This window comes from Quercus lobata, unplaced genomic scaffold (genome assembly GCF_001633185.2).
Source record: "Quercus lobata isolate SW786 unplaced genomic scaffold, ValleyOak3.0 Primary Assembly Scq3eQI_2024, whole genome shotgun sequence".
NCBI classification, from domain to species: Eukaryota; Viridiplantae; Streptophyta; class Magnoliopsida; order Fagales; family Fagaceae; genus Quercus; species Quercus lobata.
The window spans coordinates 2495-74031 of record NW_022154774.1 but is presented as its reverse complement, the minus strand read 5'-3'; the positions used below and the strand labels follow the sequence as shown (position 1 = coordinate 74031).

Genomic DNA, 71537 nt, shown 5'->3' with positions numbered 1-71537 from the left:
CATTGGGTTATAAGCACTAGGCTCCATATCCAAAGAACTCTGTGGCCTCAAGACGATTTCCTTCTCAATAAGCTTATCCAACAACTTAATGGCCTGATCATAGTCCTCAGCCTTACAAAAATTCTCAATTAAGACACCATAATGACCAGCCTCTGTGGGTATGCTCAACCGAATCATCGCCTTTAGCACATCTGTAGCCGCATCCAAGTTACTGGACTTGCATTGGCAAGTTAACAATTTCATAAAGATGGAATTATCCTTAGGAGCAATATGCTTCTCAACCATCTCCTTCAATATACTTCGAGCCTCAGGCATTTTCTCTGCATCACAAAGCCCAGGCAACAAGGTGGTGTACGTAACATCATTAGGCTTAATACCAAAAGACTTCATCTCATCGAACAATCTCAACCCATCATCAACTCGCCCAACTGAAACATACCCCTTTACCATGGTAGTATAACTTATAACGGTAGGAGATATGTTCCTCCCCTTCATCTCTGTAAACAACTTCTCTGCCTCATCCATCATCTTAAACCGATTATACCCATTAATCATAGTATTATAAGTGACCACATCGGGCGAAATCCCTCTACTCTTCATATCCTCATAAAACCTTTTTGCCGTCTCCAACCTCAACGACAAAAAGAACCCCCAAATCATCAAATTGTAAGTATGACGAGTTGGCTCAATCCCTTCATTCAACATGGCATTAAAGTACCTCTTCGCCATCATATACCGCCCACGCCTCATAATCACCTTAAACAAAGCATCATACGACTCCACAGTCCTCTCCACACCCAATTCCTTCATTTTCTGAAAAATCTTCACAGACTCCTGAACAATCCCAGCTTTACCATAGCTCTCAATCATCAAAACAAACAATTCCTCATCCCATTCAACCCCTTTTTCCGGCATATCAAACAGTATGCACCTAGCATGGTTGAGCTTCGAAGCTCTGCCCAAAATCTCAATCATTTTCAAATGGGTGTCACGGTCATGGCGGACCAACCCGGCCCGCTCGACCCACCTGAAGAACTGGAGCGCGTGCTCCGAGTTCTTAGCACTATGCAACACATTCCAAACCAATGAATTATCGAACTCGGGCACCAATGCCCGGATCGAGTTCTGTAACCGGGTCGTCCAAGCCCGACTCGCCATCATTCTACATATAACATCCTCTATCTTTTCTGGGTTTCGAAAATTACCTCGTGGGGTTCTCCGAGTCACCCTTGGCTCCACATTTTCCGGGTTCGGTTTCTCGGGCCGTGGAGCTTCAGGACCCGGAACTGGGTTTGGGTTTTGATCCACGGAGGAGACAGAGACAGAGTCGTCGGTGGTAGTGAAGAAGCGGAGGAGACTGAAGGTGGAGGAAGGGTTTAAGGTTCTGGGTATGGTGGGGAAAACCCTGGGGGACCATTGGTAGGGTTTAGATACAGACATGTAAGCCATTGATAGGATTTTGAGAAGTGAGAGTCTGAAATGAGAGTGTTGGAGACAGAGGAGGATTTGAGGTGGTTGGCCGGCGGTGGAGACAGTACAGGATTTGGGTTGGCCGGCGGTGGAGACAGTACAGGATTTGGTGTTGGCCGGCGGTGTGGAGATAGGAGGCTATGGGTGATCGGTTGGAGCTGGGAGCCGGGTTCTGGGTTACAGTTTACAGAGAGAGAGACATCATACGTATAGGCTTTTTTAGGGTTTTTGGTTTTTTTTTTTTTTTTTTTTTAATAGGGGTGTAGTTAACTAGGTTAATTTTATTAAGTAATAATGTGGAATGCAGATGCTATTTTTTACCTATATCATCTTATTAGAGCAGTTTGTAATAGGCAATAACTAGTTTTGTATCTAAATTTTATCTTTAAATATGGGCTCTCCTGTTTCTCAAAAATAAATAAATAAGGACTCTGCTGTGTGTTTTAGTGTTGGGTTGGGCTTATTATTTGAAGGTGAGGCTAAACATAGGCATAGCCCAAACTTATCATAACCTGATCATTAGAACTTTCAAGTTTGCAACTCTGTTTTGCTAAGCCCAAGTGAGGGCCATAACCATAAGATCCCTGAGTAAAAGGCTAGAATGCATGAACACTTTATTTTTGGGTGCCTTAGGGGGTGTTTGATTTGTAGGAATTTTCATCACTCAACTCTCAATTTTTATCATTCAATTCTCAAATTTTGTGGGCCCTATCTTAAGGATGCCTGTTTGGTTCAATTTTTTATCTCAATTCTCATGACTCATTACTTGAAAAAGTTAAGTTAGAGTCATGAAAATTGAAAACAACTTTTAGGAGTTTTCAAAAACTGAAAATTGAGTTATGAGATATGGGATATGGGTTTTGAGTGATGAGTTAACCAAATAGGCTTTTATTCATGTTGTACTTGTGTTATATTGGTTTTGTACCCTTTTTGTCATGTTACAATTTTTTAGAAATTGCTCATGTCGTACTTGTATCCTTGCTTCTTAGGTAAAAAGTCTAGTAATATAGAAAATTTTCTTACTAATGAAACTCAAAAATCATCCGCATCAAATCATGAATTATTTATGCAAAATAGGATTTTGTTGCAGCGCTTGTCTAAATTTAGGAGGCGAAGTAGCTTATGTGAAACGTATTTTTATTATCTCTTTGTGTTTCTAAGGGTGAAGGAAGAGAGTATATATTATATAATGATTTTTGTGTGTGAAGAGAGAAAAAAGATTAAAAAATATTTAAAATTTTGATATTTAAATGAAATAGAGTATAAAATAGAAAATTTGAAGGAATGGTTGGTTAAAATAGAAAAATAGTAGTTACTTATTCAGAAAACAAACAGTAATTTTTTGTATAAGCTTACATGAAAGCTCTTGAAATTCAAAGTTCAAAGGAAGTGTGAAATGAAATGGTTTGAATGGTTTCAGATGGTGGAAAGTTCCAACATACGAGAAGATAGAATAATAGGGTGGCACTTGAGGTAGCGCAAATTGCTAGGAACTGCGGGGAGACACAAATATGGAAGTGGGTAGAGCCACCGATGGTGCAAGTGCAACACCTGCTTCAGCATACACACTCTTTGACTGTACTCAATGTTTTCTCTTAGTTTGAGCTTTTCTCCTATTATATTTGTGCCACATGTTTTCAGTTTTCTCATAAATAGGTACACAGCCTGCAACAAGTTTGCCCTCTACAAGCTCTTCACAAAGAAGGGGCAGAGAGTTTTGGGTTGTTTAATAAATTCCACATTTCCTTTTATCAATTTTGTAAGGGCCCATTTTAGACAAGTCCGATATACATAGCCCAAGAAAAAAATAGAAGGCCCTGCTGATATTGGACCCATTGACACAACCCCTTTAATTTAGCAGATTTAGAACAAGCTTGATCTTAATCAAAATGTATTCATTAGTCACACATTAAAAAATCAAAACTGACTACCGCGCATCCTTGGTGCAATGGTCACTCTACAAGTATAAATGTTTGTAAGGTGTGGGGGGCAAGGGTCAGGGTTCAAGCCTCCAAAAGAAAAATCCACACACATATATACTTAGATTAAGCTAAAGACCTACATATTATAAGAGAGATGATTCATATATCAAATGTATAAGATAATTATTGCTATATACGATATGAATTACAATTAGCTTAAATAATAAAGAATTTTGCCACGTGATTATAAATAGAACCTTCAAAACATATGATATATGATATATATATATATATATATATATATAAAACTTGGACAACAAAATCATGATGTGAGCCATAAACAGCTTCTTGGGCAGACAAAGTGCATGGAAAAAAAATATAACCAGCTTAACAATGCCTTTTGACAACTCTCCTGACTTTGACCAATAAAGATTCGCATGATACAGAAAATCTGCTTCAGCAAAAAAATCATGATCACTATTGCAAATTACAGAACATATTAAAACAGTGAAATTACAGGGTCTCAAATTACAAAAATCAACACCTTTCTGTTGGTGTTATACAAGAATTAAGATTAACAAGAAATATGACCAAAAAATATACAGATTTGTTTGTTCTTTTTTCCATTATTTTGCCTTTGTGTACTCCATAATGTGATACAAAAGAATATGTTTGTAGAAAATATAATCAAAAGAATGTAAGACTCTGAAAGTAGTGAAGTATAAAATCTTGGTGACATGTCTCAAATCACCTTCCAACATATTTCAACATGTAAGACTCTATTTCTTGAATTGATCATATTGTACTTCTCATTGATGCGTCCGTTGTGTACTACATCATTTAGATTGATATCCACTGATGCGTCCGTTGTGTACTACATCATTTAGATTGATATCCACGTATCCTATCCTAATGATTCCTAGACAAAGTATAGAATTTAGAAATTGCAATGAATTAGATATCATAAAGAAGGTAATCCAGAACCAAAATAATCCAACCTTTCTTCGGAAACTAAAGCCTGTCCGCTTGCTTATGACTTCAATACGGATCTTCTCCTTTAGAGGAGCCTCTTCTAGCACAGATTGGAACTCTTCGTTCCAACTTCCAACACAGATCCCGGGTTTTCTTGATCGTCTAGACAAAGTACATTTTATCAGAAGGGCACCTCAAAATGTATCTATACTATAATTAAAGCAATGAGAGTTCATACTACTAATCTTAAATATAATGTACAACTTACACATTTTTGTCAGAAACTAACAGTTAAAAAAAGTGTTAAAAGTTAAAATTCACCTTGGTTTTCTTCTGTTCTCCTCCAAAATTGACTACAGCATAAGGGCTGTTGTGATGATTCCCCTCAACATCTTCAGCGCCTTGAAGCAAAACAAGAAGTAAGCCAGCAGCTCTGTTCAAGGACACATCTTCTGATCCTTTTCCAACCATGTCTTCGCTTTTCCCAGATCCATGCAATGATCCACTAAATCGTACACTGTCATCTATAAAAGGCTTAAATGTTAACTCCACCACAAGTTTCTCTCTGCATTTCTTGTTGTGAGGATCATTGGGGTTTGTGTTCTTAACCAAATTAAGTGTAAATTCTTTAGTCTCATGTGGGGTAAGCAACCTCAGTGGAACTATTTGCATTCCCAACTTGTCATGTGTCCCCACCTGTAAAACTAATGCTCATATAAACTTTACAATCCCAAAAATATTTAGCAGACGACCACATAAGCTTTTCCTAATATTAAATCCTAAATTTAACTTAGAAGCTTCTTAAATACCAGAAGAAAACAGGTTCACTTGGTGGTGCTTTACAAGTTGCACATGACTTATAATAAGATGATGTGTTAATGAATAAATATAAAGATCAGATAATGCTACTATATTGAACCTATGTTATAGGAAACACTTCTCAGTTAAATAAAGAAAAGTAATATGATTAATTTTTTCAAGACCAAGATGACATGAAAAGTTCTCAACTAAAATCAAACTCTATGGAGAGGACAGTATTGAGAGTTCTCCACAATCATTGTCCTTGCACGATTTTTTTTTTTTTAATAAATGCTGCAATGATTTTTAGCCGACTCTTCCAAAAGGACCAAAATGAAAGAAGAAAGTGATAAACTTAGCACACTCTCAATCTAAAACTTAGCACTAAAAATTATCACACTCTCAATCATGTGATAAACTTAGCACATTCTCAACCTGTTTCCTTTTGTTTAAGCCGACTCATCCTAAAACTTAGCACACTTTCAATCTAAACATATCTCATGTACGTTTGATACATTTTTTTTTCTAAAAACTAGCACACACTAAATCCAACAATTTACTCAATTTCAAATCCTAAATTTTAGTTTTATAAAAATCCCTTCTTGTGTAACCTCACCAAATTTATATTTTTTTTTTGTTAAAAATGGTTCTTTAATAAATGAGCATAAAGTTTTAATTCGATCTATTATGTAGCGGTTCAGATGATCATCTATGTATATTTTATTTAAATAACTCATTAGGTAATATTAACTAAGTCATATTACTTTTAAATATATAATACTAGATTCATCACACGTGCTTTGTGCGTGTAATAATTTTCTTTTTTATTTATTTGTTTTTTTGGTTTAGTGTTATAATGTTTAAAAGTGATATATAAATAACCGTGTGTATTTTTTTTTTTTTTTTAAGAAAGTGATAAGGTAACGTGAAATAATGTTTAAAAATAAGATAGAGATAATCTCCCAAGTTTTAGGCTGAATAGAGAAGATAAAAGAAAAAACCTAAAACTTAGGAAAAATAAATTGCTCTTTTAACCAGTTTGTATTTTTTAATTTAAAATTATTTAGCTAAATGATAGAGGTATTTTAGAAAGTTTAAGAATTTGTATGATTGTATTTTAATACGCAAAAAGTTGAAAACCAAACCGAAATCCTGTTATTTTTTTATTTTTATTTTTTGAGAGTCGAAATCCGGTTATTAATAGTATAGATAAATGACTTAAAAATACATGTGGATACTCATTACATAGTGAGTTAGAATAATTTTCATCTAAACTAATTTAGAGGAAAATTATATCCAAATAAAAATGATTCATATTCTCTGCAAAAATATGTGAATACTGTGTGCTATATGAATTAAGATACTGTTAATATATACTTTTCGAGTTTAACTCTAAACACAATAAAAATGATTAGGATATCTTACAAACAAATATATATTTTAGCAAGAAATTAAACTTTAAAACAAGATAGATGGTTTATTTTCGTATAAATAGACATGTACAACTAAATAAGAATGATCTATTTCCTTTATTAAAAAAAAAAAATGATCTAGATATAATAAGATAACATATGTATTAAAGTCCTATTGAATTTAGATATTATATTGATTGACATATTTTGAAGAAGTGATCACCATTCGCCGTGGTTGACTCTTTATGGCAACTTCATCACTAAAACTCAAGATACTGGCTCAATTTTTCTAGACTCATTTATTTTTTCATGTAAAATACTTTTAATTTTTAGTATTTGCCTTTTGTCTTAATTTGTTTATAACAAAACTAGCTTTATAAAAAAAAAAAAAAAAATTACGTTTAGGTTTTTGTCACATATTTAGTATAAAAATTACTAAAAATATATTTTTTTTATTATATTTAGCAAATAAACTACCGAAATTACAAAATGCCAAATAGATGCTTATCACATTCATTAGCTAGGAGATAAATTATACAGTCCTCATAGTGGACCGCGTCACTTGTTCACTGCGTCACTTGTTCACCATTTTACTAAAAGACTCTCACTTGTTTAAAATTGCTGAGTCAGTAGTCAGTTTATATTTTTTTTTCCTTCTGATTTAGCAATTTTATAATAGATAAGTGACGTGATTCAACATAAGGATCTTATAATTTCTAGAACTTTAAAGAAGCTCAAGATTTAAAACTTGTGGATCTTTTTTTTTTTTTGCTAGATAAGTGTGGGGGATTGAACCCCAAGCAACAAGTCATTAGAAAACTTGGGTACCAACTCTCCTACATGGGCGGAGGTTAAAACTTGTGGATCTTTATTCCTTTGTACTTGATTGATTTGAATTAATAAAATCACCTTACTCTCTTAAAAATAAAACACATTTATTGAAGCAAAGGGCACTGCAATTGCCCTACAAACAAGTTGGGTTGAATGGTAGCTCTCAAAGTTTGGTATTGACAATTTACTCATAGTACTTCGAGGATACTTACCATTGAAATTATATAGTTCAAAAATGTAACAAAATTGAACCTTATAATTTAAAATGGATAAATAAATTTTAAAAAGTAAAAGTTAGAATTAGTAATTGAATTAAAATTTACAAGACACAAGTTAAGTGGTGTTATAATTCCTAACTATAGGATTTAAATCTTAGCATAGGAAGAAAATCTTTTGGTAAAATATTGAAGTGGTCAAGAAATAAGCACTTTGATAAACAAAACTTTGAACACACTTGAGATCAAAGGCTCAAGAGGGGACCCTTGTCAGCTTGAATTTTGACCCATCCGAGTCTGAGGAGAGAGAGAGGACCACTCTCTCCTAAGATTGGGGCCTTGGAAGCAAAGCAAAAGACCCACAAATTTGTGAAAAGAAGAGACCCATGATTCCCAACTTACATGCCAAGTGCTAAGACATAAAAAACTAAACAAAAGGCAAAAGCTTTAACTGACTCTCTCCTTTTTTTCTTTTTTAACTACTATATTTTGCTTTGGTTACTGTCCTTGATAGATGAATTATATTTATGGGACCTACTAACCTCACCCACCCATGTGATGCCACGACATTCAACCCTATGTTACAATGACACGTGGAAAATGCAGAGTTAGCTGCAGGGGCCACGAAAACCCATTCCAGCTTTCATTTTATTACTTTTGCTTTAGCTTAATCCCCAATTGGATGGACCAGAGTCCAAAAGTGAACATCACCTTGTGATGCCAGAATGTCAAAGGGACCTTTCCAGAGAGAGAGAAATTAAGAGAGAAAGCCTGGTATTTGCAGTCTTTGGCTCAGGTCTGAGACTCATTTTTACTGGACCCATTTGGGCGGGCATCTTTGATCCTCTCAACACTTTCCAAGGTGGTCTCTTGGAAGAAAACGTGGCATTTACTATAGGGGGAATCTTATCCCCCTCTAGGTTAAAAAAAACAGGGGAATCTTTGGCCGTCTAGGTAAAAAACTATTTTATTTTGGTTTTTTTTATTTGATCCTAAAAGTTTGAGATTTTTTTTTATACAACATCATGTCTTTGTTGTATTGGTTAATAATTTGTTTAAAAAATTATATAAAAAATTAATATTTTTATAATTTATTTTATTTTTTATAAAAGTGGTGTTAACCAATGTCTCCCACTCATTAGCATAACTTTTTTTTCAATTTTTATCTATCGAGTTTAATCTAGTCACGAATATGAATAAAATGATCCATAAAAGCTAGCTATGATAAAGTCTAAAAGCAAGGTTCTGATAAACTTTTTTTGACCTTTACCATATTTTTTCTTAATTTTCTTAAGGTTTTGCTTGGTCGTATTTTTAAAAATGTAGTCAGTTTAATTGAAACATTTACGTTAAAAAAAACATCATTTTTTTTTACATGAATTCAACCAAAGCCAAAGTCACTTTTATTAATCACAGCTGCCAATTGAGTCCATGAACCTTTGCCTCGCAGTAGTTGCAATGTAAAACACCAAACAGTTCCAACTGGATCCATTGCAAAACACCAAAATGACTAGCACGGTGGTAGCTAGAAGCTATGCTAGCTAAAACCCTATCAAACAGTTCCAACCGTGTCCATATTGCAAAACACCAAAATAACTAGCTAGGCAGCTATGCAATGCTATGCTACAGTATGCCTATCAAACAGTACCCAACTGGGTCCATTGCACCAAACAAAATGACTAGGCATGCAATCCATTTGGGTTGCTTGATGAACCTTGCCTACACGGGTCTAGCTTCAATCCAAATCATAAAATGACTACTACCATGCGTGTCCAGTTAAAGGCAGTTGAAGTAAATTAACCATGTGCACCGTTTTGCTATTCAATAAAATACTGGCCTACAGAGACAAAGATAACGGCAAAATTCGTTTTCAATTCCCTTGTCCTGTCTGACAATTATTGAATAAAGACACTAATGAAGAAGATTATGGAGACTATTAAGAAGATTATAGAGAGAGAGAGAGAGAGAGAGAGTAGTAGTAGTAACACAGATTTAAAAAGAAGCAACACCATCACTAATCATGAACAATAATACAGATCCAAAGCTACCAACAAAAAGATTAAAGTTAAAAAAAGAAATTAACAATTTAACAAGAAAAAGTCATCATCATCCACATCCTCTCATTACACACAAAGAAACAAATAGAGTGGGGAAGAGGAAAAGAGAAATGAGAACATAATTAAACATCTTTTTTTCTTTTCTTTCAAGATGGGTTTTGTTTTCTCTCTCTAGTTGGTGGGGTTGCTACGGAAGGATCCCAAAGCTTTAATTGCAGCTGCTCTCAATATGTACTGGTGATAAGCTGCTGCTGCCAGTGCTCCAACAAATGGACCAACCCAGAAGATCCACTGCAAATTGCAAAAAAAGATCCATTAATTATTTGTTACTAGCTACTCAAAATTATGTGTCACCACCACAAAATTCATAGTCATGCTAGCAAATTAACACTTGTGTATGTGTGTGCTTGACATGATGTATGGAAAAAGTAAAAGTTATACATGCTCATCCCAAACTTTTTCGTTGTTGTAGATCACAGCAGCACCAAAACTCCTAGCTGGGTTAATACCAGTACCAGTGATGGGGATGGTGGCCAAGTGTACCATGAACACAGCAAACCCAATAGGAAGTGGAGCCAAAACCTACACAAGTCACAAACACATAAACATATTATCAGTACAAAGTTATCAACTTTTTAACCCAAAAACATTAGTAACCACAAATTTAAGCATGTATTTATAAAAGTAAAAGAGTTACATACAGGCACGTGTGAGTCGCGTGCGCTTCTCTTTGGGTCAGTGGCTGAGAAAACAGTGTAGACAAGTACAAAGGTGCCAATGATCTCAGCACCCAAAGCTGTGCCCTTGTTGTAACCAGAAGCCACAAGGTTAGCACCACCACCATTAGCGTCGTAGAAGGACTTCATGAAAGCCTTAACCAACCCAACACCACAGATAGCTCCCAAGCACTGTGCAATCATGTAAGACACAGCCCTAATGAGAGACACCTTGCGAGCCAAGAAAAGCCCAAACGTCACAGCCGGGTTGATATGGCCACCTACATAAAACATCAACAAAACAAAAAACCCATCAGCGAAATTACCCCAAAGAGTAAAATCAACAAAAGGGTAGCTATAAAAATTGGTTCTTTTTCAAGTGTAGATACAAAACCCGTGTAAAACAACAAAAGGGTAGCTATAAAAATCGATTCTTTTCCAAGTGCAGCTATAAAATAGGGTTACAACACAAAGAAATACAAAACCCTTCAACAAAATAGAGCAAAACAAGTAAAAAAACAAAAAAAAAAAAAACAAAAGGGTAGCTATAAAAATTGGTTCTTTGGGGGGTTTTTAGTGTTTATACCAGAGATTCCAGCAGTGCAGTAGACAAGGATGAAGATCATGCCACCAAAGGCCCATGCAATACCCAAGAGACCAACACCACCACAGGGATCTGTAGTTTTCTTGTACCCAATAACAGTGGCTACTGTGATGTAGAGGAAGAGGAGGGTGGCTATGAACTCAGCTATGAGAGCTCTGTAAAAAGACCATAGCTTGATCTCTGCATAGTCGATGAGTGGTGCCGGTGGTGGGTCCACGTAGTCCTTGCGGCCGTGCCCCTCTTCACTAACTTCCTTTGACATCTTTCACACCCTACCAAAAAACCAACAGTCTTTTTTTTTCTTTTTTTTGTTCCTCTGTAAGAAATCTCTGAGTGTGTGTGTCTGTGTGTCTCTCAAAAACTTTGTTTGTGAGCTGAGAGAAGTGATCAGTGTTTTTAAATAGTGGAGAGAAGGGTAGGGTAATGGTGCATTTTATGGATAAGCCAAGGGTATTTTTGGAATAAAATGTGGTTTATTAAAAACATATGTTTTTGGAAATATGAAAGAGAGGGATTAAAGATTTAAAAAAAAAAAAAGATTGGGTGACACCGTTCTTGGATTAAAAGTCAATCATGAGGTGCTATTGACAGATAAAAAAAAGTGTGATCCTCTTATTCCCAAGAAAAAGAAAAAGAAAAAAAAAATTATCTTTCTCTTGAAGGAATTATTAAATTCAAAGTCACTCTATTGTGTATACTCTTTTTTTTTTTTTAAATGCTCACCTAATTTTTGTTGTTAATAATAAGAGGGAATAGGATTTAAACTCTAACTATACTCAAATAAGATAATAAAAAAAAAAAAAAAAGGCTTTTGAGTTACAAATCTCTTGATATAACTATCTAATTATTTTTTTTTGAAATAAAACGGCACATGCATACTTGCCTAAAGTTAAATCAGTAACCAATTTTGCAATTTATAAAATGCTAGCTAAGATTAAATTACAAAAAATTGAATTTAAACAATTGATTGATGACATGACTATTGATATTTAATCATCTTGAAATTCTGCAAGCGTGAAGAATGCTCGAAAATAATATAATCCAACAGTTAATTCATTAAAATTCGCATTCAATTAAAAAATATTAAATGAAATTATACCAGATTTAACTTGAACTTAACCTTTTATATATATATATATATATATATTAGTCAATACAATCATGTAATTGAATCTAATTAAGAAACCTTTTTTGAGAATCAATTAAGAAACCTAAACCATAATGGATTATATATTATGATTGAGACAGAATTAGGTAGTTCGACATTAGGTTCCTAATTAAAATTCACAAATACAATTATATTGAGAACAAAACAAAAATAATATGCATCATTTTTAAGAATAATTAAAATTTTATATTTAAATTTAATTAGTGAATGTACACACTGTATTTTTTTTTTTATATATACTTGAATACACACTGCATATTCATTGTATTACATGCAAGAAACTGTGATGTACGAGAGAGAGAGAGAGTGGGACAAAGTGGTACAGCGAGACCATGTGAGTGCTAATCATCTCTGATGTGGGTTGGATGGGTCTACAGCCTCATGCGTCAGCCTGGCATCCAAAACAAAAGCCACGCTTTACCCAACGGTTATTTCTTGTCTTTTTTCACTTTTTTCCTGCCTTCACTTTTAGGGCAGGTACCTTTTTTTTAATATCCCTTTTGTAATGGGACCATACGTATGTAGATTTTTTTTTTTTAGGAGAAAAGATAAGCAAGTATTTTTAGGTAATTAAAAAAAAAAAAAAAAAAAAAAACCTTGCTTGCTAGCATATGCTAGTGGGGTTTGTTTGTTCATAACGAAGACGGCAAAATATGAATGGAACTCATTATGTTCCCTTCAAATGCCTTAAAAGCGACTCATTTATAGTTCTAACTTATAACTTCTTCCTCCTTGGCTCCAAGTGTAAGTTTGGGGAACAAAATGGGGTGTCTATACCAAGTATATATGAGAATAATTTTTTATAGATAGTTTCAATTTATGATATTCGCACCTGATAATTGCTATCATCAGACTAAGACACTAATTGAGTTTTCAATGTAGGCTTAGAATTAAATCTCAGATCTGTTATTCGATGATAAAAAATTTACCAATTAAACTAACTAGAAGTCACATATGAGAATAGTTAGTATAAAATTCCTTGTAAGTTGTAACTATTATTGATTTTTGAGGTCTCTTTATCTTATGGGGGGAGGTGTTGATGTGAGCAAGCATTTTCCTTCAAAGAATGATAATGGCATAACATTTTAAAATGAACATTAATTGAGAAGATAAGGCTTTAAGAGCATGTTTGGATGTGCTCATTAAACTAAAAAGGGTTGTGACCATTCATTTAAAATACAACTATTTAAATATTGCAAATAATTTGATAGACAACTCATCATTATGAATGACTCTCTTATAAGCCATCATCATATTTTTTTTTATGGAGTAATCTCATAATCTATTTGGAATAGATATCCTACCAATAATTCTTAGTGTGCTCCAATTTTATTATATTTTTGTTTTCAATTTCTCATATCCCTCTTTCTAAGTCATGGATATGGTGTCACAATCTCAATGATGTATTATATATCAACACCAAGCTAGTACAATAATATAACATTTAATTTAAGAAATCATTTTGAGTGAATTATTTATGTTTATTTGGAATATTGAGTCAACTATACTTACAATTACTTTTACAAAAGGAATTATCTAATAATTTATTTCCTTTATACTACTGGTTGTACTTAGTACTTACAAACAACTAGTTTAAAGAATCAATAATGATAACCTGTACATAATTACAGTGGATTTGAACTGTACATTGGTCAGTGGAAAACTGAAAGACCATGGTTGATTCTCAAAAAAATAATAATAATAAAAATAATAAAAATTTAAGAAAGGCCATGGTTACCAAAAAAATGAAAAAAGTAACCCCAAACATTCTTTCTTTTTATTGTTTATTTTTTTTGAGAAACCACCCTCGAAACAGAGGGGTTCTTTTTATTGTTTAATAGTTGGTATGCCAAAGTTTTTTTAATTTTTAATTTTCTTGTATCTTTTAGTCTGGCTTTTATTGATCGCTTTGCTTGCTTTGTCCTTATCCAACAAGGGCACTATTTCTTTCTTCTTCTTCTTTTTTATTTATTTATTTATTTTATTTTATTTATTTTTATTTTTTATTTTTTATTTTTTTTATATAGATAAAGGGCACTATTTCTCAAGCATGGTGAAATGATGCAGTGCAGATCATGAGCATTGAGAATGGTGTTTTCTCATTCACTTGATTGATTGGTTTGTCTTTTACATTCACATCACTTAACATAACCATTCCCACATACTTCTCAACTTTCACCAGTGTACTCAATACTACTCATCTTCTTTTAACAAAAATTTTCACATGAGAAAAAATAATTTAGAATAAACTAGTACATAAGATTTTGATTGTCATTATTTAACTGTTGTACCATAAAGTTTTCTAATGAATTTGAACTACATAATTTTATTGATGAGTAAATCATGTAGTTGAATTTGTGACCAAGTTGAATCAATTTGCATTAATTTCTTTGCCAATATAATAAAAACTACTTTTACATTTTGTTTCCTCACAATTGAACAAGATTTTTTTTTAGACGAGAAGATTTAGAGTAATTATTGGTTAATTTACTTTTTCATGTTGGGATTAAAAGAAATATCTATTTGCACACGGAAAATTATTAAATACTCCGGGAGTACAATAAATGCGTACTCTAATATAGATTAAAATTTATAAAAAACATTTACTCCCAAAAAAATAAAAATAAAAATAAAATGAAAATTCAAATGAATATTAACATTTATTTTTTGAAATTCTCACGCTAAATAACTAAATAACTCACATGTTGCAAATGATTGATTAATATGGTACAAATGATGTTGTGTTCTTCTAATTATACTCTTAAAAATTGGTAAAATATAATATAAAAAAATGACAATTTTAGAAAATATTCAATACCACTTTTATGAAAAATATAAAAATTTGTATAAAAAAATAATTTTTTTCTTTTTTCATAAAAATTTTCAAAAAATATTTTTTAAATCAATATTCTTAAGGTATCTGATATTTTATTCACATTTTTTTATTCCTCATAAAAATGATATCAAATTTTTTTAAAAATAGATTATTAATGGGTGTCCATTAGCATGAGCCATTTTATAAAGTCAAGTGAGTCGGTGGGAGTTGATAGGGTGATCCGGCATGTTTAAACATTCTCTGAAATTGGTAGTCTGATCGACCTGAGTGGTTTGCTTAATCATGATTGATTGGATCAAAATGTTTCTAATCAACGTCCACGTGGATCCAGGTGGCAAGTATCTCGGTTGATGCTGTAGCATACTCAGTTGGGTCCCACTAATGCCTAATTATTATTATTATCTGCAACATCTCCAAGTCAGCATCCACCTTTTCTGATTAGCACCACCACCCCTATCCTATGTGCAATTTATACAATGGCGTATTTGGTTTTAGCAAAAAATGTTATTTTTTCTGGATTTATTTTCAGTTTTTCATAGGATTCACTGTTTAAAAACTTGTTTGGTTTTGTATCATTATTTAGTTTTTATTTTCAATATTGAAAAAAAGGATTTGAATATAAAAATTAAATACAATTTTTTGGTGTTTTCATTTTTTTTGAAAATGAATATAAAGGCATTTTTGTAAAAAACAAAATCTATGGATCCCACTAACATTGACTTATTCCGTCAAAAAAACACTATTTCTCTCAATTATGTTAAATTTTTAATAGAAAAATATAAAGTGAAAAAAAAATAAAAAAGGAAAACTAGAACAAAAAATAATGTCAAACATGACATGAATTGGGTAGAGAAAATGAATACAAGATTTAAGAAACAAAAAATGAGTTTAGAAAATGAATCTAAACCCCCCCCCCCCCCAACACATAACCAAATAGGAATGTCCTTTTTTTAGTTGCTGTTTTTTCTTTCTTTTTTTCATTTGAAAAATGTTTCCTTTTGAGACAAAAGAAAAAGTTGCTATTATTGTTTTTTTTTTTTTTTTTTAGCTTTGCAAAAAAGCAAATTTTACACATCTACATCCTTTTAAATTGACCAATCGTAACTTTGTGGGTAAGTTTCATTTTTATTATTTTAATCTTATAAGTTCGTTTTTGTTGAAACAGTTAGTTATTTCTCAATTTCATTAAAATGTTTGTCCTTAAAGAAGGAATAACGATGATAAATGATAACAATCTGAACACAAAATAGCAAAAATAAAACTTATATGACCAAAATGACAATTGAGCTACTTTAAAAGGGTGTAATTTATATTTTTGTATTTTAAATAGAAAAAGATTTTAATAGTTTTAAAGTATTAAAAAAATTATTATTAATAGTTAACATAAATTATAGACAAATTGACTAACAAGTACCAACGGGAAAAAATGTGAACTTACAAGATCAAAATGAAAAAAAATAAAATTACATGACCAAATTGATAATTGTTCAAACTTAGAAAGATGTTCAATAGTTTCTCAAAAAAAAAAAAAAAAAGAAGATATTCAATTTATGCTAATTATTCATTATCATTAAACTAAGATATCTGTATGTGGGATTTGAACTCAAATTTATTATTCAATTGTGGGAACCTAATTGAAACCACTTAGTTGCTTCCTTTTTATTTTCAGAAAACTAAGGTATATTTATTTATATTTATATTAAAATAGAGTATGGTACATTAAAGAGATGAATTTTTTTCTCCTTTTATATTTTTATTGGTTTAAAGTTTTGATGTTTAAGAATCAACTTCATGGTACGATTTTTCCATTTAAACTAGGAATCTTGAAATTTAAGTATAATTTATTTGATGATAATATTAGAAAATGATACCATCAACGTCCTTTCTCTTTTTTGTTTGAGGTAGGGTGGGTGGTTCTTGATTGATGGTGTAAAATACATATTTGTGTGACAATTTTTTTGCTTGAACATATTTGTGTGACAATTGATCTGATCTGAAAGCTTGAAATAACACGCATGCATAATTATTATTACCTACAAAATTGTCTACTTTGTCAAAACTACGGGAATAAAAATAAAGTTTATAATTTTCAAATAAAATTCTCACTGTGATCTTTATTTTCTTAGCTCTAAAAAATTAATTATATTCATAAAAAGGGGTTGAAAAAACCTCTTCTACTATAAGTCATTGAAACAATGAACATTATTTTATTAAAAATTATGTGATTAAAACTACATTAGATGATTACTTTAAAAAAAAAAAAAAACCATATGAATGATTTTTTTTGTTTTTTTTTTTTGAGATACCAAATAAACATGCATCGATCATAAGGGATTAGTACAAAATAAAGCTACCTGGCTTATATAGAGTTTGGATTTAGTCTACAATGGTGAACAGGGAAGCTAATAGTTATAGAGGCTAGTTCCATTACATGTGAAATCCAAATCTTAGGTACAAAAATGGAGTACTCAAGGTTTAATATGAGAGTATGTTCTTGCCATGATGGATTCCTTGATCAATTGCAAACCTGCTCTAGTCTTCTGCAGTTTTGCTATTGCTGAAGCCTATCTCTTTATTAGTCTTGAGAATTGCATGGTATGTTAGAACATTTTTCTTTAAAACCAATTTAAATAGGATGTGGTTTCTATCCAGTGTCCTATAATACTAGACTTGTTGCGATCATGACATATGTCTATTTTTGGACATATGTCATGATCGCAGCAAATCCACACACTGAAGACACTAGAGAAAAACCACATCCATTTGAATAAAAATTGTCTTATTTAAAATAAAGCATAATAATTATCACATGATTTTATAATTTTATCAATAAAATAATTTTCTTAAATTCATGTATTCGTATCATTTTTTTTTAATTGTTCACATTAATGATCCGACCAATCTCAATTCACTAATTTCAAATTTTCAAAATTTGAGATTTTAAAAACTCTATGATACATAAATGAGTTGTACTAGGTACTTCTTTGTCTTTTCACCAAACATAAATGAGTTGTACTAGGTGAGTTTCCAGACCCTTCTTTCAAATTCCAACCGTTGGAGGATGATGAGGGAAAAACCGTGAATGACCGGTAGGCTTATTTAATTTTCGATCAACCCAATCCTCAACGGTCATATTTTTTTTGTGGCTGTGATTAAAGTTGGTCCCCCCCCAATACCCCAAGTGTACGTTAGCCAATAGGAAAATGGGCCCTACATGGGACCCACATGGGTCCCTTTGGGTCCCACACATTTCACAAAAGAGAGGGACCATCCAAAGAGAGATAGAGATTCTTTGAGGGGTGATGTACAATCTACAAAAGCATAATTATGATGCTTCCATGAGATGGAAACGTCTTTTAATACATACATTTTTTTTGTTTTTGTTTTCCTAGGACGAAAATGACCTTGACTTTAATCCCTTCCTTCACATCACTAAAGTTTCCTTCAAGTCTAGTTTGTTTCCCGAGAAAACTGCTGCATTATAAAAATAAAATCATATCAAATCAAATCAAAGTAACCGATCTTGAATTTTCATTTTTACACGTAGGCACTATCTTATCAAGTCTTATGCTGGTCTCTAGATGCATCAACTATTTTAATTCGTCCAAGCCGTCTAACCGGTATCTAGATGCATCAACTAGTTTTGATATTTTAATCTTCTCGGAAATTCGTAAGCACTGATGATATGATAAAAAAAATATACAATTTAATAATTAAGTTTTTAAAATTATCATCTAATAAAATCATAAAAAAAAATAAGTTTGAAGAGTTGAATTTGGTAACAAGTTGGCTAATATTAAAGTGATGAGTTGGATTGAGTCACTGGCAGGTTGGCCAAGACCTGATTTGTCAATATATGACTTGTTTGGTAAGAAATTTTTAATAATATTGTTTAAGTTTTGTGAAAATGTGTGTGGGTAAAAAAATGTATAAAAATACATGTTGTGATAAAAATACATGTTTAATAACAGTTTTTGTTGTTTAAATACCGTTACCAAATGGAGCTTAATATGTGCAACTCTTGTGAAATTATATAAGGTTTATCTTAAACACATCACTCTCTCTCCCTTTTTATTTTTTTTTTTTTCATATGAAATTTAATCTTTCTATGACACTTTCTACTATATTCACAAGTATATAATGTCATGAATATGATAATTATAATTTTTTCTTAAAGAAAAAGTTAGAAATTACTTATAACTTAAGACATGTGTACTTTTGTTCTACAAGAAAGTAGGTCGCATCCTACAATTTTCTTTAATGATTCATAGGATTTAGAGAAAATACAAATTCCTAAAATTTATCTGTACATGAAAAAAATAATTTTTAGAGTTTAGTATATAACATATAACACTAGCTAACTTGTCTAAACCGCCAAATCGAAACTATTCAAATTTTCAACTAACCAATTGTTTTTGGAGATTGGTGGGTCGGAAAATTTTCAAACCGTACGTTAATGGCGAATTGGTTAAAATTATTTCCTTCAACCCATCAAATCTGACCTATGTACGTTGAGACAATTCATTCCAAATTTACAAGCTAACGAAACAATATGCTACAATAATTTCAAGTCGCATAATGTTATATTCATTTTAGTATCACACTATCACTGCCTTTAGAAAATTGTTAACCATATTTATGTATAGTCGTAATTAAGGTTCTATGTAATTATTATATAGTTTGAATTTATTTTATATAGACTTAATATGAAATTAAGCACACAACTACATAATACTAAAGTCTAATTTCACACACAAATATTACAAACCCACGTAATAAGTGACCATCTGCATCCCTGTACCTTTTAGACTTATTAGGAATTCATTTCCTAAAAGCAATGAGTACTAATGAGTGCAAAAGTTATTAAGCACAAATAAAGTTTTCACCACTAATCTATTCACTTTATCAATGTTTTAGGTAGGAACACTTTTTTTTAATAGAAATTTATTTATGAAATCACCAAGCATCCATACCCAATAAAATATTTCAATGTGCTGCTGGAATTTTGATAAGATACTAACAAAAAAAAGTTGAGTATCTATGGGCTATGGCAGTTTCTCCATAGGAAGGAAAATAAACATATTATATTAATTTATTCCCTATCAAAATAATTTTATCCAATTAAAGGATATCTTAAAGTTGGGTAAAATACAAAAAAGAAAAAAAAGAAAAGGTATGTACTTCCTTTTTATTAAAGTGAGCTACTTCCTCAATGTTATCACAATACTATTTGTTATTCTTTTCATGTAGCCAAAATGTTAAATGATGAGAACAACTTTGTCTTTTATATTTCTGAATGAGAGGGTTACTCATTCATTTATGCAGGCAATAATAGAGCATATGCATTGTTAATAAAACTTTGGTTAAGTTAAATGTCTTTACAAAAGGAAACACAGGGCGGCACAGTGAGAAGTTTGTGCATATTAAAAATGCAACATCATTGAACACGAGGAGGATCATATACAGCAATAGCATATCGAAGTTAAGGTACATCCATGGCAGTAGCAGTAGTACTAGTTTTGTTTTTCTGATAAGTTAATATCTGTGTGTGTCCAAAAACATAAACTGGCATATCTTTCACCCTATTAAAAATACCCATCATCATGTAGTATGTACCTTTACTAGTTACAAATACAGTTTTTGTTGCGGCTCAGTTGGTAAAGCTCGGGTACTTTGTCTAACTTGCCTAGGTTTGAGTTCTGTTGTGAGCAGTCTTTTGTTGGTGGACATTCACAAAGACTAACTTTAAATCTTAATTTGAGTGTCCTGCCCGAAAACTAGTGTAACTTAGCTAACTCCCATTAAAAAAAAAAAGGGTTTTAGTTGTATTTTTATTTTTATTTTGTGGAGGCCAATTTGCAAATAATCACTTTCCAACTTCTTGGCTGGTTCTAAAAGAATTGGAATATGTCTATGGGACATTTCTTGGGAGAAAGGGATTGAAAAGTCCCCTAATCTTTGAATTTATATTAGTGGAACTATGCCAATGAGTGAAGCAAAATCAAGTGGGATGTGAAAATTCAAAATTCCCTCACAAGTGGGGTACAAGAAAACAAATTTAGTATGTACAATTGAAGTTGCCAGATAATATAGAAAAAAAATTAAAGCTTATATTATATACCAGCACTAGTGACATTGATTTTTGATTCCATCACTTGCCTCGATTAGGTTCATTTTCCTTGTCAATCAATCAATCTTTCTCCCTGCTTAATCCAGTCGCCATGCTTGCAAAATCTGTTTTTAACTTAGGAAAATTAGAATTTTATCTCTTATCCTTTGGTCATATCATAATTTAGTGCATAAATTTTCAATTGCTAAATTTTCAATTACAATTTACCCTTTTGTGCAATTCTCCCTTACAATTTAATATCAAAAACTTTTTAACTAATACATTTAAACGGCTTTAAAGTTTAGATCGAAATAAAATCGTTAAGAAGTCTTCTGGACAAAACTATAAAGATTTCATTTTAGTTAAAACTTTAAGAGAGTCAATTGTTATTGGACATCCAAAATTATAATGATATTGTTAGAATTTTATAGTTATGGATTTATATAGTATAAATAGTGAATTGTAGATTCATAAAGGGTTTTATTAGAGTATATCCTTAGGGCATGTGTTAGTAAATTATTTTATAAATTTTTTTACGGGAAAGCAGAAAAGTGATTATCTTTTTTGATAGCTTTTTCAATTTCTCATAAAAAGTTTCATACAATGGATGATTAATATATGTATTAAGGATGTAAATTAATTGCACCCATTTATTAATTATAAATAGTAAATTATAGATTTTTTTTCCCTTAGAAGCTTGTAAGGACGCGACTCGTGGCGGACCGTAACAGTGTCGGGTTCGCACGTGAAAAGGCCCCTAACAACATCATTTGTAGAGCATGGGTTTGGAAGGCTAGGCCTTGGTCGAGAGGCGGTGGGCTTTTCGTGGTATTCATACAAGTTTCGGTTTTCCTTTACCCCTGGAGTCTTTCTCCTGGAGGTGGGCTGGGAGGCTCTGGTTTTTGGCCATTTTTCCCAACCCCCCCTTTAGGTTACTTATTTTTCCTTTTATACCTGCCTGCGTCCACTGTCCTTCGTCCACGTATAGGGTCAACCTTTCAAAAATTGATACTTGTCCCATCAGCCCATATTCAAAGTCGTTGGGGGTGGTTGTAAAAGCCAAAGACTGCGGCTCTGTCAGGTTCAGAGTATTGAATGGCAATGAGAGCAGCTTTCCCTGGATATTTTAGATCTTTCGTCTTGATTTCGGTCCTATACCGTTTTTACCCTTCCTTCAGGGGGGGACTTTGGGTCTGCCGAGGACTGAGCCGTCCTCGGCGATATCCACAGGCTATTTTGTCGAGCTTGGGCCATAGCCCTCATCGGCTTGGGCCTTCGGATTTTCCCCAGGTAGATGGGCCTGGCCCGTAAATCATTTGGGCCCCACAATAGCCCCTCAAAACCCGGCTGTCCAACCTCTTGGTTGGAAAGGGGGGTTTTGGTGATGCCAAACCTCTTCCTATGGCCCAATCAATTTGGCCTTTTAATAATGCTGGCAGCTCCTCATCTGTCCAAGAAACGCGCCGGTCTATGAGGCAGCCTTTTGATTTCGCGCTTGATGCGCTCTTATCGTTTGGGTATCCCAAAACGTGCTTTTAATGACCACTATTTACGAGACTGCTTTAATTCGGCGGTTTGTTTTGATGGGATGGAGAAACAGAACCGGCATGTTCGTGTTGGCAGATTCCTTTAGATATCTGAACCTATTAAATGTCTCCCGTTCCACCCTTAGTATAAGAAGGAAAGGCGGAGGTTATTGTTTTTGTAAAGAATTCCTTCTCATCTTTCTGAGATTTGAAATATTTGGCCTCCCCGAGGGTTCATTTTACCCACTGGTTCACAAACTAAATCGTGATACACTTCATCATAACAAAGAGTGATGCAGGAGCCAAACCCCTCCCATAGACGCCATGTTCCAGTAAAGCTCATTATGGCTCGATCGGGACAGGGATGGCGAAGACTCAAAATCAACCTCACCCGTCTTTCAGTCAAAATCCGAAGCAGGGACTTGTCACGTCAAACTTCTGGCGTGATTGAGTCGAGAACACCCATCATCAGTACCAACCGCTCTCCTATGAGCATACCTAGTATGGCTCCAGTGTGTTGGGAGTCAGGATCGAGGCAGGGACTAAGTGTCTCTACTTCTTCCTCTCTTCCTTCACTGGGGCTATTCTCCATCTCCCTTTCTTAGTCTTCCCAGCACCAGTTCCATCCTGGTGCTTTCACTTCTCCCTCTTTTGCTCCTTTTTCTTTCTTTTCATCTCTTCTCTCTTCTTCTCCTCCATCTTTACTCATGTCCTCCATCTTCTTCATTCATCTCCTCCATCTTCTTCATTGATTTCTTCCTTACTATTTCCTTCTCCGCCATTTCTTCCCAAAGAAGGTTCTTATCATAATATGAGCAGTATCGAGGCAAAGATTGGAGAGACTTTGAAAACGAGTTTAGAAGACGCCTGGGAGTTTAGTTATCTGTACTACGGATGTAACTATCGCTTAGGCAGTTCGCATTTTGTATAGGCTCGTTCGAGCCCTTCTTTGTACATTGTAATAATTTTTTGTATTAATAAAAATCGTTGTTATTTTATTTCGCATGTTTTGTCTCTATGCCTTTTTTTTTTCTTTTGGATCTACAAACGCTGCTCGGCATATTAATATGGCATCTAAATCAATGACGGCTAAGACCAAAAGATTTGATAATAAAAAGACGTCGCCATAACTTTAATAGAAATGCTTGGCATAATAAGGCCGATCAGTGAAGAGTAATACTTACCTCATGCTAGCCGAGGAGAAAAACGAAGGCTTGATGTCATGTAAGGAATAACCATTTGAAGATATAGCACCCACCAAATGAGCGGCCTTCTTATATGACTAAGTGCTGGGGCTTTCCACCCCCTTCCTTACACCTTTATTGGCCTTAACCTTTTATGGTGTTTAAGCCGTGGATGAAGTGACCTGACATTTTTATCAAGTAACCCATCTTACGAGATTCAAACCTTTTCTTATCCAAGTATTTGGTTTCCCCATTGGCTTGGGTCCGAGGACCATACAAGGCCTTGGTTCTGTCCAAAACTTGTAATTTTTATAATTTTTTGTACTTGGTTTCCCCATAGGCTTGGGTCCGAGGACCATACAAGGCCTTGGTTCTGTCCAAAACTTGTAATTTTTATAATTTTTTGTACTTGGTTTCCCCATAGGCTTGGGTCCGAGGACCATACAAGGCCTTGGTTCTGTCCAAAACTTGTAATTTTTATAATTTTTTGTACTTGGTTTCCCCATAGGCTTGGGTCCGAGGACCATACAAGGCCTTGGTTCTGTCCCTGGGCCCATATGCTGAACGGGCCTGGGCCGCGAATTTACTGGGCCCACAAATTAAGAGGTGTTTCCATAACCTTTGATCACGCGGTACCTTTTGGCGTCCCCGTGTTCGAGGTGCACCCTCTCGAGACTCCTTTAACCTCAGGGTTGCAGACGACGTTGGAAATCGAGCCAGAGACGTTTTGTCTATAGCGTTCCTTGGGACGCTGCGCGAATTAAATGCCATCGGTTTACTTCTGGGTATAAATGGGATAGGGGATCACTTCACTTGCACATGAACTCTCCCGTTCCCTTCAGAACTATATTTCTTCCATATCCGCGATCTCTCTTTCTAGTGCCACTGCCCCAAAGCAAGATGTTTGAGGCTTGGATAGGGATGAAAGGTCTCCGCGCGCTTCAGAGGCACCGAATCCTCAAGGTGATATGGTATGGACAAGGATGGCACAGATTCAAGCCAGTCCTTCGCCTTGACAGGAGGAAGATGGTATTCCTCCTTCTTTTAGTCAAAATCCGAAGCAGGTTCTGGTCATGCCAGATTTTTGGTATGTCAGAAAAAGGAATTTCCGCCATCAGCGCCGTCTGCCTTGTAGCAGGCAAATTTTTGCGGGGGCTTCCCAACTTCCAGCTCCCTGCACCTTTTCTGTAGATGGTGTTAGCCTGAGATCAGGTTTCCTGCACCTTTTCTGTATCGGTGCAGGCCCCAAGTTGGGTTCTTTTGCTGCCTGAGTTATGGGCGTGCAAAAGCATGGAGGGGGAATAAGGTCTCGAGGCAGTAGCCAACCTCTCCTCTGAACTGCCTCCTCGGCTTTATCTTCACTTTCTTGTATTCTTCGTTACTTACGTAGTTAGCTTCGATGTAGGCTTTGTTTCAGCTTTTCATTGTACACTGTACTGTTCCTTTGTCTTAATAAAATATGTGTTTATTTCTCTATACATATCTTTCTTCTCCGTAACCACTACTTTATGCATAAATATTAAATATGAGTTTGCCCTTAATGATATTCTAGGCAGAGAAAGGCCTTAATACAGATTCCTACTAGTTTAGACTTACAAATATTATCAAACATAACAAGGTTAATCATCAAATAAATTAAACTCTTGGAACTAACCGGGATAACGGCTGAGTGCTACGCGATGCACGCAAGAGCGATGTCCGAGTACGACAAACTCTAAGTAATTCGTCCGAGAGGGTAGCCGAGTAGCGAGGGGCTTTGGTTGTGTTTCTGGATAATATGTTACGCCGTATCGCATCAACCCCTTTGATATTGGGGGATCAGAGGGTAGACCGAGGAATCCGCGCAATCAAGGTATTAACCCATCTGTTAACGCGGAGCTCTCTTCGGATGGATTTTGAGGTTTATGTGCCATAGTTTTTTTTAAAATAGTTGGTTCCCCATCCAGGTAGTTGGTTTCCCCAGAGGCTTGAGTCCGAGGACTATGCAATGCCTTGGTTCTGTCCAAAACCTAGTTTTCCTCATCCAGGTAGTCGGTTTCCCCAGAGGCTTGAGTCCGAGGACTATGCAATGCCTTGGTTTTGTCTAAAACCTAGTTTTCCACATCCAGATAGTTGGTTTCCCCAGAGGCTTGAGTCCGTAGACCATGCAATGCCTTAGTTCTGCCCAAAACCTAGTTTTCCACATCCAGGTAGTTGGTTTCCCCAGAGGCTTGAGTCCGTAGACCATGCAATGCCTTGGTTTTGTCCAAAACCTAGTTTTCCACATCCAGGTAGTTGGTTTCCCCAGAGGCTTGAGTCCGTAGACCATGCAATGCCTTGGTTCTGTCCAAAACCTAGTTTTCCACATCCAGGTAGTTGGTTTCCCCAGAGGCTTGAGTCCGTAGACCATGCAATGCCTTGGTTCTGTTCAAAACCTAGTTTTCTCTTTGTGCGGGGTCTTGGCTTTAGGGGAGTTAGCTCCTCAGCCAAGCCCCTAGAGTTTATCTTTACGGTTAACGTTACCACGTGCCTAGTTTTCTCTTTACGGGGGACCTTGGATTTAAGGGAGTTAGCTCCTCAACCAAGCCCCTAGTCAAGAAACGTAGTCCGTAACAAAACTTTGTACTAGAACTCTATAACCAACGGTTAGATATAACGAAGAAACTCTATCGACCCACTTCCTATACCAACACACAAGCCTTTCCCACAGACGGCGCCAATTGTAAGGACGCGACTCGTGGCGGACCGTAACAGTGTCGGGTTCGCACGTGAAAAGGCCCCTAACAACATCATTTGTAGAGCGTGGGTTTGGAAGGCTAGGCCTTGGTCGAGAGGCGGTGGGCTTTTCGTGGTATTCATACAAGTTTCGGTTTTCCTTCACCCCTGGAGTCTTTCTCCTGGAGGTGGGCTGGGAGGCTCTGGTTTTTGGCCATTTTTCCCAACCCCCCCTTTAGGTTACTTATTTTTCCTTTTATACCCGCCTGCGTCCACTGTCCTTCGTCCACGTATAGGGTCAACCTTTCCAAAATTGATACTTGTCCCATCAGCCCATATTCAAAGTCGTTGGGGGTGGTTGTAAAAGCCAAAGACTGCGGCTCTGTCAGGTTCAGAGCATTGAATGGCAGTGAGAGCAGCTTTCCCTGGATATTTTAGATCTTTCGTCCTGATTTCGGTCCTATACCGTTTTTACCCTTCCTTCAGGGGGGGGACTTTGGGTCTGCCGAGGACTGAGCCGTCCTCGGCGATATCCACAGGCTATTTTGTCGAGCTTGGGCCATAACCCTCCTCGGCTTGGGCCTTCGGATTTTCCCCAGGTAGATGAGCCTGGCCCGTAAATCATTTGGGCCCCACAAAGCTCTAAATATATTTTTTGAAGGAAAAAGCTCTAAATTTCAATGTTAGTTTTAAAATTGTTTGTAGCTTTAAAATAAAGAGCCCTTAAAGATCTTTAGAGAAATTGTCATATGTTTGGCCATTTCCGTTAAAACATTTTTCTAGTACTGCATTAACGCAAATACTTAGTATTTGATTATTTACACCAATAAGATTATAGATAAAATAAATTCTACATTTTTTTACAATTCGTGAAGGTTAAGGTAGTAGATTGTAATTAGTGCAAGTGTGCAATATCACATCACAAAATACTATCACTAAAATCGTTTTTATTATACACTAATCACAACTTATCACTTTAACAATTATGAAATTTATTGTATTAGCACATGCATGACCAATAATGAATAAGTTTTTTTAGCTAAGCATATATTCAGGCAATAACAAAAAGAAATAATCATTAACCAATATGAAACGTTCTGTTCTTGACACCACATTATTGATTAACTAATTGATCAGAAGGAATATTATTTGATTAATTATTAATTTTGGAAAATTAAAATAAGTGGGTCCATTAATCATTGAGAAGAACCAGCCCTGCATTCAGTGAAATATAGTTGTCCAGCCAATTGTGGCCAAAAACTTGTTTAGCATAGCTCAACCCATTATTAAATTGGGAAATCTAGAATAAGAAAACACTAAAGAACAAAAATATTTGGCCTGAAGAATACATAATTCTAGAATATTGTAATTTGGTTCCTTGGCTTTTGATTTTTGAAAGCTAGGCTTGTGAATTGTGAAGCTAAAATTATATATTTTTTCGTTTACAATATATGATATAGGGATTTAAATAGAATTTTCTTAGTAAAACATATATAAAGACAACCGAGTGGGTGGTAACATAGATCACAAGACTATTGGTTAATGTTGAGTTATGTACTTATGTTCAATGATGGGCTACAAATTGAACTTGTTTGGTTGTGTGACCCATTTTCATTCCAAGGCCATATGTTAAAGCCCAATTACCATAAAAAAACTCATGCTAGACTTGCAAGAGGACCCACGTTATTCTATGGTACATTCCATGCCTAATCATTGGATTATTGTCTCCCAATTGGTACATTCTAGCTATTAGTCCTGCATGTAAATTCACCTTGGTGTTATTTCCTAATCAAATTAACATTTCAACTTATATTCAAACCATGACTCCATGAAGATATATATATATATATATATATATATATTTTCTTAGTCTAAAAGAGAAGTATAGGTCAGTCACTTAGGGCTCATCCCAGTTGGGCACCATCTAGTTGGGACAAAAAACTTCTTTCTTCTAAGATGAGCCTCACTTGAGATGAATTCTCTAATAATTTTCTATCCCTATTCCCTAATGTTGAAGATAGATGGTTCAGAATCTCATATTATATTGGTTTTTGAGTGCAATCGCACATGAGTCAGTTAAAGAAGTATTTGTTTTTTTGCAGTTGTTGCTTTCCAATACAATGAGACTCAATAAATTTTTCCTTAACGGAAGCACGATGACACCTGTTAACAAAAGCCTTAACTTTTACGGCAATAAAATTCATGAATATTATGTGACAGTTAATTCCACTTTGGACTCTAGAAGACATGGTCTATATTTTAATAATATTAGTCCTTCATGGTTCTGGTTGAACATTGCAAGAAGTCCATTGGTGCACATTGGCACCATGGAGTATCTTGGTCCCCACGAAGAGTTAATCAAATTGGTAGGAATGTAGAATTCATTCGTTGCCTGAGGATTAGGCACAAAAATTACCCAAATTGGAACCAAATTTCAGCTATAGAACTCATTGTGGGAATTTGCTAATCCTTAATGCACAACATTTTCAATCCAAGTATTCATAGTTTCTTGGTTTGCTTTTGAAACGTAAAGGATCCATCAAGTAACATGGTGGAAACCATAAATGCAATGGTACCAGAGAGCACGGTTTTAGTATTTTTGGCATTCAACAAACATTTTCAATTTCTAACACTTCGCATTCATTGAATTGGATCAATATTCGTGTGAAGATAAATTCCCTGTAAATCCATGTGATAATCTATATGATCCAATTACCCTCATCTTTTGGGGTAGGGGGACTTTGTAAAATTGGACTATATATAAAAACATTATACTATCACAGTTTAATTCTAGATTCTACAAGAAGCAAAGTTGATTTGAGCCCACATCCTCCTAAAAAAAAAAGAGCGCAAATAAAAAAGCACCAAGAGAGTAGTGAATTCAATCTTTGCAAGTACAAATAGGATCAATCTGCAAGATGAAAGGACATTGAAATAGGAGATCCCACTCTATACCTAGTTTATTATCATTTCTAGTTAACTAAAAAAGCAATAAGTTCAAAGAAAAAACTAGCTTAATACTAATACCTTCATTAAGGCCATGAGCCCATGACAACTTTATTTTTTTTTGAGGAAAAAGGCCTTGACAACTTGATACTTCTTTTCTTTTCAGCTTGGTGTGTAACTTACTATGACACATCTGAGCAAATGAATCAATTCCCTCATCCCCTTAGAACGATTACGAGTCTCCATATGGCAGCTATGAGTAAACAACCCAGCCCCAACACAAACACTGTGTAAAGTGTGTTAAAGCCAATTGAGCGGTTTTCCTCCTCACAAGACCTCCACCCCATCATGATAGTGAAAATAATGGGAGTTTTGGAACTACCATTGGTGGAGCCATTGGGTATGTTTGTAGCAGTAGAAGAGGTAGCCATTTGAATTGAAGAAAATGAGAACTTCGTGTGAGGGATAGGATGAAGTGATTAGAGGGAATGAGGAGGGTGATTGTGGTTTGAAAGGGCCAGAATAAAAAGCAAGGTTGCAAGGAATTTGTAATTTTGTAATGTGAATTGAAGAAGGGGACTAGATGAGGACATAGATCATAGATAGGTACTGCGTACCATAGCTTGCCATTTTCGGAAATGCAATTGAAGTTTTTTTGTTGTTTGTTAGAACTTGGGCATGGTTTTTAGTGGCTTAGTTGGCTAGCAATTTCACTTCTTTTTAGTTGCTACATATAGTAAAGGATACACCTTGCTAGTCCCATAATTATTAGGCTATAATTTTATTACTAAACCAATCAGAAAATACAACTGCTACTAGAGTTTCTTCCTCCAGTGATTAATGATTTTGGTCATGTGAAGTTGTGAACACCTCAGGGTTAGGAATTGCCTAGAAGGGCTAGAAATTGAACTTGTTTGGTTGTATGACTAACAGAAATTCATGATGGACTTGCAAGAGGACCCATGTTTTTCTGTGGCACTAATAAATATTAGATAGTTGTCTCCCAAAACCTCTAGGTAAATTTACCCTGTTGTTACTATGAATCCATGAACATATTTTTTTTATCCTTAGTTAGAGAAGGAAAACATGGATTTTCTGTTAGCTCAATTGGTACCAATTGAGTTCTAAGCCTATAGTCATCTAGGCTAAGTCCAACTCAGACAAAACCATGAGTTTTGGTTTGGATTAGCCTAAGTTGGGAATAAAGCTGAATGCAAGACCCTGCAGGGTATGTATTAAAGATTGAAAATGGGCACAGGTAGAGGAATTGAAGTTGTGCAATGTGAACTGAAAAGTGTACCCAAATTCTCTTCCAGAATGGGTTAGCATATGGACCAATCTTTAAAAATGGCTGTGCTCCAAGTTTTGCTCCAATTAGCTAATTAGTAAATACCCCAACTGTCTAATTAAATTTCATTTGTCTTGGCTTAGATGAATACATCATCTGGTGTGTAGATGAGGTGGAGCATGGAAATATCAATTTCCTTTATAGGTCAGGGCTCATCCCAGTTGGGCACCATCTAGTTGGGACTTGGGAACAAAAACCATTCCCTAACATTTAAGAATGAAGATAGATGTTTTTGAAAACCATACCATATTGGTTTTAACTTAATTTGTGGCTATGATGTGACAATTGATTCCACTTTGGATTTTTGAAGACCTAGTCTTTATCTTAATAATATTAGTCCTCCTTTTGGTACTCAACTTGTGCTTTTTATAAAGTTTTTCCTCCAAAGTGATATAGAAGAATTTACTTTCAACTCATGTTGTGACTATTTAGATTATCATCAATTCATCTATATCAATTTAATAGTGTGATTCATTAAATCTTTTAAACAAGTTACATAATTAATAAGTAATTAAAAATACATTTTTAGGGTCATTTTAAATACCAAATAGTAAGATGGTAGAATTTTCCTCCAAATTGGTCTTGAGAAAATTCTATTCATTTTAGAATTATCATATGACTTTAGTAAATGTACTGTCCTGCGAGCAAGACCAATGACATGCAAGAAGTGTCCCCACAAAGAGTTAATCAAGTTGATAGGATTCATTTATTGCCTGAGCTTTAGCCACAAGAATTTTGGAACCAAATTTCAGCTGTAGAACTCATTGGTGGGAATTTTGTCAATCCTTAATACACAACATGGCTGTCCAAACCAAAATATTCACAGTTTCTTTATTTACTTTTGAAATGGAGAGGGTCCATCAAGTAATATGGTGCAAACCATGCAAATGCAATGGTACCGGAGAGCATGGTTTTAGATTTTTTGTGTTTTTGGGATTCAACAAGCATTTTCGAATTCTAATATGATGCATTGCATTTTATTAAATTGGAGCACTATACGTTTGAAGATGAATTCATTGTTCATCCATATGATAATCTATGTGATCCAATGTTCCAATTACCTTCATCTTGGAGTAAGTTTGATGTGGAGTTAAACTTTGTAAAATTAGACCATATAATTGAGAACATTAAACTACCTCAGTCAAATCATAGATTCTGCAACAAGCAAGGTTAAATTTGAGCCCAAATAAACACACCAAGAAAGTTGTGAATTCAATCTTTGAAACCAAGTACAAACAGGTTCAATCAGCAAGATGAAAGGATATTTAAGTGGAAGAACCCACTCTGTACCTAGTTCATTATCCTTTATAGTAACTAAAAAAAGCAATAAGTTCAAAGGAAACCTTAGCTTAATACTAATACTTCTTTTCTTTTCTGCTTGGTATGTAACTTACAACAACACATCCATACAAGTAACGGTACTACCCAGAATTGTCCAGTTACCATCAACCTTGGGAGAAGACTTTGCAAACTTCAGATCCGAGCAAATGAATCTTGACACATATGCCCTCTTGTCAAAGGGCAGCTTAACTAAAATGGTAGCCATTAGCTCAACATCAACATTTACTTCCCCACTAGCCAAATCACTTGCAAGAAAACAGTCAGTGAGCCTAAACTCAGCCTTAACTTGCGTCTCTTCTTTGGGTTTTTGAACAAAAGATGGAAGTCCTTTGTCAAAGAGATAGTGATCATGATGCAGGTACATAGTTGCATATAGCAAAGGGTAATTTGCAAGCCCCCTTGCATTTCTAAAAGAGAAAACCATGTTGAATGTTGTGGTGGTCTGTGAGTCCGAGATATTGGTAACTGATAGAAATGAGGTTGAGTCTACTAGGATCTTAGGAATAGGATTGGAATAATAATCTGGTCGAAATGTCAACATGGCAAAGGTAATTATACAAACTAGACATAGTATGCAAAATATGATAGAGTTGATCAAGGCTTGATTCTTGGTGATGGAATTGCTGTTGGTGGAACCATTGATTACGGTTGTAGATGTAGAAGAGGTAGCCATTGGAATCGAAGGAAATGATGCTGAGTGTGGTGATGAGGATGAAGTGGTTAGAGGGTATGAGGATGAGTGAGATAGAAATGGGTCAGAATACATTGCTAGGGTGCAAGGAATTTGTATTGTCCACACTGTGAATTAGGAGCTTGACATTTTTGGAAATGAAATTAAAGTTGTGTTTTTTGTTGCTCGTTAGAATTTGGGATGGTTTTTAGTGGCTTATCTGGCAAGCAATCTCACTTCTTTATGGTACATAGTCAAGGATACACCTTGCCAGTACCATAATTATTAGATTATAATTTTATTACTAAACCAATCAGAAAATACAACTGCTACTTGGGTTTGTTCCTCCAGTTATTATTGATTATGGTCATGTGAACACCTCTGGGGTCAAAAAAATTATGCTGGCCCATGAAACAAACAAAGTTCCACATTTTCCTTTTCCTCATTGGTGTGTGAGAAACGCGCCCTGGCATTTTCTGTATTAAGGCAGATGCTTAAGGGTATAGGACTTGTTAGTTCTAAGTCCTCTCATCTCATGAAACAGGAAAGAAAAATATGGGTAGTTCAGCAGAGGGTTATTTCGATTGAACTTCCACCAAACAATATAAACAACAAATATGGTGCTGGCACATCTTATGAAATTATTTCTTTTTTATGGATTTGGATTATTGTTAAATAAAATGGCACTGGGTATTTTTTTTAATCGGACTTTCATTAAATAAAATTTTCTTCATGAGAAATTACTTTCACTACTTGGTGGTGATTCCAAACAACCTTTCGGGGGGTGAAGCCACTGAAGCCTATACTGTCCTGTATGTGTATGATACAAGGCATGTTGTCGCCTTGCACTTGTTAATTGTTGAATGCCTATGACTATGTATGCCTTTAGCAATGAGAAAGGTCCACGTGTATGAATGCATGGAGAAAAACCTTAAGCTTGGGATACAACCATTAGGCATGTCTATATTCTTGAACAGAATCAATATCATATGGTCCAACTTTAAGATGCAGATTTTACAATATTACAAAGTGCCATTTCACTCTCCAAATGTAGGTAATTAGTCCTGTAATAGTTATTACTTCCAACTTGTTTTTCACACTCCACACATAATTTGGCTTTCATTAGCTCGTGGAATATAATTAATTTTCCCTTTAGGCCCCGTCCTCCCAGGATTACCTTAATTCAACTTCAAAGTCTCCCCAATTGGACACTGTCGTTTTCTACTTGGAAATAAAAAGGTGACAACATGCCACCAACAAGTTTTACTTTCAAAAATGTAATACATCAGATTCTATTTCTATTAACAATCCAGCAGATGTCTCATAATCAAATGTACATTCAGAAGTTTACTGATGCACTATAAACCAAGACTCCAAAAATGTCTTGTACATTTGAAGAGTTAACTATACAACGTGGTAGTTCTCTGATGACTTCAGTGACTGCAGGATTGATAGAAGAATCAGAAGAAGCTAACCTCAATTGTGAGAATCTAAGCTGTCTACAACAAGGGCTGGTTAATGAGAACTCTCTTCTTTCCACCCTCCATGCTAAATATCCAAACTGGAAATTAAGAAAATAAAATTTTAAGCATAATGAAGATTAACTTAAAGAATGGAAATTAAGGCATATATCTTAACATCTGATCAAGGATTGAGATGCAAGGGTTTAACCAATACGCAGGAACTGGATAACCATGTCATGCATGCACAAAACGTGTTATAATCCAGTGAACCTGGAAAACAAGAAAAGTGCACCAAAAAAGAATGGTGTTACTAGTTTTGAACTTCAACGAGTACAAATGGGCTTAAGTAAAAAAGGGTATTTGCCAAGTTTGAATACTGACAATGTTATTTTCAGGAACAGTCAAGTAGAATCCTTGAATTGCAATGATAGCCAAGTTAGAAGTTATTAGAACAAAAATGCTCAAAGAATGCAATCCCATCCATTCCAACATAGATGTCAGGCATCTGTAACCATAAACATCTACCTGAAGAATAAGGCAGGCAAGCATGTCAGTAATATTAGAGTCATCTAATGAACATTTACAAGATTAGGAATCTAGGAAATGAACTGGGTACATCTACATGAATGGCAAGAAGTAAATGTATGTGGCAGGGATCATGGTATAATTCCAACACAGTATACTGATAGTAGTAGTATTATCCATGATAAAATTACAAACTGTGCAAGTAATGATCAAGTCATTGATGTTTCATCTCTTAGCTCAGGCCTTCTCTACAGAATTCATTCTTCTTCATGAATGAGTAGGATTGTTGTACTTCCAACGAAACTTAATACCTTTATTATGTACATTACATAAGTTAGAAGTGAAGATCTGGAAGGAAGTTCATAACCTTGGATGCAGAATGTGTTTATTCTGTCCTGGTATCAATACAATACCTCACTAGGAACAGAGAGCATGGTAAATTTAGAACCATTTAAAGGAACTGTATGAAAAATGAATATTCATAGAGGACAAAGTTAATTACTTCTCTACATCTCCTGATACGAACTTTGAAACTGATACCCACCAAAACTCTCTCTCTAGGAATTTGAAAGGAAGCAATTTTTTTCAAGTTCAACATCAAACTTATGAATTTGCCTACAGAAATTTAACCTTCAAAGAGAGGAGAGCATTGGCTCTGAGAACTCACCAATAAATAAAATGCACAAAATGTGATCCCCGCTGATGCAGAAGTAATCAGCATATAACTGACTGTATACAGAGATTTATTTATAGGGATGCCTGACACAAAAATAGACTTATCAGTATAATGGTTTATCAAAGCATACCTAAACCAAAGACAAATTGTCAAATATAGAATTGCTAAAAGACAATGAAGAGCCGGCCAAATCAATCTGTGTAGTAACGTACATGTAGTACTGTCTAATGTTTAAAAGTATTAGCCATTAAAGTGCATACCTATGATGGCAAGGAACAGTCCGAGGACAACCGATGAAATTGAAAATAGGGACCAGTTGTTTAGGCGCCCTTTGTGATCCTGAAAATTATTTGTATGATAAAGAAGTCCAAAATGTCATAACAAAAGGTAGAAGACTAAAAAAAGTTCGAAGTTCCTGAAAACTTGATCAATGTGGTAGACAAGACAGCGAAAAAACTGTTTTGAATATAACAGAGAAGAGATAAGCACAATGGATTCCAAGGGTAAGATGTATAGTGTAATCTTTTTAATATTTATATTAATCTCAACAGTTAATGATCTTTCAAGTAATAACGTGTTCCACCACTAAATTTATGTTCTAGGTCCCAATAGGATCCTGCATCCTTGTACACATTGAGGATATGGCACATACAGTTTAGGTTTAGGCAATGCTATCAAGATTGCTTAAATATTTCACCTGTAAGTGAGCAAGAATGTGTCCATATTGAAGTCCAATAATGCAAGTCACAGCTGCTGTTAAGGAGCTGCAAACAAGTAAAATGTTTATAAATTAATATCAGTTGAAAGATGGACAAAGAAAAGAGCAGTTATTAATGCTTAAGCAAAGATCAGTACTATAAAAAGGCACCCAACTATCCACTGTGTTCTTGAATTGGATCATGGGTTGAGGAAAGTGCATGTATAATAATAATAACAATAAGAAATCTATAGTTAACATACTAATAATCAGCAGTGAGAGATGAAAAATGCTTGCCAAGTAACGAGAGTAAATTATAATCTAGTAGGGGTTGCTTCTAAATTTACTTTTCTTTTATAAGGGGACAACCTGAGTGTCAGCTGTGATGGCTTTGCCAAAGAATGACTGTTCAAAAATAAGTAGCAAACATGCATAAATAGACTAGCTACACTGGCAGGTGGTGTAGCAAAACTGCTTGCGAAAGAGGGGAAATCAACAGTATCATCTATACTAAGCATGCTAAGATGACCTCCTCTTCCAAGGCTCCCTTTCAACTGAACAAGTTGATAGTATTTGAATTAAAAAGCCTGAACTTCTGTTAGCTATGACATAAGATAGCAATGACCAATGCTGGACACAAAATCTATCTGCCGAACACAAAGACAGCAGGTTGGCGTAAATTGGAAGTGAAACAAACAAAATGTAGGACCTAAGAAAGTATGACAGTGAAGAAGGTTTAATTGACCACCTTAAGATACCTTCCGGATCAAAAGGAGCATGACACCAGGGAGGTGAGCTCTCTGAAACTTGGCCATTGGCAGATATATTGCACTCCTGTAAAATGGATTTGAATTAGTCATCGACTTGTCGAGAATATTGGGAAGCATTCTAATGATAACAAAGTTCAACTTGAAAATACCTTCAGGTTTCTGTAACCAGGTTTCATATACATATGATCAAATCCCAGAATGTAACGGTCAATCATTCCAGCAGAATTGCAGCCAGGTCCAAGATCACCTCTTACACCACATTTCACCTACAATAAAATTCCAGTCATTTATCAATAATTAAAAATTCAGTATGTTTCATCTTCTCCATCTGGTATTTCAAATCTCAAACCTTGTGGGTTCTATGAAATTAAGGTATCATTAGGGTTAGTCATTTACTTTCCCTGTGCTTTCCCATTGCATCAACACACACATACACACAAATTCATCTAAGCACTTCACACACCATTCCATACTTAAAGCAATATCATCAAGTAGAACAGAGTAATTGAACCATAATAATAAGAAATATGCTGACTGCTGAGAGTGTTCTCACCGTGTAAACATAACTATCATTTGATGAAGGCAATGAAGAGGCTGAGGCTGGTACCATGAACTGCCAATCTGGTACGTATAAAGCATATGATAACCACAAGTATATTGCTGACAGTGAAAATGCAACACACCTACAATTAAGAAAATAAAATTGGGCAAAATGCAGGTGGAAACAAAAAATCAAAATATTTTGTGTTAATAAAAATGACACATGAATTAAGGAAGAAAATAGCAGAGTGTTTTGAAGAAAATCAAGTAATCTAATTATTCAATAAATGCTATTTTAAGTGGATTTGCAACCTAGATAAGCTTAACAGTGGGCAAATGGTATTGGGTAATTCAACCTTTTGGAGTTGGAACCCATCTCCCCATGTACAAGTAATGAAAAGTCATACTGTAAATGCAAATGTGCTTTGACAATCGTTTTGATGACTCTAAAAGAGGTTTTATTTCTTCTGTATTTTTCTCAGTGACATTCAATTCAATGATTTACTCCAGTAATGAGCTATCCCCTACACACATATATTTACACTTTGTTTTTCCTAAATTTGGTTTAATAATTAGATCAAATATTTGTCTAACCCAGCTTATCAACCTATAAAGTGAGGGAGGAGAAGAAATTCTAGGCTTGTATCAAGAAAATAGGAGTGATTACTGAACATTGAAAGTGGAGATTATCATATTTAAAATGAATTTGACTAATAGAGTGAAATAGCCAAAAATTAAGACCTTACCAATGCCAGTAGTAACCTTTGAAAAATCCTACTTCCCTCCATGTCCTATATGGAAGCCATATCTCACATAAAGCCGCAACAACGTATCCAATAGATATCCTCTGGAGAAAATAATAATGAGTTTAGAACAAGGGGATGAAATAAATAGATGCTTTTCTGCAACTAATTCTACAGCCCAATAACTCTGCCTAAGCAAGTGATATGGCCAATCCATGTGATGATCACTTTTTCCTTGGGAAAAGTCAAAAGTAAACTCATCAATAAAAAATGCATGAACAAGGAAGAGTACTAGTGGCATGTAGCCTTAACTAGCTTGCTAAATAAGTACTGATTTGGCAGTAAAACTTTTGAAAAATAATCATGTCTTGAATTTGAACGATCATATAAATATATATAATCTACTTCACAATATGATTCTTCCAATCATTCTTATATAAGAACTGGCTAAAAAAGTTTGAATGGAAATTAAACCACACCTGCAAAATGCCCATCCACCTTATTTTTTCAATGTCAACACCATACGTCAAGGAAGTTACTCCATGCAGATAACCACCTGTGAAATGACTCTATATAGTCAATAGAACATGAACAACTTTGGCACACCTACAAAAGGATCACTAAAATAGACAACTACATAAACCGAGAAGCGAATATGGCACCGCACAATAGTTCCAGCCAAAAAAGCCCATCATTGCTATATGATCCACTACATGGCACACACACCCCTTATATTTCAACTCCGCTTTTTTTGTCATATCATATTTGAAAAGAACAATTAACATAATATCTCTCACCCCCAACACATTGCTTTTAGAATTCAGCATGCCCAATAAGCAATGCAGGTTCAAATAGGCCACAATATGAGTAACGAAAGGGCCTACACAAATATTTACCAAGGGTTTTTACCTTGCAAAAAAACACCTAGAAGAAAAAGTTTCGCTGCCCTAAACACTGCCTTCCATGTAGCCTCCACTCTGTTTGTTACTTTCTGCAATTGAAAATGGAAAGCAACCCTTAATTACTAAAAAACTCTAAATACACTAAATAAACAAGAACCATAAAAACCAAGTAGATCTTGCATTTGGATGGTTAAAGATATTATGGTCAAAACTCATTGTAGGCCCATATATTTGCAAACTAAGCAAAGTAATTTTTTTTTTTTCCTTGTTTTTTTAGATAGATACAAAAGGATTTGAACTTGTTAAAGACAGGAATAAAATAATATAGAGAAGTGGAGGCAAGAAGGTGAGAAGAACACAACGAATTACGTGGTTCAGCCAAAAGCCTACATCCACGGGATAAAACCCTAACAGCTACATCTTTACTATATACTCAAGTCAACTATTACAGTGAATCCTTAATAGGGTATGTATAGAGACTAGAAGTTAGAGTTAGCCCTACATGGACTAACAACACAATTGCGCCTCTCAGGCCATTACATCAACATTAAACCCAATACTTTAACAGAACTCCATATTGATTTATCTCTATTTTTTATTAGACCATTACATCAACATTAAACCCAATACTTTAATAGAATTCCATATTGATCTATCTCTATTTTTTATTTTTACAACATAGGGAACCTTTCTAAAGAAGAGCCATTTGAACTTGTTTCTAGATAGTAGTAAAACCTACAAGCTATTGACCCCACCCACCAAAACCAATTGCCAGGTAATCCAAGGGCATTCGCCCCCTACTGGGAAACTGACACAAATTGGTTTCTTTTTTAGTCCCTTCTTCGAAAACAAGAGACTCTATCAGTTAAACAAAATAATTCTAATCTCACTTATACTAACATTACTTGTACTGCAAGAAAACTAACCATAATATATCTTTCATAGGGATAAACACATATTGAAAGACAAAAATAAAACAAATTAGATAGTCATGTTTTCTAGGTAGGGAAGTGTATGAGAGAGTACCTTGTAAACAAGTGCAAGAGAAACCCCAGCAACAAATAGAAAGAAAGGCATTACAAAATCAGCCAATTGAATACCATTCCATGGAGAATGAGTGATTATTGGAAACATAAAGCCTCCATAATCAACTAACATCATCAGCTGCAAAATAAATAAAAATATAGAAATCATAAATAAAATAAAAAAAACCAAGCACTGTACTTTTCTAGCTAAAATTAACATTCAACCACTTTATTAAAAAAAAAAAAATAGTTTCTTGTGCTACATTTTCTAGGTAACCAAACAGAAAACTTAGTCAACAAAAATGCCGTTGACTATTTGCATTTAAAGCAAAACGAAGATGAACTATTTTGCTTTGCTTCAAAAAACAACAAAAACAAAAACACAAACACACACACAGAGTTCAACAACTAAAAACAACGAAGCGAATGAGAAATCGAAGAGAGAGAGAGAGAGAGAGAGAGAGAGAGAGAGAGATTACGAAGACGCAGAGGCCGCGAAAGACGTCGAGGGAGGCGACACGTGCGGGGCGTGTATCGGCGGTTTCGGAGTCCGGTAGGGGAAGATAATCGGCCATTTTTGTTTTGTATCGGCCGAAAAATCGGAAGCTGCGTGAGAGAGTTTCCGGAAATATCGGGTTTTGTGTAAATTTTGGTTTTACAGACAAGAAGACGACATTTTAAGTTTAGCGGAGTGGAAAAAAAAGAAGAGGAGGAATTTGAAATCCTGGGATTTTGGATTCCAGATTCCCGAGCATTTTGATTTCATTTCCTTTCGCTTGGTGACTCGGAAAAGTGACTAAGTTGATTACGTGGCGGAATGGGATTGGCTGGCGGGTGTTAAAGGCCAATCAACGTTGAGAATGTTTCACCTGTGGGTCCTACCTAACAGTATCTGCTTTCGGATAACAACTACTAGTCAACTGAGTAACTGTGAGTGAAACTCAAGTCCATGTGATTTCACAGGGGGAGAGGATTTTCTTTATTTTCTTTGTTTTTTATTTTTTACTTCTAATAGTTATGTTAAAGATATGATTTTTTTTTTTTTTTAAATTTTCACTACAGTTAAAAATTCTCAAATTTTTTTTTTTTTTTTTACTAATGATATTATTTTCTTGGAAAATCTTATAACATGCTCGTTATTGCATATGTTGTAAACATTTCTTTTTCAATCAATGTCAGCGAGTGTTCATGGTAAATGTGTAATATTAATTATTTTTATATTTTACTTATTAATAACAATTTGTTACTAGTTGGAAATTTTTTTATCTTTGACTCTTTAGACTCATCACTTTTTTATGGGGAAAAAAAAATGCAAAATACAAAAATTATTATCCTTAATTAAATCGTGAAATTTACATGTGCTTTATTTGGTGATACTTAGTTCTAATATAATTAGCTTTATGAGGTGTTAATTTTAATAGAATTTGATAATTTAGGGTCAAAATCAACTTTTGAGAAATGATTAAAAAAATGACTATTTTATTCAAAAGGTCAAGGTAATGAATTTATCCGAGTCTCAAAATCACTTGTACAACATAGGATTTTGGATAGCACAATTGTTTTTTTCTTTTAAATTTTTTTTTTTTTTATAGACGATGTTTGTACTTGCCACATCATTTTAATAGAAGAAAAAAATCTATTATCATACACTTTGTTGCCATAATTTTGATATGACAAACTAAGTAGTGAAAAAATTGTAAGTTTATGTGAAAGTAATAAACAACTAGTCACGATTTACTACATATAATAGCTGTAAAATATGGTGTGGTAAAGGGTGTGATTCTAAACTTACTCAATAGAAATGCCTTGTGAAACTAATTACAAAAATAAATGTCACAAAATAAAGCTCATAATGATTCAACATTTGGAGGTAAGATCATAAGAATGGTATTGGTAATTTGTTCTAAAATTAATTATTGTCATGTGATTAATTTTAGAACAGAAACCTAAAAAAAAAAAAACTTAATAAAGAGAGTAGAACAATAGTAAAAAGGTAAAAATATAATAGATAGATCTTTATCCTCTCGAGTAACCATTGGTGACACTAATAACCATGCTTAGTTCTTAAAAAAAAAATGCTTAATACTTGTTTGAGAAAATTTATTTACATTGATTCATAATTGGATTTGAGCAAATATCCTATTAAACATTAATACCCAAAAGGAAAAAAAGTTTTAAAAAGATATGTATAAGCTAAATATGCTGATAAATAACTTTATTTCAACCCACTGCTCATCCAAACAAGTCCTTAGGTATGCCTTTTTTGGCCTAGTATTTGATTTTTAAGAACAATTTTGTTAAGAAGCTTCATTTAAAATTATTTAGTTATATAACCTCATTTGCCTAGATGGAACTCAATTTTCAAAAACTCGAGTTTTATGGACCATGGAGAAAAACATGAGCTAAGATGTTTTTAAGTTTCTAGGTTTTTTATTTATTTATTTATTTATTATTTAGGAACTCGAGTTTAACAGAGTTGAGTTCTTCACATTAAAACTCTCTTTTTTTTTTTTCTTTTTTTTTTTTTAAAGGAACTCGAGTTTAAGAGAGTTGAGTTCTTCACATTAAAACTCATCCCTTAGAAAACTCAAATTCCAAATAAGGCTATATATACACCTGAAATAGTTCCAAATGAGTATTTTTAATGAAATTATTCTTGATAATCAAATAAATAGCAAAAATAAAAATAAAAAACCTTAGGAATTTTCATGGTATGGGGTCGCAAAGTGGTCCATCAAATAAGTAATAGTAAGGGAAATTGTCTCCTTCACATTTATTGTAGCTAAAGTAAAGAAAACACCACTACAAGGGGGTCATAGGGTTAGGGGTGTCCATGCAACCCGTTTACCCGACCAAACTGAGAAACCCGCCCAGACCGACTCGTTCGCCGCTCGACCCGACGACTCTGGTGGTCGGCAGTGGGTCTCAATCCTCCAAACCCGATTCCGGCGGGTCAAGTGGCGGGTTTTCTCCTCTAAAACCGCAGCCACCCGACTCGCCTGACCACCACTTCAGATGAAAGCCTCCTCCGTTCAGATTCGTCGACGATTAGCCATCTTTCACTTAGACCGGCGACGATTTTGCTCAGATCTACTTAGATCCGACAATTTTGGCTCAAATCCGGCAATATTTTTCAAAACATTGCTAAGATCGGTGACGTTTAAGCTCGGATCGGTGACATGTAAGCTCAGATCGGTAACTTTGGCTTAGATTCGACGATGTTTAAGCTCAGATCGGTGACGTTTCGCTCTCCTCCAACTAAATCCGATGACAGTTCGTTCTCCTCCATTCGTCGCTGCTGTGCATCAATTTCAACCGAACTGACCGATCATTTTTTAGAATCCAATCCGACTCAACCCGTGGTGATCGGCGGTCGGTTATGGGTCTGATTCTCTCCCACCAAACCTGAGCGAGTCGAGTCCGGGTTAGGCACAAATCCGACCCGGCCCGACCCGTGGACACCCCTACATAGGGTCATACAAATTTTATCAAGTAGATTAAACCTGCCTTCTTAAAAAAAGGTGGATTAAATCCTATATCTCAATAGTCAGCCCGACCCATGTTGGCTGGAAGCAACAAGGTGGCTCGACCAAGTGGGTTAAGTCATAATCTAAACTTAGTCCACCAAGGAAACTTGTTTGGATTGAGGGGAAAGAGAGAGGGAGTGGATGATAGTAGAGTAGAGTTGACTAAAAATAGACTAATTTTGGGTCAATTCTACTTTACTCTACTCCCTTCTCAATCCAAACGAACTATTGGTTTTAAGAGGTGAAGGTCTCTTAATTAAACCAATGCCATATTTTCGTCTCTAGGATTTGAATTCGAGCCTCTTTTAGGCTAAGAAGTAACCATTGAACCACACAATTATAAATAATAAGAAAAATTGTAGTTAAAAAAATTAAATGTAAAAAAATTATTTTTACAAAAGATTTTCTAGAGAAACAAACCAAACGTAAATGTGTACCTCTCACATGAATCATAGAACAAAATTGGAAAATTATTAACTACACTGAATGTGGGATTCATAGGTACCCAGAATTAATTATGGGTTCTCACTCCTCACTTCTAATAATAATTATTAATTTTCATTGAGTTGAACCTTTTTCCAACTAGCTGAAGTTTGAGAATATCATAGGTCAAAATAAAATAAAATAAATTATACCTAGAATCCATCATAACTCAAATTAAGAGTGTTGTGAAAAATGTTAGGAAATTTTATTGTATTTGTATATTTTTTTTCTCAAATTAATAATACGAATCTAGAAATCCATGATATACTATGAACACCGAAAGGAATCCCATAGGCCTTATATTTGCGATTCATGTTCAAAGCATTCCACGTATTTCTTGGTAATGTGTTATTAATTGCACATATTATATGTAGTGGGATGTGCAAGTTATTTTTTATTTTTACATTTTTGAGAATCGATGTGCAAGTTATTAATCTCCAACTTCTAGGTGTTTTTTATTTTTTTTTTATTTATTTTTAATTAAAAAAATTATTAATTTTTTGTTGCAAGCATGAAGGTGACAATGGATGCTATGGCTCTCGCATTTTGGATTGAGAGGATTGCCTTCCTTCTTATACTTTACCAATATATTGATCTTTGGCTTACAACGATTTTGATTTTGATTATTTCTAATCTCATATACTTCATGTGCTTTTTGGAAAATTTCCATGTCAAAATACATTGGCAAGGGAATCCTGAAAACCCTAGACCTAACCCAAGTGTTAGTTCTTTATCCAAATCACACATTTCTGTTGTTTAAAATTTGTTTCTCTTAGTATTTCTTTAATTTATATCTATTGATCATAATCTAACTGGTATTATCTAATTGCTTATGGCTTTATAATATTGGCGTAGAACAATGTCGGTGGTAGCATTATTGTAAGCAGCACGGTTAGCCAAGAGGACTCAACAACAAAGAAGGTTAGGTTAGGTATGATTGGGATTCGAAGAAAGAAAAAAAGTATAGATTTGAAGAGACAGAAAATGGAATAGTAATGAAGAACTGAGCGTACAAAAAAGGGGAATGAGAAAGTCTAGAGAGTAGGGATGCAACAAATCTTACAACATTTTCACAATATTATTGTTTTAAATTGTTGTGGATTATTATTATTTTTTTTTTTGAGAATCCAACTTCAAATTTATAAAACTAAAGTCAGCCACAATCGGCTAAAAAGACATCAACAACTTGTGGTGGAACATCCTCCATCCACATAGAGAAACCATTAATAATTCTTGCATGTTTTGCTAAAGAATGAGCAAGTGAGTTACCCGACCTACGGGTATGTGAAGAGGAAAATATTATAAGATTTTGTTGTGCTTTTAGAAGAACTCAAATACGTATTTAAGAAAGTTGTAAAGAGGTTTACAAATAGAAAAATTGGGAGCAAGAAAGGAACAGTTTCAATGAAATGCTCTTTGTGGCTACCAAGTCACCCAAAATTAGACCTCTTTACATGAGCTTGAGCCATTTGGCCAATTTTTATATACTATTGGTTTTAATTGTTTTATTTTGTTGGAGTTGATTGTATATATATATTAGCTGTTTAGGATTATGGAGGGAGAATATAGGTTGTTCTATTTGTGCAATTATAAATAGCAAGCAACTTATAATTTTTCACATAAATCTCTATTTTTTCCATAGTTAAGTTCAATTCCATGTTTCCATCTCCAGTTGAACATAGCTTTCATAACCCCTGTCCCGCTCTCCTTCCATTCAAATTAGAATCTTCCCTCAAAAAATGAATGGTCCTAATTCACACCCCACCTTCTTCATCCTCAGGCCTCATTGAAGAATAGACGCTTTCCATTTTCTTCACCTTGGGTAGCACAAGGATGCCTTACAGTACACCACCTCCATTATATTATATCAAGAGACAATAGTTTAATTAATTGTTCAACAAAATTTTTTATGCAAAAGGGAGAAAATATATTTGTAAGGACACGATTTTCTAACGAACCGTAACAGTATTGGGTTCGCACGTAAAAAGGCCCAGACAATGTAATTTGTAGAGCGTGGGTGTAAAGAACTAGGTTAACTGTAGTCCCTCTTAAAAAGATTCACTCTCAAACACGTTAAAGGTCTCAAGTTGGTACAACGAACGTTTTCTTTAGTAATCAGTGCAATTCTTTTCCTCTGCTCTTACTTTCTTCTTTTCTGTTTTTCTCTTTTTCTATTTTCTTTTTCTGTTCCGATCCCCTTTCTTCATGCTCTTCTTTTAGTTTATATACCCCCCTTTGCGCTCCATCTTTACCGCACACGTGTAGGTTGGGTCCGGAGGATTTCTTTCTGTCCCCTCTGGCACCTCCTGGAACTTCTTATGGGCAGCTGTAAGGCTGCTTCCTTACTGTTCAGGTATCACCTCCACATTAACGCGGCCAGAGAGTTGGTTGAGAAGTCATTAATGTGGAGGCAGCTGTAGTTACAGATATTTGTTTGCCTTATCTCTTTCATCCTTCTTCGGTTACTCTATCCTTTACGGTGACCTAATCCTGAGGTCTGGTTGTAATAAGACTACATCCTGATCATCCTCGGACGCAACCTGCCGAGGAGTAGGGTGTCCTCGGATGGGCCTCGGGCCCAACAATCCTGAATCAATTCTGAACTTTATGGTCCTATTGATCAAACGGTCCCCACAATAGCCCCTCAAAATCCTACTTTTCGACTCCTCGGGAGAGAAGATGGATTTTGACGTCATAAGCCTGTACCTTCGTGCGTTTTGGGGCATGCCCCTGACGCTTCAGCATCCCAATTTTGGTAGCATTAAATTTTGACAACTCCACTGTCTTCCACGTTCGACGGTGAGATCTAAATCAAACGGCAGAGGGCTTCCCTTGTTTTGTGAGCGGGAATTTCACCGCTCACAACCTTCATATGACTATAAAGGCACTCTCTAATTAAATTCGTACTTTACCTTCGATGGTTACATGGTTCCAGAGCTCATACATTGAACCTGCCTTCTTCCAGTCTTTGTCATTCTCCTGGCGACTACAAATAATCATATGTTGTCCGAAGCCCTTCCTTTGAACCTGTAAGTCCTCTTGAAGCTTTTACCACTTTCGTTTCAAGCCCAAAAATCTTTTCTACTAAATTATTTAGGAAAATGGGGAAACAGAAGAATCCATTTCGATATATCGTTGAATCCGAGGAGGGTATTAGAAACTTTCGCTCTAAGTACAAGATTCCCCCAACGGTAGGGATGAGGTACGCAGCCCAAGGGGAATGGGTTGATGCCAGGCAAACTGGGGAAGTAGTCATCCCCATGATCGCCTTTATTGAGGGTGGGATGACCATCCCCATGGGTAGTATCACTAGGAGTTACCTCTACTTCTTTAGGCTATCCCCCACCCAGTGTGCTCCCAATATGTTTAGGGTTTTGGGATGCATAGACGCTCTGAATAAGAGAATGGATCTAAAGCTAACCCATCATGACGTGAATTGGGTGTACAATCTTCACCGCCTAGCTGACCAGAGCTATTATCTCAAGTCGAGATATCCTGAAGTAAGGCTAATTCAGTGCCTCCCCACTTCAAATAAGAACCTAAAAGAGGATTTCCTTATTTTTTCTGGGGAATGGCATGATGGTCTACCTTGCCCGACAGTAGAGGGAACACCAGGTGGGTGCGAAGTTATAGACCTATACTATTTAGCTCATGAACACGTTTTACTTACCTTTATTATTTTCGTGTCCTACAACTTTAACTTTAGAATCAACGGTTTTGCAGATAGGCGTTACACGAAGCCCAATCTCAGATTAGTCAATAAGGCGAGCCTAGACAGGTTATTGAAAGCTGAAATATACGTGAACGAGGCAGATGGTCAGCTCCGGGCAGCACATTTAATTCTTGGCTATACCCCCCTTTCTTTTGGCTTTCAGGCGTCGAAGTGCGTGATTAGAGCACGTGATCCTCGGCTTCACCGTATTAGTGTTGCCTACAAAGGATTTATCGTTCTAGAGGGTATTCCACTTCCCCAATACACACCTCGCACAGAGCCTCTTTTCGTGGCTAGCGTCTCGGCGGGACCTTCTTCACCCTTACCTTCCCTCAAGAAAAAGGGAACCAAAAGGGGAAGGAAAAAGGGAAAAGACGAGGAAACCGTTGTAACAGTATCTGAATCCTCGGACGATTTCGGGATTTTTGATCAGCCCACAAGCCCCGAGGAAAACCTTGACGAGATGGGGATACAAAGGAAACCCCAGAAAAGTTTGCTGGAGCTGATGGAAGGTCAGTCGGGAAAGTCTGCATCTGCTAAAACAGTACCATCCCAGGCTTCAGCTCTTCCAGCCAGGTCTCCTCCTCCAGCTCCTCGCCACCCTCCTCGATCATCTCCACAATCAGCGCCGCCTAGCGCTGCCGAGCAGAAAAAACGCAGGGAACAGAAGGGCAAGGAGGTGGCAGATGCGAGCAAGTCTCGTCCCACTCGAGAGGACGATGTCCAACGAGCTGCAAAGCAGCAGAAAACTAAGCACCCCGATTCGCGGGGCCAAGAGAAATCTGATTCCCCACATCCTGAGCCATAAGCGTGGCTGCCAACTCCTATGCTCGGTGGGGAGCCCCTGCGAGACGATGCCTCTATAAGAGATTTTAATGGCGGCATTAGGTGTCATGTAGCCTCGGCCATAGAGGAGGCCTTATTGCTCCCAAAAGATATGGCTGAGATAAAGAATATGAGGAAGAATCAAATCATCCTTGACAACAAACGATACTTGGGCATGGTGAGAAGCTGTCTCTTACACTGTTTCATTCTATGACTGTTACTCACTAATACGCACTTTTCATCGACTATAATGTTAACTCCCTCCCCCATTTTTTACAGATCATCCAAAATACTTTCAAGCTAGATGGTGAAAGGAAAAGAAGGGTAATGGCTGTACAGACCTTGTCCAAATCTGAACAGGATTTAGTCGACGCAAGGAAAAAACTACAGGTCGAAGAAGAAGCTCGTAAGAATGCTGAATCGACATCAGAAGGCTACCAGAAGCAGGCTGAGGAACAAGCAAGGCTCTTGCGCGAGACGAATGCCGAGCTGAAGAAGACTCAGGAGCAAGTTCTTGTTCTTAAGAAGCATCTAGAGGAAACTCAGAAGCTAAGGGAGTAAGCTGAAAAGCTCAAAGAACAAGCCGAGAAAGCGAGAGTCAACTCCGAACAGGCAATGAATGAAGCCGACCAGAGGGGCTACGAAATTGGGATAGCTGAAACTGAGAAGGCTTTAAGAGCCGAGGTTCCGGAGGTGTGCCGCATCTACTATGCGAGAACCTAGAGCGAGGCTCTTAACCGTGCTGGGGTTGAAGCCTCATCTGAGCTACGTAAGCCAGAGAACGTATATTACCCCGAAGCGATACGCCCCTCAGCTCCTCAACCCTATCAGGCTGATACTCCTTCTCCAGTTATTAACCTTAACGAGGAGGTTTTGCCTCGCAATTCCCCCCCTCGCAGCCAACCGGGATCGACTGAAGTGGGACTAGCCCCTCCAGGAGCTTCCCCAGACAAATCCACCACTGCTTCGGAGGTAGAGACAGCCTCACAGGGTTTCCAACAGGAATTGGACTCCACAGTTCTACCAACTGGGGGCATTACTAAGGCCAAAGATGGAATCGCAACCTCGGAGGCAGATCTACCCACCAGCCAGACCCCGCAGATCCAATTGAAAGTAAAAAAGTAGAAACTGTTTTGTAACTTTAAATAGACACTTAATAGAGGACTTTTTCGCTCACTTTCTTATCGTTCTGACGGCTCCATGTTATTTTTGCACTCATTTACTTTGTCGTCGTAATTTTGTATGGGTTCATTTCAACCACGTTTTTCATTGTACGCCAATCTTGCGTCCGAAACTCTCTCTTTCTGACTCCTTAATGAATGTTCATAGTGCATTATTTTCATCAAGTTTATGATTTAGAAAACTTATCACAACTCTATCATCATTTAGTAATTCAATACACAACCTGGAAGGTCAATTTCTACCGAGTTTGCGGTCTGAGGATCTGGCATAACTTAGCATTTGTTCCATGTCTTAATATAAATCACGGGATGTTAATTTCCACTAAGTTTGCGATCCGAGGACCTGGCATAACATAGTTTCTGTTTAACAATACAGCATAAATAATAGGATGTTAATTTCCACTAGGTTTGCGATCCGAGGACCTGGCATAACTCAGTTTCTGTTTAACAATACAGTATGAATGATAGGATGTTAATTTCTACTAAGTTTGTGATCCGAGGACTTGGCATAACTTAGTTTCTGTTTAACAATTCAGCATGAATAATAGGATGTTAATTTCCACTAGGTTTGCGATCCGAGGACCTGGCATAACTTAGTTTTTGTTTAACAATTCAGTATGAATAATAGGATGTTAATTTCCACTAGGTTTGCGATCCGAAGACCTGGCATAACTTAGTTTCTGTTTAACAATTCAGTATGAATGATAGGATGTTAATTTCTACTAGGTTTGCGATCCGAGGACCTGGCATAACTTAGTTTTTGTTTAACAATTCAGTATGAATGATAGGATGTTAATTTCCACTAAGTTTGCGATCCGAGGACCTGGCATAACTTAGTTTCTGTTTAACAATTCAGCATGAATAATAGGATGTTCCACTAGGTTTGCGATCCGAGGACCTGGCATAACTTAGTTTCTGTTTAACAATTCAGTATGAATAATAGGATGTTAATTTCCACTAGGTTTGCGATCCGAGGACCTGGCATAACTTAGTTTCTGTTTAACAATTCAGTATGAATGATAGGATGTTAATTTCCACTAAGTTTGCGATTCGAGGACTTGGCATAACTTAGTTTCTGTTTAACAATTTAGTATGAATGATAGGATGTTAATTTTCACTAAGTTTGCGATCCGAGGACCTGGCATAATTTAGTTTCTGTTTAACAATTCAGTATGAATGATAGGATGCAAGATTTTACAGGATGCAAGATTGACGTAAGTTAAAAGAGAATATTTGAATTGAAACTCCTTTACTAATAATAATACCTTTTGAGATTATTTACATTCCAGGGATGGAGTACAGGTTTTTCATCTAGGTCCTCTAGATAGTAAGCCCCTATTCCTGCTATAGAAGTGATCCGATATGGCCCCTCCCAATTAGGTCACAGTTTTCCCTAATTTGGATTTTTAGTGGCGCCCAGGACTTTTCTCAGCACCAGATCTCCTATGGCTAACGGCCTCATCCTCACATTGCTATCGTAGCCCTGCTTGAGTTTGTGCTGGTAGTAAGCTAGTCGAACCATCGCGCTCTCCCTTCGTTCTTCAATCAGGTCTAAACTTTTTTCCAACATCGCATCATTATTACCCGAAGAGAATGTACTGGTCCTTAACGTTGGGAATCCAGTTTCCAGGGGAATAGCGGCCTCGGCCCCATAGGTCATGGAGAAGGGAGTTTCCCCCGTCAAACGTCAGGGTGTTGTCCGATACGTCCAAAGCACATGTGGTAGTTCTTCCACCCATTTTCCTTTTGCGTCATCCAGTCTCTTCTTAAGCCCATTGACTATTACCTTGTTAATAGCTTCAGCCTGCCCATTGCCTTGTGGATAGGCTGGAGTGGAATATCTGTTTCTTATGCCCAGTTCTGAACAATATTCTCTAAAAGCATTGCTATCGAATTGGAGTCCGTTATCCGAAACAAGAGCTCGGGGAATTCCAAATCGTGTAACAATGTTCTTCCAGACAAACCTCTTCACATCTACGTCCCTGATGTTCGCCAAGGGCTCAGTTTCAACCCATTTAGTGAAGTAGTCTGTGCCGACCAGCAGGTACTTCTTGTTTCCTATGACTTTAGGAAAAGGGCCGACAATGTCCAGCCCCCATTGCGCAAAAGGCCAAGGGCTTGAGAGAGGGTTAAGAACTCCTCCCGGTTGGTGGATATTCAGAGCATATCTCTGACACTGATCGCATTTCTTAACATACTCCTGCGCTTCTCTCCGCATATTTGGCCACCAATAACCTTGCGTGAGGGCTCGACATGATAGAGACCTTCCTCCTGTATGGCTTCCACAAATGCCCTCATGCAATTCTTCCAGGATTGACTCCGCTGTCTCAGAAGGCACACAGAGCAAGTATGGCCCAGAGAAGGACCGTCTGTATAACTTTTTATCTTCGGATAACCAGTACCGAGGAGCTCTCCTTCGTACTTTCTCAGCTTCCAGCTTATCTTCAGGCAACGAATCACTTTCGAGAAATTTTGAGATGGGATCCATCCAGCTTGTCGACGAACTAAGTTGATGGATTTGGCAAACCTCCTTTTCTGGTGAAGTGGGAGTACACAAGTCTTCGACGATAATCACCTGAGGGAAATTTCGTACTGAGGAGGTGGCAAGGGTCGCCAAGGAATCAGCGTGGGTATTTTCACTTCGTGGAATATGTAATACGTCGAAAGACTCGAACTCCGTCCGCATACGCCTAACCCGGTCCAGATACCCTTGCATCCTTGGGTCTCTGGCCTCCAGCTCTCCGGTCACCTGGCCGACAACCAACCTCGAGTCTGAGAATAGTTTCACTGCCTTTCCACCCATCTTATGGACCATGCTCATTCCCATTATCAAGGCTTCGTATTCTGATTCATTGTTAGTAGCCGAGAACCCTAGTCTTAGCGACTTCTCGATGATGACCTCTTCGGGGGATATCAGCACTAATCCCAATCCAGCTCCCTGTTGGTTTGCAGCCCCATCCACGTACACTTTCCATATAGACTCCCCTTGTGCGGATATCAGGCCAACCGATTTTTCATCCATGTGATCCTGATTCCTGCTAATTTCCTCAGGGCACTCAGCAAATTCAGCTACCAGATCGGCGAGGACTTGACCTTTTACAGAGGTGCGGGGCATGTATTTGATGTCAAAAGCACCCAGAATCGTACCCCACTTGGCAATTCTACCGGTGTAGTCAGCACTTCTGAGTATGGACTTAAGAGGCAGTTGGGTCAAAATAACCACAGTGTGAGCTTGAAAATAGTGCGGAAGTTTACGTGTTGCATGGACCACCGCCAGTATGGCCTTTTCTAATGACAGATATCTCACCTCGGCTTCATGGAGGGATTTACTTACATAATAAACTGGCCTTTGGACGCCATTGTCTTCTCGTATCAAGACGAAACTAACTGCGTGAGGAGCTATCGCCAAATAGGCATACAACACCTCATCCACCTCAGGGCTAGACATGATAGGCGGCCTGGACAAATAGTCTTTCAATTGCTGGAACGCTTCAGCGCACTCCTCGGTCCATTCGAATCCTTGCCACTTATGTAACAGGCGGAAAAAAGGACGACACCTCTCAGCCGACCTGGAGATGAACCGGTTCAACGCAGCAGTCATCCCAGTCAGCTTCTACACCTCTTTTGGATTCCGAGGCGCTTGCAAATCGTGAATGGCCCTAATCTGATCTGGATTCACCTCAATTCCTCTATGGGTCACCATGTATCCCAAGAATTTCCCGGAACCTACACCAAAGGAGCATTTCGAAGCATTCAAGCGCAACTTATGTTCCCTCAGTATCCCGAAGATGCTAGTGAGGTCCCCCACATGTTCGGTCGCTACTTTACTTTTCACAACCATATCATCGATATAAACTTCAATATTTCTGCCCAGCTGTGGCTCAAACATTTTCGTCATCATGCGTTGGTAGGTAGATCCAGCATTTTTCAAACCGAAAGGCATCACCTTGTAATGGTAGTTCCCAACCGGTGTCACGAAAGCGGTCTTTTCTTGATCGTCGGCGGCCAGCGGTATTTGGTGATACCCTTGAAAGGCATCCAAGAAACTCATCCTAGGGTGGCCCACGATCGCATCCACCAAGTGGTCAATCTTCGGCATAGGAAATGGATCCTTGGGGCAGGCCTTATTAAGATCCGTGAAGTCCACGCACACTCTCCATTTCCCAGTTTTCTTCTTCACTACCACTGTATTGGCCAGCCATTGAGGGTAAAAGACTTCCTTGATAGCGCCAGCCTGTTTTAGCTTGGCAACTTTACTTCTAACTGCCTCAGCATGCTCCTTCGATGGTCGCCGAGGAGGTTGCCTCCTGGGGACAACGGCAGGGTTCACATTGAGTCGGTGACAAATGAAATTCGGGTCCACCCCTGGGGCTTCGTACGGGTCCCATGCAAAAACGTCCACATTGGCTCGGAGGAACTCCAGCAAGTTCGCTTTCTCTTGCAAAGGCAACTTGGCCCCAACCCAGAAGAATTTTTCTGGATCCTCAGCAACAATTGCCTTTTCCAGGTCTTCACACTCTACCCCATTGGTCGGCACGTCTAAACTTGATACCGGGGACTTTAATTGCTATGACTCATTGTCGGCGGTAGCCGAGGTTTCTTCCTCTGGCCGATGCTGTATAGCCGCTACTTGGCATTGCCGAGCAGCCGCTTAGCTCCCTACTATCTCTAGCACTTGGTCTCCGGATGGGTACTTCACCTTCTGATGTAGGGTGGATGAAACCGCTTTAAGGGTGTGAAGCCAAGGTCTGCCCAAAATAGCCGTATACGGAGAAAAAACATCTACGACAATAAAATCCACCTCCACCACCTCCGTGCCTGACTGCACGGGCAGCCTGATTAGCCCCATAGGAATGACCAACCTTCCCTCAAAACTTACTAGAGGGGAATTATAGGTTGTCAAGTCCTCGGGTTTCAAACCTAGCCCCTTGTACAAATCTGGATACATTACATCCGCAGCGCTTCCCTGATCAACCATCACTCTTCGGACATCGTACCCGCTAATCCTCAATGTTACCACCAAGGCATCCTCATAGGGTTGTATGGTCCCAACCAGATCCTCATCTGAAAAACCCAGAATCAAGGGGACATGTCTCTTGGCTCTCTTCAATGCCTGAGAACGATTCTCGGCCGGGGATCGGGACACCGACAACACTCTCGAGGGGCAAGATCCAGTCCTTCCCGGGGCCGCAAAGATGACATTAATCGTACCCAGGGGGAGCCTTGATGAAGCATCCCCACGCATCTTGGAACCTGCTTGGCTCGCCCTTCCGCTGGAGTGATGCAAGAGTTGCTTTAATTTCCCTTCACGGACCAACTGCTTCAAGTGGTCCCATAAGTTTCTGCAGTTGTCTGTCGTGTGCCCATGGTCCTGATGGTAATGGCAATACAAACTTGGGTTGCGTTTTCTAGGCTCTCCCGCCATCTTGTTTGACCATTTGAAGAACGGCTCGTTCTTTATCTTCTCCAAAACCTGCTGAACAGGCTCCCGAAATACTGCATTGACAACCTGGGCATCTGCCGAGCCCGACTGCCCAACAAAGTCCCTCCTTGATCGGCTGTTATTATTACGATCCGACCTGAAATCCCTCCTCTCCTGAGGGATCATCTTGGCCTTTCCTTTCCCCTGAAGTTGATCTTCCTCTACCCTTTTGTACTTCTCTATTCTGTCCATCAGCTGGCGCACACTGGTGATAGGTTTACCCGTCAAGGATTTCCTCAAGTCGTAATCAGCTGGGAGACCGGCTTTGAAAGTGGTTATAGCCACAGGGTCATTCTTCCCCTCTATTTCGTTAAACATCTCCCAATACCTATCCGAATAACTCTTGAGAGTCTCGCCCTCTCGCATAGACAAAGTTAACAGGGATCCCAAAGGCAGAGGAGTCCGACTGCATGTAATAAAGCGAGCACCAAAAGCCTGAGTCAGTGTTTTGAAAGATCCAACAGAATTGGCCCTTAAGCCATTGAACCACCTCATCGCCGTTGGACCCAAACTCGATGGAAAGATCTTGCACATCAAAGCATCATCCCTGGAGTGAATAGCCATCTTCTGACTGTAATAGCTTACATGTTCCACCGGATCTGAATGGCCATCATACAAAGAGAACGTAGGTTGATTGAACCGCCGAGGATGGGTAGCATCGTCTATGCTTCTTGTAAAGGGTGACTTGGAAATTTGACTCAGGTCTTTGTTCATGGCATCGTTTCCCAAGCCCCTGCTAGTTGAATTTTTACGCCTGCGCCTATGACGATATTCCTCTTCATAGGAGAAAGTCTCGCTTTGCGGAGTTCTCGACCTCCGCCTGTAGCTAGTTCCATCCGACTCCCCGGATGATGGTTCAGAGCAAGGTGGGGAACGTTCCCGCCGTGCATGGCGCAATTCCCTCTTCAAGTCTGCGATCTCACGTTGCAGATTCCCACCGTGCTTCGCGTGGGAGACGTGACTCTTCCCGCGTGAATGGCTCCTAGTGGTATGAGTCGTATGTACACTCCCCTCCCGGACTTCCCTCCGCTCGGGACTCCTTCGAGGACCACCATGCTGAGAGCCCCTTGACTCCGCCTGATGCAGGTTGTCATCATCCTGATGCAGCCCCGTTGCGGGATGAGGTAGTTCCACTCCTTCCATCAGAAACGTTGTATCAGAAGTTGTACAAGCTAACACAAGCTCTTCCCACAGACGGCGCCAATTGTAAGGACACGATTTTGTAACGAACCGTAACAGTATTGGGTTCGCACGTAAAAAGGCCCAGACAATGTAATTTGTAGAGTGTGGGTGTAAAGAACTAGGTTAACTGTAGTCCCTCTTAAAAAGATTCACTCTCAAACATGTTAAAGGTCTCAAGTTGGTACCACGAACGTTTTCTTTAGTAATCAGTGCAATTCTTTTCCTCTGCTCTTACTTTCTTCTTTTCTGTTTTTCTCTTTTTCTCTTTTCTTTTTCTGTTCTGATCCCCTTTCTTCATGCTCTTCTTTTAGTTTATATACCCCCCTTTGCGCTCCATCTTTACCGCACACGTGTAGGTTGGGTCCGGAAGATTTCTTTCTGTCCCCTCTGGCACCTCTTGGAACTTCCTATGGGCAGCTGTAAGGCTGCTTCCTTACTGTTCAGGTATCACCTCCACATTAATGCGGCTAGAGAGTTGGTTGAGAAGTCATTAATGCGGAGGCAGCTGTAGTTACAGATATTTGTTTGCCTTATCTCTTTCATCCTTGGTCGGTTACTCTATCCTTTACGGTGACCTAATCCTGAGGTCTGGTTGTAATAAGACTACATCCTGATCATCCTCGGATGCATACTGCCGAGGAGTAGGGTGTCCTCGGCCGGATGTGTATCCTCGGATGGGCCTCGGGCCCAACAATCCTGAATCAATTCTGAACTTTATGGTCCTATTGATCGAACGGTCCCCACAATATTATTTTGGATATATTTGTGGAGGCCATTATTAGAAATATATGTTATATATAATATACGAGTATGCAATTCTTTCTTTTGAAATATATGGTATGCCTTTTTTTATTTATTTTTTTATTTTCTATTTTTTATAGTGACAACATTATATGTCTATAAACTTCTAAATGTAGACAATTGATGTTTGAATGTCATAGATAAACTATATATATATGGTTGTCTTCCACAACTCTTCAAAGGTGTAGGGGTCTTAAATTTAAGAAAAATGTTGGTACAACTTTGCAAGTTTAAAATTAATTATTTTTGATAACTAAGTTTATATTTTCTTAGTGTCAAAATTTATTTATTTATATTTTCTCAATTAAATTAGAAGTCGTGCATGTTATGAGCATAATATATTTTCTTTTTCTTCTTGATTACTTCTTCTATACTCTATTGATTCTTTTGACCTTTTCAGGTAGCTTCCTTGAGCATTACATTAGTTCTTTATCTCAAAGATGAATTTTCCATTGTTACCAGATCGATATATTTATGTAACCCTTGCAAGCATACATGAATTTTTTTTTTTTTTTTAGAAGAAAACATACATGAAATCAAAAGTTATTCTAAAGTGTGCTCACACAAACATGCTCTCACTCTTAGTCATACAATATCATGATATTGCAGCTCCATTACATGCACAACTCATACAGATCACCAACTAATGCATGTGTAAACATGATATATAAGTAAGTAAATTATAGTTATCTATAAAATGAAAAATAATAATCTAATTATTTTTTTTATAAAGTTTTTATTAGGTTATATATATATATATATATATATATTGTTCTTATCCTCTTTTCCTATAATTTCTAAGTTGATAAAAATTTCAATTTGAATACAATCCAAAAATTCTTCATCTAATCTTTTTATTATTAATTTATCTGTAATTTCTAAGTGATTTATTTAATTAGCAATAGGAGATTTATGAGTTCTAGCATTTTAGGGGATTAGAATTTTGGTTTCACACTAATAGTTCATATCAATGTTTATTTAATACGCATATACAACTACTAATATCAACCTTTAATTTAATTTTTTATTTTTTTTAAAACACCTTATGGATAGACACAAAATTATAATTGTTCTTATCGATTTTTTTTTTCTATACATCTCTATCAATTTTTTAGATAAATATAAAAACTTAGTTGTCGTTATCTTTTATTGTCATGTGATTATTTTTAGAGCAAAAACCTAAAACAAAACTTAATAAATAGAGTAGAACAATAGTTGTAAGGACGCGATTCGTGGCAGACCGTAACAGTGTCGGGTTCGCATGTAAAAAGGCCCCTAACAATATCATTTGTAGGGCGTGGGTTTGGAAGGCTAGGCCTTGGTTGACAGGCGGTGGGTTTTTCGCGGTGTTCATACAAGTTTAAGTTTTCCTTCACCCCTGGAGTCTTTCTCCTGGAGGTGGGCTGGGAGGCTCTGGTTTTTGGCCATTTTTCCCAACCCCCCTGTTGGTGCACCTTCCTTTTTACTATATAGTCCGTCTTGGTTGATCCTGACCCTCCACTTGTAGGTCAGGCAGGAGCTTATTTCTGTATCCATCCCATCAACCGTCCCTTCTCACTTTCTATTAGTTGCATGGATCGAAGTTTACACCATCCAAACGTCTTTTCTCATTAATCAGCTCTGGGTATTGGCAGGTGCATTTACTGAAGAGGAGACGCATTTTCCTTGGTCCAATTTCACACCCTGCTTCCCTATGGGCCCCATTCCGTTCACATCCCCTTAAGGGGGCTGTTTGGGGATTGCCTACACCATGGTGTTGGTCTTCCCATTGAAGCTCTGGAATGCCGAGGACAAGGTAAGTTCTTAGCCGTTCCCCTTGCTACCTCGGCCACTGATCATTCGTCTTCGGTAAGATACCTCCTCGGCACGGGCCCTGGGCCCAGATAGAGTTTGGGCCGAATTGCAGACCTCTCGGATCCACAATAGCCCCTCAAAATCCTGCTATCCATCCCCTCGGACGGATAGGAGGGTTTTGATGACATCAGGGATCTGCCAATGCTTATCAATCCTTGTCATCTATCGATTCCCGAGGTTTTTCACCTGCCCAAGGCACGTTCCTAGAGCCGTTGGAAGGCGAAACGTGGCCTCATTAAATGCGGGCGGCTTGGTGTTTCCCATGTTCAACGGTGTGATGGAAATCGAACGGTGGTGATCTCCTGGCCTCTTTGGGTGGGAAAAAGGGCGTGCAGTTTACCCTAGAAAGTATAAAAGATTTTTTTGGAGATGGATCCGTCTCTCCAGTTCTGTACTTAAGAGTTTTAGTGCGTGTATCTAGGGTTCGTCCGAACTTCCGCCCAAATTCAAGTCTATCTCAAGCACATATAGCCCATCCGAAGCGTAATTCTCCTTTTATGTAAGTTCCCTATCTCCATTACCTCGCGTTTTTTCTTTTCTGAGTTTATTTCTCTTTGGCTCCCTTTCTTTTCCGTCGCGGGTTAGGTTTGTTTTAGTAAATGACAAAGGCGACTAAATTAAGATTGAGGAAGTTGGTCGATACTGAAGAGGCGATGAATAAGTTCATCGTTGATTATAGGATTCCCCCCAATGTAAGTCTGGAGCACTGTAAGATGGGGGAATGGCACATTAAGAGAGGAACGGGCGCGGTTGTAATTCCCGTCCTCGCCTTTGTAGAGGGAGGTATGAGAATCCCTATGGGACCAGTGACGAGGGGTTACCTCAGGCATTTCCGCTTAGCTCCTACCCAGTGCGCCGGCAACGTTCTTAGGATTTTGGGTTGCGTGGACGCTTTAAACGAGAAGATGGGTTTAAGACTGACCCACCATGATGTAAACTGGTGCTATAACCTCCAGAAATTGAAAGGAAAAACCTACTATATGAGGTCGAGGGATGATAGGGTTCGGTTGATCCAGTGCCTCCCTGATTCCAACAAGGGACTGAACAAGGATTTTCTTATCGTCTCTGGGGAATGGCATGATGGCGATCCATGCCCCGTAGTAGAAGGAGAACCAGGTGGGGTATTAAGAATGGAAGAGGGATAACCCTTTAAACCATTCTAACCTAACGTCCTCCGATAACTAACCATGCATATATGTTTGTTGTTTTTGTAGATGAACGCGCCTATACACGGCATTTTCATTTGGTCAATCGGGCGGACTTGGAGACCGTTTTACAAGCGGCGGTTTTTGTGAATGACAGTGATGGCCAAGTCTGTGCAGCTCACAAAATACTAGGGTACCCTCCGGTTCAGAAATCATTCGGGGACGCGAAGCACGTGATCAGTACCCGCCGTCCTTGGCTTCCAAAAATTACCGTGGTAGAGAAGGGATTTTTAATCTCGCAGGAGCCAGCTGTCCCCAAGGACCTCCCCCTGGTGGGCCCCTCTTCATCTCATCAAGCAGCAGAGGACGAAGGTGAGCCAGATCAGCCGGAGGAAGGGTTCGGGGTATTTGACTTGGTCTACCAATCCGAGGACCCTCCTGGTGACCTAGGTGACCCAGCCTTGTCCGAGGCGGAATTGTCATTAATAGGCACCTCTTCTCAAGCCGAGATGGGAGTCAAGAGAATACCTTTAACCCCCCTTCTTCAACTCCTCGAGGACCAGCCAGGGAAGGATACCCAGGCGGCACCACAACCCGCTGCCCCTCCTCCACCACCTCGGCCCCTTACAATCCAAACCAGGTCATCCTCCACCAAGTCTCAGCCACAATCCACCCGCCCCGAACCTCCCGCCTCCTCCCAATCAGCTCGGTCTCCTCGACCTGAAGGTGCTGATTCCAAGAGAAAGAGGAGCCCTAAGGGTAAGGACATCGTGGACGAGGGAAAATCCCAACCTCCTAATGAGAAGGATGAGACTCCACGCACAAAACAACTGAAGATCGGACCCCAAGGCAAAGGCAAAGGCAAAGGACCCGCAGTTCAAACCTCTCAAGGCAAGGGAAAAGGAATTGATTCCCAATCCCTACCGAGCGCCTGGCTTCCTGCCTCAATGCTTCACAGGGGTCCATTACTGGAAACTGCCTCTCTGAGGGACCTTGGAGATGGCGAGGGTGGATACGTGGCGGATGCATTAGGGAGAACCATGTTACTCCCTAATGACATGGATGAGCTGAAGAGAATGAGGATGCAGGAGGTTTTTCTCAGTACTAAGAGATACTTGGGCATGGTAAGATTTCTTGAAATCTTACACTTTATTAACTCTTGTCACCGGTTTGTCACTCACTACACGTTCATCTTTCTTGACAGGCTCTCCAGGCAACCTATAGGATGGAGGAAGAAGTGCACGACAGGAGTAAGGCGGCCGAGAACGAACGCAAGAAGCGCATAACGGCCTCAAAGACTCTCGAAACTTCTGAAAACGAACTTGCCAAAGTCAAGGATGACTTAACAATGACTACCCGCGAGAGGGATAACGTCTCGGTAGGCCTTGCTAGTGCCCAAAAACAGGCCAAGGACCAAACCAAGCGCGCAATTGAAGCCGAGGACCAGCTGCGAACAGCCAGAGATCTGATTGAGGATTTAAATAAGCAGCTGGCCGCGGCTCTGCATGAGAAAGGAGTGGCAGAATATGCCCGTGATGAAGCCGTAGGGGCAAAGCAGGAGGCCGAGTTTGCCAGGAATGAGGCAGAAGCTGCCAAGAATGCGGCCGAGGACGATGGTTACAACATGGGAGTAGCCGAAACCCAAGCCACCCTTAAGGCGCAGATTCCTGGAGTGTGTAGGTTTTATTGCTCCCAGGTCTGGGAAGAAGCATTGAAGCGAGCTGGGGTGGACGCTTCATCAGATTTGTGGAAGGCAGAGAGCGTATTCTATCCGGCGGTCATCCGCGAGACCACTTCCACCAGCTCTGCTACCACAGATGATCAACTCGAGGAAGGGGTCACCCCGTCGGAAAACCTACAAGCCAGTGGTTCCTCTAGCAAGGCGCCCAAAGAGGGAAAACTTCAGGATGTGATAGTGATACCGCAGCATGCGGACCCTGGAGCACCTACAGAGGTTACTGAGCCCGAGGTTGGCATTCAGGTGCCCAGTACAGAAGAACCAGCCACAGTTGCACAGCCGCCACAGGCTATTCCCCTTACTGTGGTCCCTCAGAGTACCAGTGCTGACCCTGTTCAGCCTTCCCCAGAAGGAACCGTCATTCCGGGCATCGAAGCTGATCTTGCTCCCATCTCCCAAGATGTCACCGACAAAAAAGCAGAAAAGTAGAAGCCTTCGTTGGGCTTTTGTATTCGTTTCTATTTGAACGATTAACTTGTTTCTTTTCCTTTCACAAACTTTCTAATTTATTGATGGTTTACAAGCATTTGAACAGGTATATATGAAATCTTGTTTTTCCTTTTTCCTTCTGATTACATCGTTAACCGCCCTCGTTGATGCGCACTATTTGCTTATGAACTCTGCGCTGATTTATTTTAACATGTACAAATAGCTATGCATGCAATACATTTATCATCATGTTCCCCGAACCCTAATTTACTTGCACCCACAGAGGCCTTAGATTCATTCCTAACCTTCGTCTTACGAAGATATAAGCACCATTTTCGACGTCACGCATAATAGCTAAATCTTGCTTAGTGCCTGGTTTTCCTCATCCAAGTAGTTGGTTTCCCCATAGGCTTGAGTCCGTGGACCATGCAATGCCCTGGTTCTGTCCAAAACCTAGTTTTCCTCATCCAAGTAGTTGGTTTCCCCATAGGCTTGAGTCCGAGGACTATGCAATGCCTTGGTTCTGTCCAAAACCTAGTTTTCCTCATCCAAGTAGTTGGTTTCCCCATAGGCTTGAGTCCGAGGTGCAATGCCTTGGTTCTGTCCAAAACCTAATTTTCCTCATCCAGGTAGTTGGTTTCCCCAGAGGCTTGAGTCCGAGGACTATGCAATGCATTGGTTCTGTCCAAAACCTAGTTTTCCACATCCAGGTAGTTGGTTTCCCCAAAGGCTTGAGTCCGTGGACTATGCAATGCCTTGGTTCTGTCCAAAACCCAGTTTTCCTCATCCAGGTAGTTGGTTTCCCCAGAGGCTTGAGTCCGTGGACTATGCAATGCCTTGGTTCTGTCCAAAACCTAGGTTTCCTCATCCAGGTAGTTGGTTTCCCCATAGGCTTGAGTCCGAGGACTATGCAATGCCTTGGTTCTGTCCAAAACCTAGGTTTCCTCATCCAGGTAGTTGGTTTCCCCATAGGCTTGAGTCCGAGGACTATGCAATGCCTTGGTTCTGTCCAAAACCTAGTTTTCCTCATCCAAGTAGTTGGTTTCCCCATAGGCTTGAGTCCGAGGACTATGCAATGCCTTGGTTCTGTCCAAAACCTAGTTTTCCTCATCCAAGTAGTTGGTTTCCCCATAGGCTTGAGTCCGAGGACTATGCAATGCCTTGGTTCTGCCCAAAACTTAGTTTTCCTCATCCAAGTTGTTGGTTTCCCCATAGGCTTGAGTCCGAGGACTATGCAATGCCTTGGTTCTGTCCAAAACCTTGTTTTCCTCATCCAAGTAGTTGGTTTCCCCATAGGCTTGAGTCCGAGGACTATGCAATGCCTTGGTTCTGTCCAAAACCTAGTTTTCCTCATCCAAGTAGTTGGTTTCCCGATAGGCTTGAGTCCGAAGACTATGCAATTCCTTGGTTCTGTCCAAAACCTAGTTTTCCTCATCCAAGTAGTTGGTTTCCCCATAGGCTTGAGTCCGAGGACTATGCAATGCCTTGGTTCTGTCCAAAACCTAGTTTTCCTCATCCAAGTAGTTGGTTTCCCCATAGGCTTGAGTCCGAGGACTATGCAATGCCTTGGTTCTGTCCAAAACCTAGTTTTCCTCATCCAAGTAGTTGGTTTCCCCATAGGCTTGAGTCCGAGGACTATGCAATGCCTTGGTTCTGTCCAAAACCTAGTTTTCCTCATCCAAGTAGTTGGTTTCCCCATAGGCTTGAGTCCGAGGACTATACAATGCCTTGGTTCTGTCCAAAACCTAGTTTTCCTCATCCAAGTAGTTGGTTTCCCCATAGGCTTGAGTCCGAGGACTATGCAATGCCTTGGTTCTGTCCAAAACCTAGTTTTCCTCATCCAAGTAGTTGGTTTGCCCATAGGCTTGAGTCCGAGGACTATGCAATGCCTTGGTTCTGTCCAAAACCTAGTTTTCCTCATCCAAGTAGTTGGTTTCCCCATAGGCTTGAGTCCAAGGACTATGCAATGTCTTGGTTCTGTCCAAAACTTAGTTTTCCTCATCCAAGTAGTTGGTTTCCCCATAGGCTTGAGTCCGAGGATTATGCAATGCCTTGGGTCTGTCCAAAACCTAGTTTTCCTCATCCAAGTAGTTGGTTTCCCCATAGGCTTGAGTCCAAGGACTATGCAATGCCTTGGTTCTGTCCAAAACCTAGTTTTCCTCATCCAAGTAGTTGGTTTACCCATAGGCTTGAGTCCGAGGACTATGCAATGCCTTGGTTCTGTCCAAAACCTAGTTTTCCTCATCCAAGTAGTTGGTTTCCCCATAGGTTTGAGTCCGAGGACTATGCAATGCCTTGGTTCTGCCCAAAACTTAGTTTTCCTCATCCAAGTAGTTGGTTTCCCCATAGGCTTGAGTCCGAGGACTATGCAATGCCTTGGTTCTGTCCAAAACCTTGTTTTCCTCATCCAAGTAGTTGGTTTCCCCATAGACTTGAGTCCGAGGACTATGCAATGCCTTGGTTCTGTCCTAAACCTAGTTTTCCTCATCCAAGTAGTTGGTTTCCCCATAGGCTTGAGTCCGAAGACTATGCAATTCCTTGGTTCTGTCCAAAACCTAGTTTTCCTCATCCAAGTAGTTGGTTTCCCCATAGGCTTGAGTCCGAGGACTATGCAATGCCTTGGTTCTGTCCAAAACCTAGTTTTCCTCATCCAAGTAGTTGGTTTCCCCATAGGCTTGAGTCCGAGGACTATGCAATGCCTTGGTTCTGTCCAAAACCTAGTTTTCCTCATCCAAGTAGTTGGTTTCCCATAGGCTTGAGTCCGAAGACTATGCAATTCCTTGGTTCTGTCCAAAACCTAGTTTTCCTCATCCAAGTAGTTGGTTTCCCCATAGGCTTGAGTCCGAGGACTATGCAATGCCTTGGTTCTGTCCAAAACCTAGTTTTCCTCATCCAAGTAGTTGGTTTCCCCATAGGCTTGAGTCCGAGGACTATGCAATGCCTTGGTTCTGTGCAAAACCTAGTTTTCCTCATCCAAGTAGTAGGTTTCCCCGTAGGCTTGAGTCCGAGGACTATGCAATGCCTTGATTCTGTCCAAAACCTAGTTTTCCTCATCCAAGTAGTTGGTTTCCCCATAGGCTTGAGTCCGAGGACTATACAATGCCTTGGTTCTGTCCAAAACCTAGTTTTCCTCATCCAAGTAGTTGGTTTCCCCATAGGCTTGAGTCCGAGGACTATGCAATGCCTTGGTTCTGTCCAAAATCTAGTTTTCCTCATCCAAGTAGTTGGTTTCCCCATAGGCTTGAGTCCAAGGACTATGCAATGCCTTGGTTCTGTCCAAAACATAGTTTTCCTCATCCAAGTAGTTGGTTTCCCCATAGGCTTGAGTCCGAGGATTATGCAATGCCTTGGTTCTGTCCAAAACCTAGTTTTCCTCATCCAAGTAGTTGGTTTCCCCATAGGCTTGAGTCCGAGGACTATTCAATGCCTTGGTTCTGTGCAAAACCTAGTTTTCCTCATCCAAGTAGTTGGTTTCCCATAGGCTTGAGTCCGAGGACTATGCAATGCCTTGGTTCTGTCCAAAACCTAGTTTTCCTCATCCAAGTAGTTGGTTTCCCCATAGGCTTGAGTCCGAGGACTATGCAATGCCTTGGTTCTGTCCAAAACCTAGTTTTCCTCATCCAAGTAGTTGGTTTCCCCATAGGCTTGAGTCCGAGGACTATGCAATGCCTTGGTTCTGTCCAAAACCTAGTTTTCCTCATCCAGGTAGTTGGTTTCCCCATAGGCTTGAGTCTGAGGACTATGCAATGCCTTGGTTCTGTCCAAAACCTAGTTTTCCTCATCCAAGTAGTTGGTTTCCCCATAGGCTTGAGTCCGAGGACTATGCAATGCCTTGGTTCTGTCCAAAACCTAGTTTTCCTCATCCAAGTAGTTGGTTTCCCCATAGGCTTGAGTCCGAGGACTATGCAATGCCTTGGTTCTGTCCAAAACCTAGTTTTCCTCATCCAAGTAGTTGGTTTCCCCATAGGCTTGAGTCCGAGGACTATGCAATGCCTTGGTTCTGTCCAAAACCTAGTTTTCCTCATCCAGGTAGTTGGTTTCCCCATAGGCTTGAGTCCGAGGACTATGCAATGCCTTGGTTCTGTCCAAAACCTAGTTTTCCTCATCCAAGTAGTTGGTTTCCCCATAGGCTTGAGTCCGAGGACTATGCAATGCCTTGGTTCTGTCCAAAACCTAGTTTTCCTCATCCAAGTAGTTGGTTTCCCCATAGGCTTGAGTCCGAGGACTATGCAATGCCTTGGTTCTGTCCAAAACCTAGTTTTCATCATCCAGGTAGTTGGTTTCCAAATAGGCTTGAGTCCGAGGACTATGCACTGCCTTGGTTCTATCCAAAACCTAGTTTTCCTCATCCAAGTAGTTGGTTTCCCAATAGGCTTGTGTCCGAGGACTATGCAATGTCTTGGTTCTGTCCAAAACTTAGTTTTCCTCATCCAAGTAGTTGGTTTCCCCATAGGCTTGAGTCCGAGGATTATGCAATGCCTTGGTTCTGTCCAAAACCTAGTTTTCCTCATCCAACTAGTTGGTTTCCCCATAGGCTTGAGTCCGAAGACTATGCAATTCCTTGGTTCTGTCCAAAACCTAGTTTTCCTCATCCAAGTAGTTGGTTTCCCCATAGGCTTGAGTCCGAGGACTATGCAATGCCTTGGCTCTGTCCAAAACCTAGTTTTCCTCATCCAAGTAGTTGGTTTCCCCATAGGCTTGAGTCCGAGGACTATGCAATGCCTTGGTTCTGTCCAAAACCTAGTTTTCCTCATCCAAGTAGTTGGTTTCCCCATAGGCTTGAGTCCAAGGACTATGCAATGCCTTGTTCTGTCCAAAACCTAGTTTTCCTAATCCAAGTAGTTGGTTTCCCCATAGGCTTGAGTCCGAGGACTATACAATGCCTTGGTTCTGTCCAAAACCTAGTTTTCCTCATCCAAGTAGTTGGTTTCCCCATAGGCTTGAGTCCGAGGACTATGCAATGCCTTGGTTCTGTCCAAAACCTAGTTTTCCTCATCCAAGTAGTTGGTTTCCCCATAGGCTTGAGTCCAAGGACTATGCAATGCCTTGGTTCTGTCCAAAACTTAATTTTCCTCATCCAAGTAGTTGGTTTCCCCATAGGCTTGAGTCCGAGGATTATGCAATGCCTTGGTTCTGTCCAAAACCTAGTTTTCCTCATCCAAGTAGTTGGTTTCCCCATAGGCTTGAGTCCGAGGACTATGCAATGCCTTGGTTCTGTCCAAAACCTAGTTTTCCTCATCCAAGTAGTTGGTTTCCCCATAGGCTTGAGTCCGAGGACTATGCAATGCCTTGGTTCTATCCAAAACCTAGTTTTCCTCCTCCAAGTAGTTGGTTTCCCCATAGGCTTGAGTCCGAGGACTATACAATGCCTTGGTTCTGTCCAAAACCTAGTTTTCCTCATCCAAGTAGTTGGTTTGCCCATAGGCTTGAGTCCGAGGACTATGCAATGCCTTGGTTCTGTCCAAAACCTAGTTTTCCTCATCCAAGTAGTTGGTTTCCCCATAGGCTTGAGTCCGAGGAGTATGCAATGCCTTGGTTCTGTCCAAAACCTAGTTTTCCTCATCCAAGTAGTTGGTTTCCCCATAGGGTTGAGTCCGAGGACTATGCAATGCCTTGGTTCTGCCCAAAACTTAGTTTTCCTCATCCAAGTTGTTGGTTTCCCCATAGGCTTGAGTCCGAGGACTATGCAATGCCTTGGTTCTGTCCAAAACCTTGTTTTCCTCATCCAAGTAGTTGGTTTCCCCATAGGCTTGAGTCCGAGGACTATGCAATGCCTTGGTTCTGTCCAAAACCTAGTTTTCCTCATCCAAGTAGTTGGTTTCCCGATAGGCTTGAGTCCGAAGACTATGCAATTCCTTGGTTCTGTCCAAAACCTAGTTTTCCTCATCCAAGTAGTTGGTTTCCCCATAGGCTTGAGTCCGAGGACTATGCAATGCCTTGGTTCTGTCCAAAACCTAGTTTTCCTCATCCAAGTAGTTGGTTTCCCCATAGGCTTGAGTCCGAGGACTATGCAATGCCTTGGTTCTGTCCAAAACCTAGTTTTCCTCATCCAAGTAGTAGGTTTCCCCGTAGGCTTGAGTCCGAGGACTATGCAATGCCTTGATTCTGTCCAAAACCTAGTTTTCCTCATCCAAGTAGTTGGTTTCCCCATAGGCTTGAGTCCGAGGACTATACAATGCCTTGGTTCTGTCCAAAACCTAGTTTTCCTCATCCAAGTAGTTGGTTTCCCCATAGGCTTGAGTCCGAGGACTATGCAATGCCTTGGTTCTGTCCAAAATCTAGTTTTCCTCATCCAAGTAGTTGGTTTCCCCATAGGCTTGAGTCCAAGGACTATGCAATGCCTTGGTTCTGTCCAAAACTAGTTTTCCTCATCCAAGTAGTTGGTTTCCCCATAGGCTTGAGTCCGAGGACTATGCAATGCCTTGGTTCTGTCCAAAACCTAGTTTTCCTCATCCAAGTAGTTGGTTTCCCCATAGGCTTGAGTCCGAGGACTATGCAATGCCTTGGTTCTGTGCAAAACCTAGTTTTCCTCATCCAAGTAGTTGGTTTCCCCATAGGCTTGAGTCCGAGGACTATGCAATGCCTTGGTTCTGTCCAAAACCTAGTTTTCCTCATCCAAGTAGTTGGTTTCCCCATAGGCTTGAGTCCGAGGACTATGCAATGCCTTGGTTCTGTCCAAAACCTAGTTTTCCTCATCCAAGTAGTTGGTTTCCCCATAGGCTTGAGTCCGAGGACTATGCAATGCCTTGGTTCTGTCCAAAACCTAGTTTTCCTCATCCAAGTAGTTGGTTTCCCCATAGGCTTGAGTCCGAGGACTATGCAATGCCTTGGTTCTGTCCAAAACCTAGTTTTCCTCATCCAAGTAGTTGGTTTCCCCATAGGCTTGAGTCCGAGGACTATGCAATGCCTTGGTTCTGTCCAAAACCTAGTTTTCCTCATCCAAGTAGTTGGTTTCCCCATAGGCTTGAGTCCGAGGACTATGCAATGCCTTGGTTCTGTCCAAAACCTAGTTTTCCTCATCCAAGTAGTTGGTTTCCCCATAGGCTTGAGTCCGAGGACTATGCAATGCCTTGGTTCTGTCCAAAACCTAGTTTTCCTCATCCAAGTAGTTGGTTTCCCCATAGGCTTGAGTCCGAGGACTATGCAATGCCTTGGTTCTGTCCAAAACCTAGTTTTCATCATCCAGTAGTTGGTTTCCCCATAGGCTTGAGTCCGAGGACTATGCAATGCCTTGGTTCTGTCCAAAACCTAGTTTTCCTCATCCAAGTAGTTGGTTTCCCCATAGGCTTGAGTCCGAGGACTATGCAATGCCTTGGTTCTGTCCAAAACCTAGTTTTCATCATCCAGGTAGTTGGTTTCCCCATAGGCTTGAGTCCGAGGACTATGCAATGCCTTGGTTCTGTCCAAACCTAGTTTTCCTCATCCAAGTAGTTGATTTCCCCATAGGCTTGAGTCCGAGGACTATGCAATGTCTTGGTTCTGTCCAAAACCTAGTTTTCCAGTAGTTGTTTCCCGATGGATTGAGTTCCGAAGACTATGCCATGCCTGGTTCTGTCCAAACCTAGTTCCTCATCCAAGTGGTTGGTTTCCCCATAGGTTTGAGTCCGAGCACCATACAATACCTTGGTTCTGTCCAAAACTCAGTTTTCTCATCCAAGTAGTAGGTTTCCCCATAGGTTTGAGTCCGAAGACCATACAATACCTTGATTCTGTCCAAAACTCAGTTTTCTCATCCAAGTGGTTGGTTTCCCCATAGGTTTGAGTCCGAGGACCATACAATACCTTGGTTCTATCCAAAACTTAGTTTTCTCATCCAAGTAGTTGGTTTCCCCATAGGTTTAAGTCCGAAGACCATACAATACCTTGATTCTGTCCAAAACTCAGTTTTCTCATCCAAGTAGTTGGTTTCCCCCTAATCCAAGTCAGTTGGTTTCCCATAGGCTTGAGTCCGTGGACTATGCAATGCCTTGGTTCTGTCCAAAACCCAGTTTTCCTCATCCAGGTAGTTGGTTTCCCCAGAGGCTTGAGTCCGTGGACTATGCAATGCCTTGGTTCTGTCCCAAACCTAGTTTTCCTCATCCAGGTAGTTGGTTTCCCCAGAGGCTTGAGTCCGAGGACTATGCAATGCCTTGGTTCTATCCAAAACCTAGTTTTCCACATCCAGATAGTTGGTTTCCCCAAAGGCTTGAGTCCGTGGACTATGCAATGCCTTGGTTCTGTCCAAAAACCTAGTTTTTCAACAATCAGGTAGTTGGGTGGTTTTCCCCATAGGCTGAGTTCTGAGGACTATGCAATTGCCTTGGTTCTGTCCAAAACCTAGTTTTCCTCATCAGTAGTTTGGCTTTCCCCATAGGCTTTGAGTCCGGAACTAATGTAAATGCCCCTTGGCGTTCTGTCCAAAACCTAGTTTTCTTCATCCAAGTAGTTGGTTTCCCCATAGGCTTGAGTCCGAGGACTATGCAATGCCTTGGTTCTGTCCAAAACCTAGTTTTCACCATCCAGGTAGTTGGTTTCCCCATAGGCTTGAGTCCGAGGACTATGCAATGCCTTGGTTCTGTCCAAAACCTAGTATTCCTCATCCAAGTAGTTGGTTTCCCCATAGGCTTGATTTCGAGGACTATGCAATGCCTTGGTTCTGTCCAAAACCTAGTTTTCCTCATCCAAGTAATTGGTTTCCCCATAGGCTTGAGTCCGAGGACTATGCAATGCCTTGGTTCTGTCCAAAATCTAGTTTTCCTCATCCAAGTAGTTGGTTTCCCCATAGGCTTGAGTCCAAGGACTATGCAATGCCTTGGTTCTATCCAAAACTTAGTTTTTCTCGTCCAAGTAGTTGGTTTCCCCATAGGCTTGAGTCCGAGGATTATGCAATGCCTTGGTTCTGTCCAAAACCTAGTTTTCCTCATCCAAGTAGTTGGTTTCCCCATAGGCTTGAGTTCGAGGACTATGCAATGCCTTGGTTCTGTCCAAAACCTAGTTTTCCTCATCCAAGTAGTTGATTTCCCCATAGGCTTGAGTCCG

At 38.5% G+C, this 71537-nt stretch overlaps 4 protein-coding genes across 11 annotated transcripts in view; all 4 read right to left on the bottom strand.

Moving 5' to 3' along the window:
* Window positions 1-1693, bottom strand: part of LOC115973325 (pentatricopeptide repeat-containing protein At2g37230-like) — a 3851-nt gene extending 2158 nt beyond the window's left edge. For 3 of the 4 annotated variants that reach the window (XM_031093581.1, XM_031093580.1, XM_031093579.1), the window contains exon 1: window positions 1-1693. This exon is cut by the window's left edge and continues 882 nt beyond it. In XM_031093581.1, coding sequence (XP_030949441.1) covers window positions 1-1449 — 1449 coding nt within the window. In that variant the 5' untranslated portion in view covers window positions 1450-1693. The other variant, XM_031093582.1, reaches the window with a different exon arrangement.
* Window positions 1694-3891: 2198 nt separating this feature from the next.
* Window positions 3892-5176, bottom strand: LOC115973327 (synaptotagmin-3-like). 2 transcript variants are annotated; one of them, XR_004087690.1, is made up of 3 exons: window positions 4686-5171; window positions 4391-4526; window positions 3892-4311 (listed from the first exon to the last, which is right to left on the bottom strand). XR_004087690.1 is itself a non-coding variant. In XM_031093584.1 (2 exons), the coding sequence occupies exons 1-2, from the start codon at window positions 5034-5036 to the stop codon at window positions 4431-4433; spliced, it is 447 nt and encodes a 148-aa protein (XP_030949444.1). In that variant the 5' UTR covers window positions 5037-5176; the 3' UTR covers window positions 3892-4430. The 2 variants fall into 2 exon arrangements, 1 of the variants encoding a protein (XP_030949444.1); XM_031093584.1 differs by having other exon boundaries at window positions 3892-4526; window positions 4686-5176.
* A 4435-nt stretch (window positions 5177-9611) lies between these two features.
* Window positions 9612-11400, bottom strand: LOC115973324 (probable aquaporin PIP2-8). Its single transcript, XM_031093578.1, has 4 exons — window positions 10980-11400; window positions 10379-10674; window positions 10119-10259; window positions 9612-9968 (listed from the first exon to the last, which is right to left on the bottom strand). Exons 1-4 carry the CDS (start codon window positions 11257-11259, stop codon window positions 9849-9851), a joined length of 837 nt encoding a protein of 278 aa, XP_030949438.1. The 5' UTR covers window positions 11260-11400; the 3' UTR covers window positions 9612-9848.
* Window positions 11401-34047: 22647 nt separating this feature from the next.
* On the bottom strand, window positions 34048-40928 carry LOC115973323 (heparan-alpha-glucosaminide N-acetyltransferase-like). Of its 4 annotated transcripts, none has more exons than XM_031093575.1 (14): window positions 40640-40927; window positions 40162-40299; window positions 39143-39224; window positions 38713-38789; window positions 38237-38337; window positions 37504-37633; window positions 37100-37216; window positions 36929-37014; window positions 36181-36247; window positions 35744-35822; window positions 35475-35566; window positions 34664-34807; window positions 34491-34552; window positions 34048-34380 (listed from the first exon to the last, which is right to left on the bottom strand). In XM_031093575.1, exons 1-13 carry the CDS (start codon window positions 40733-40735, stop codon window positions 34517-34519), a joined length of 1245 nt encoding a protein of 414 aa, XP_030949435.1. In that variant the 5' UTR covers window positions 40736-40927; the 3' UTR covers window positions 34048-34380; window positions 34491-34516. The 4 variants fall into 4 exon arrangements, 3 of the variants coding, with proteins under 3 accessions (XP_030949435.1, XP_030949434.1, XP_030949436.1); XR_004087689.1 differs by having other exon boundaries at window positions 34289-34380; window positions 34458-34552; XM_031093576.1 differs by having other exon boundaries at window positions 34298-34380; window positions 34497-34552.
* Window positions 40929-71537: the final 30609 nt, after the last annotated feature.

Coding starts and splice junctions, on each gene's coding strand:
- LOC115973327 (XM_031093584.1), bottom strand. CDS start 5,036: ATGCAAATAGTTCCACTGAGGTTGCTTACCCCACATGAGACTAAAGAA. Junction 4,527..4,685: donor GAGAACAGAAGAAAACCAAG/GTGAATTTTAAC, acceptor TACTTTGTCTAG/ACGATCAAGAAAACCCGGGA.
- LOC115973324 (XM_031093578.1), bottom strand. CDS start 11,259: ATGTCAAAGGAAGTTAGTGAAGAGGGGCACGGCCGCAAGGACTACGTG. Junction 10,675..10,979: donor CTGCACTGCTGGAATCTCTG/GTATAAACACTA, acceptor TGTTTTATGTAG/GTGGCCATATCAACCCGGCT. Junction 10,260..10,378: donor CACGCGACTCACACGTGCCT/GTATGTAACTCT, acceptor TGACTTGTGTAG/GTTTTGGCTCCACTTCCTAT.
- LOC115973323 (XM_031093574.1), bottom strand. CDS start 40,735: ATGGCCGATTATCTTCCCCTACCGGACTCCGAAACCGCCGATACACGC. Junction 37,015..37,099: donor CTGGTTACAGAAACCTGAAG/GTATTTTCAAGT, acceptor TCCATTTTACAG/GAGTGCAATATATCTGCCAA. Junction 34,381..35,474: donor TTTGTGCATTTTATTTATTG/GTGAGTTCTCAG, acceptor CTTAATTTCCAG/TTTGGATATTTAGCATGGAG.